Raw genomic sequence first — 66,904 nt, forward strand, 5'->3', positions numbered from 1 at the left:
CATGTGCATATATTGATCAGATGAAGTTAAAGATGGATTATAATTATGTGAATTCCAACTAAAATACTAGCAGGAATCTTTGAAAATTTTCAAGAGCATGGAAAATTCAAAAGCACTCTTTCAAAAGATGTCAAGGGTTTATTAAATTTGTACGAGGCTTCTCACGTAAGTGGACGTAATGATGATATTTTAAAAGAGGCTCATACATTTCAAGAACTCATTTGGAGATTATTGGCCAACAACTCAATTCCATTTTGGGAAGGAAAGTGAGACATGCACTTGAGCAACCTTTGCACAAGGGCATACCTAGAGTAGAGACTTGTTATTTCATCAGACTATATCAAGAAGATGAATTCAAGAATGATGTTTTACTACAGATTGCAATGTTGGATTTTAATTTGCTACAGATGCATCACAAACAAGAACTCTACGAACTCATGAGGTAAAAAAAAATATAACTGAAGTAAAACTTTAAAAATAAAATTGTATGTACTAACTCTTATTTCCAGTGGATATGATACAATCTAAAAGTATACATAGTAATACGTACACTATATATATTGATTTTAATGTTGCATCACATTGGGTAGATGGTGGAAGGAATTGAACTTTGTCACTACACTACCTTATACAAGAGATAGGATTGTTGAGTGCTACTTTTGGGCATTGGGAGTATATTGTGAACCAAAATATTCCAAAGCTCGTCTCATGGTTGCTAAAGCTGAAGCAATGATTACCACTATAGATGACACGTATGATTCTTTTGGCAAGCCCGATGAATTAGAGATTTATACTGATGCAGTACAAAAGTATGTACCTTTACACGTACACTACTTGTTTTTTTTCCCAATATTTTACATATTATATACAATATTACATTCTCATATTTATTAACCTTATCATTTATTAAGTAAAGATTAATTGTTTAACAGGTGGGATATAAGTCAAATGAATCGTCTCCCAGATTATATGAAGATAAGCTATAAAGCTCTTATAAATCTTTATGATGATGAGTTCAATAAAGAACTATCAAAAGAAGGAAGATATTTTGCACTTTATTATGCAAAAGAGAAAGTATGTTTATTCACTAACAAATTGTTTTCTCTTTCCTTTTTTTTTTTTTTGTTTTTGTTTTTTTTTTTTTAATATCATGAAGTTGTTCTAATTTTTCTCTCTTTCATTTCTTGACAAATAGATGAAAGAAAATGTGAGGGCTTACAACATAGAATCAAAATGGTCTACTAAAGGATGCATGCCACCGTTTGCTGAGTATCTAAAATATGCTATGCCAAGTAGCAGCCTTTACATGCTCATATCAACTTTTTTCATTGGCATGAAATCCATCACAAGAGAAGAATTTGAATGGTTGAATCAAAACCCTAAAATTGTTGAGGCTACTACGATATTGGGTCGTGCTATTAATGACTTGGGTTCCTATGAGGTATATATAATAATAGTATTTCATTTATAGTGTTTATGCATGCACAGAATCAAATGCGAACATAGTATTGCCGTAATATGTGAAGACTAATTTCAACCGTCCATCATTATTTATCGATGGCGGAGGAACTTTCAAAAAAAATATGAGTTCAAATTTATAGCTTTTGCAAACATTCAAGTTTGCAATATTTTTAAAATGCAACTCATCTTTTTTTCCTTTATTTTCCAACAACATTAGCTGTTGATCTACCTATATAGATTTATCATATTAGTCATCACTTTTACATGTGAGCCTATTTTGAGAATTGATCTCAACCGTCCGTCCATAATGGTTCATCAATGGCGTATGATTTTAGTAACAAAAGAAAAAAAAAACTCAAGTTCATTTTCTTAAATTATTCTAAATTTTTAATTTTGTAATATTTATAAAATGAATCATACCATTTTCTCTTTATTTTTTGACAACCATATCTGCCCAGATAAATTAGATTACTCTTTATTTTTATATGAGAGCTTGTTCTCATTTGAACCTTATAAATATCAAGAGTTGATGAAACTTAGCTTGTTGGATGGTTGTGATTAGTCCTCACTTTTTATAAAAAGTCACTGTTCTCGTATGAACCCTAAGTTAATTTAAAATTAGTATAATAACATTTCTATTTTTTTGCCATTGATTATCAGTGCAATCACTTTTGTCCCATTTACATTTTCAAATTAACTAAATTTGGTTCAAAATATCCCAAATGCACGTACTCCTCCTATAAAGAAAGTGAAGTATGTTAAAAATGAAGGCCTTTCATACATAATTTGTTGAAAATTTAAAAGTTGAAGGCCTGAAAGTGATCGAATTGATAATCCTCGATATCAAATGTAGAAACGTTATCACAATTGATGGACACAAAATGAATTCTTTTTGCACATAGTTTTTCTAAATAAATTCTGTCAATGTGTACTTGTATAGCGTGAGAAAAGCAGCAGCCTAAGTACAATAGCAGGCGGGATTGATTGTTACATGAATGATTATGGTGTATCTGCTCAAGAGGCAATGGACAAGTTTCAGGAAATAATTGAGAATGCCTGGGAAGATATTAACGAAGAAATTCTTCAACCAACTTTCTCAAGAGAGATTCTCACATGTGCTCTTAACATTGCTCGCGTAAACAGTGTGATGTATAAGCAAAAACAAGATGGCTTTACTGACCCTGAGAAACTCATGAAGCCTTATATGACTGCTCTTTTAGTCGACTCCTTTGGAATCTAAGTTACCGTACCGTGGTTTCATTCGTCTTTGTATTGCTTATTCATAAGTTTATTTGCTATATTTTCAATGTGTGTTTTCCTTATCTCTATGTATTATGCAGTTTGAATTGTAATGCGAAGAGGAGACACAAGCCTTGTACGCATCATATATCCATATATCTGTTGTGACAATAAAGTATGGATGTTTTCCTTCAATGTTTTCTTGCATTTGAGATTTTAAAATTCAGATTTAATTTGTTTTATTTAGGTTATTTGACACTTTTAAATAGAGAGAGGCCTATGAGAGATTTGGTAATTAACAAATTGTAAGAATATGATTCTCGAAAATCACAAAAAAATGGAAAATACAAGAAATTACAAATACCCACGAAGGGTAATTACACCAGGAAAATAAATAACAAAAGGTTCAATAAACCTGGAACACAGCTTGGAGACGAAACTGGACGATCTCGGGTTGGTTGGAAGCACGAGTCGTGTTGCCACTGACCTTAAAACCTTATTTACCGCCTCCCGGGATGCTGGAGCGTTGCGATCTAGGTTTCCCAGGATAAAACGTACTACGATACCGGCGTTTGAGCACACAAACTTGGTATCCGGCGAACTAGAACGTGGGATGAAACGCAGGTGGCTTGAACGAAGGAAGAGCTTGGGGGGAGAAAAATTGTGGGATGAAATGGCTTGAACGAAGGAAGAGCTTGAGGGAAGAAAAATTATTTTTTGGTTGTGTCTAAATCAACCGAGAGTTAAGGCAATTTTCCGGACGACATTTGTGCCTGCGTACACGAGTCAAGCCATTTCAGGCCCAGCTTGGAATTTGATTTGCTAGAGAGGGAGCATCTATGCTATACAAGTTACTTAGTCATAAAAGAATCCTTGTATAAATAATGGGACAAATCTTCAATCCCAACCAATGTGGGACAAAAGCTACATAAGCTTTTTCCCTACCCAAATTCCATCTCAAATGTGTGTATTTTGAGAAAAAAGTGAATTTTTTTCATTTTTCGGCCGGTAGTTAAAGTGGTCGGAATTTCCAACCACCTTTAAATGGTGGTCGGAAATACCGACCACATAGTAAAGGTGGTCGGAAATTGTTTTCCGGCAATTTAATTTTTTGTAGAGTTAATTCCAGCAATGGTCATCCGACTATGTTGATTTTCCAAAATTAGTCCTCAACTTTTAATTTGGACAATTTAGGTCCCTTTACTTTCAAATTCTTTCCAATGTTGGTCTTTTCGTATAAGTCTCAGTCGAAGTCTCTTCGACTAAGATTATATTCATATATATAGCGTATATGACAGGAGAAATACGAGTAATAATACACTAAACATGTGAACGGGTAATTTTACCCCTTCATTTGACCTCAACTTAACCAAAATTTGACGAAAGGACCAACATTGGAAAAAATTTGAAAGTCAAGGGACTTACATTGTCCATATTAAAAGTCGGGGACTAATTTTGGAAAATCAACATAGTCGGAGGACCATTGCTGGAATTAACTCATTTTTTGTATATTAATATTGTTTTTGACCACCTTGGTGGTCGGTATTTCCGACCACCCTTGAAAAGTGGTTGGAAATACCGACTACCAAGTAAAGGTGGTCGGAAATCTTTTTTTTTTTTTTTTTTTTTTATTATTGTGGTTTAATGGTATGAAGAACCTATGATTTATTTTTTTTATCATTTATTATTTTCATTCATATTCTTTTTTTTTTTCAATTACTAGTAGATACTATCTCACTATTATTGTTATGAAAAATAAGGTTGTGCTACCCTTTCCATGTAGATACATGCTCTACTTCAACATAACTCTTTAAAACCTTTATTCTTGTTTGGACTCTTCAGTTCTAGTTTTATTGAGTTTCGTAGTTCTACACTCCTACATAATGTATTGTATATAATCGTGTATTATATGACGTATTATTTTATCATAAAATACAAACATTCATATGGTATCAGTAGCCAAAGTTTTCTCATAGTGTCTATTCCTGATGGCTTTGTCATTTTTTTGTCTGAGCGAACCATCTATGAAGCTGCTACAATGTCTCCTACGCTAATGGCAATGATTGCCCTTTAATTTCAATGACACATCACTTTGTTTCTATCAAACTGCCGTAATGAATTGTATATATCATGATGTATTGTTTTATCCCATAATATGAACATTCATTATTATAACTTAACAAAAATTATTACGAACATTCTAGCAAGCATATAGCTGCACCTATCTCCATGACGTTTAATTGTACAAATTACATTGAAAATACATATGAAATAATACATTTCACTACATCTACGAAATGCATATTATTCCATAATAATGCAAAATAATTAATTATTATATTTTATTATAATTAGTCAAATTTTTAATTTCCATAATTTGTACTTATAGAGTACATTACACTTAAATAACTATATTAAACTATACACTTAACAATTAAATTCTACTATAGTTTTCAATTATACTATATTCTACTATATTAAACTATACACTTAACAATTAAATTATACTATATTAAAACTATACACTTAACAATTAAACTAAACACAACAATTAAATTCTACTATATTAAACTATAGTTTTCATTTTCAAAAAAAAAACTATAGTTTTCGAAAAAACAAAAAAAAAACTATACACTTAAACAATTAAATTCTACTATATCTTAGACAAAAAAAAATTTAAAAGAAAATTAAAAAGTGGCGCCAAATTAAAGACCTTGTGATGTAGTGGATCCGGTGTCCCGGTTAACACTCCCACATGAATAATGGAGAATGCTTCATTAGGTTGAGAGAGTAGTTATGAACAGATACTACATTGTAACAGAGTCAGTAGTACTCAACAAAAAAAAAAAAGTGGCGCCATACCCAAATTTTCGCCACCAGGTAGCGCCTTCTCTCTTAATCCCTCCTTACTCCTTCACTCTGCCCCAAATCTTCCTCCTCATTCCGCCCTCACTCGACGACGCAGCGGCAGGGACGCACTCGGCAGTAGAACAAATCTGCTAAACACATCAAGTGTGAACAGCTTTATTGAGCCTTGTGAAGTCTCACATCTCTCTCACCCAAACCCATCCTCATTTCCTCAAACCCATTTTCACCATCTCAACATCAAATGGACTCTGCCACCGTCATCCGACGCCACCAAGAACGGATGGAGAAACAGATCCACCACCATCATCTGACGCCGCCAAAAACGGATGGAGAAACAGATCCGCTACCATCATCCGATGCAGCCAAGAACAGATGGAGAAACAGATCCACCACCATCGTCCGTCGCCGGTGTAGAAACAGATCTGCTAGATCATTAATCCCTGGTTAGATGGTGATGTTTATTAACAGTTTAGGTTATATATTTTGTTGTGATTAATGAGTATTCCTTTTGAATGACTATTTTGGATTTTTGCATGGACAAAAGGAAAGCAACTAAAGAAACATATTCTCATTAAATCCAACTAAAAATAAAACAAGTGTTGGACCCTAGAATTTGGTAGAGAATTATCTCAGAAATCACTTCAATCACACAAATAAGTGGAGTTCTTGGTTTGTTCTTAGATACGTTTAATTGCACAAATCATATGGAGTTCATTCCCCCAGCCGGGCAGGTACTATTATAATTTGATTATTGCTTGTTTGAAGTATCACTACCAGTTAAAATGCACTACTAATATGGATTGCTACCAAAGTTGTATTCATTTTAAAGAGTGTTATTTATTTTCCCCTCACATCAAGAAAGGGAAATGAATGAACAAAGAAAAGGGGACATGTAATTTCAGAATTTCCAAAAAAAAAAAAAAAGCATAGGATGTGCTTGGGACATTTGTGGTGTTTGGTTATAACTTTAGAATTGTTTGTGTGTGTGTTAAGCAGTTTAAGCTTCGTTAAAGTTTATATTATTATGGAGTACAATTTTAAGATCATTGGAAGCCTTCCTGTATTTACTAGTCTGTATTGTTATTTTAAAAAATCTGATAAGGAACTCATCCTAGTTTGTTTGAGGGATAAACATTAACAAATACCTTTGTGTTAGCATGTTGAGAATGTATAACTTAGCATGTTAAGAAATGTCCCCCTTCTCTACAAGTGTGAGCGTCCTTTTATATTCTTGAGTGCAACGACTAACCTTTATTGCGCAGTATTTAATGCTGGGGAGGCTCCTCATCAATGCGTAATAATGCTTGTTTGNTTTTTTTTTTTTTTTTTTTGTTATTATTGTGGTTTAATGGTATGAAGAACCTATGATTTATTTTTTTTATCATTTATTATTTTCATTCATATTCTTTTTTTTTTTCAATTACTAGTAGATACTATCTCACTATTATTGTTATGAAAAATAAGGTTGTGCTACCCTTTCCATGTAGATACATGCTCTACTTCAACATAACTCTTTAAAACCTTTATTCTTGTTTGGACTCTTCAGTTCTAGTTTTATTGAGTTTCGTAGTTCTACACTCCTACATAATGTATTGTATATAATCGTGTATTATATGACGTATTATTTTATCATAAAATACAAACATTCATATGGTATCAGTAGCCAAAGTTTTCTCATAGTGTCTATTCCTGATGGCTTTGTCATTTTTTTGTCTGAGCGAACCATCTATGAAGCTGCTACAATGTCTCCTACGCTAATGGCAATGATTGCCCTTTAATTTCAATGACACATCACTTTGTTTCTATCAAACTGCCGTAATGAATTGTATATATCATGATGTATTGTTTTATCCCATAATATGAACATTCATTATTATAACTTAACAAAAATTATTACGAACATTCTAGCAAGCATATAGCTGCACCTATCTCCATGACGTTTAATTGTACAAATTACATTGAAAATACATATGAAATAATACATTTCACTACATCTACGAAATGCATATTATTCCATAATAATGCAAAATAATTAATTATTATATTTTATTATAATTAGTCAAATTTTTAATTTCCATAATTTGTACTTATAGAGTACATTACACTTAAATAACTATATTAAACTATACACTTAACAATTAAATTCTACTATAGTTTTCAATTATACTATATTCTACTATATTAAACTATACACTTAACAATTAAATTATACTATATTAAAACTATACACTTAACAATTAAACTAAACACAACAATTAAATTCTACTATATTAAACTATAGTTTTCATTTTCAAAAAAAAAACTATAGTTTTCGAAAAAACAAAAAAAAAACTATACACTTAAACAATTAAATTCTACTATATCTTAGACAAAAAAAAATTTAAAAGAAAATTAAAAAGTGGCGCCAAATTAAAGACCTTGTGATGTAGTGGATCCGGTGTCCCGGTTAACACTCCCACATGAATAATGGAGAATGCTTCATTAGGTTGAGAGAGTAGTTATGAACAGATACTACATTGTAACAGAGTCAGTAGTACTCAACAAAAAAAAAAAAGTGGCGCCATACCCAAATTTTCGCCACCAGGTAGCGCCTTCTCTCTTAATCCCTCCTTACTCCTTCACTCTGCCCCAAATCTTCCTCCTCATTCCGCCCTCACTCGACGACGCAGCGGCAGGGACGCACTCGGCAGTAGAACAAATCTGCTAAACACATCAAGTGTGAACAGCTTTATTGAGCCTTGTGAAGTCTCACATCTCTCTCACCCAAACCCATCCTCATTTCCTCAAACCCATTTTCACCATCTCAACATCAAATGGACTCTGCCACCGTCATCCGACGCCACCAAGAACGGATGGAGAAACAGATCCACCACCATCATCTGACGCCGCCAAAAACGGATGGAGAAACAGATCCGCTACCATCATCCGATGCAGCCAAGAACAGATGGAGAAACAGATCCACCACCATCGTCCGTCGCCGGTGTAGAAACAGATCTGCTAGATCATTAATCCCTGGTTAGATGGTGATGTTTATTAACAGTTTAGGTTATATATTTTGTTGTGATTAATGAGTATTCCTTTTGAATGACTATTTTGGATTTTTGCATGGACAAAAGGAAAGCAACTAAAGAAACATATTCTCATTAAATCCAACTAAAAATAAAACAAGTGTTGGACCCTAGAATTTGGTAGAGAATTATCTCAGAAATCACTTCAATCACACAAATAAGTGGAGTTCTTGGTTTGTTCTTAGATACGTTTAATTGCACAAATCATATGGAGTTCATTCCCCCAGCCGGGCAGGTACTATTATAATTTGATTATTGCTTGTTTGAAGTATCACTACCAGTTAAAATGCACTACTAATATGGATTGCTACCAAAGTTGTATTCATTTTAAAGAGTGTTATTTATTTTCCCCTCACATCAAGAAAGGGAAATGAATGAACAAAGAAAAGGGGACATGTAATTTCAGAATTTCCAAAAAAAAAAAAAAAGCATAGGATGTGCTTGGGACATTTGTGGTGTTTGGTTATAACTTTAGAATTGTTTGTGTGTGTGTTAAGCAGTTTAAGCTTCGTTAAAGTTTATATTATTATGGAGTACAATTTTAAGATCATTGGAAGCCTTCCTGTATTTACTAGTCTGTATTGTTATTTTAAAAAATCTGATAAGGAACTCATCCTAGTTTGTTTGAGGGATAAACATTAACAAATACCTTTGTGTTAGCATGTTGAGAATGTATAACTTAGCATGTTAAGAAATGTCCCCCTTCTCTACAAGTGTGAGCGTCCTTTTATATTCTTGAGTGCAACGACTAACCTTTATTGCGCAGTATTTAATGCTGGGGAGGCTCCTCATCAATGCGTAATAATGCTTGTTTGACGTCTGTAAGTTGTTTCGGGTCCTGCCCATATTTCCGGGTCGAGTGCTGATGCCTAATTATCCTGTCAACCAAATTAAGCACTATTCCACGTTCCTTTACATAACATTTTAATAAAAAGCAAGAATAAATGAGCACAAATAATAGACTATTTCATGACATATCAATATATATAAGACATTAGAATAAATTAATTAATATAATCAAACATAATATTTTATTTCCAAATTTTGGGTTACAAGAAATGCCATGTGGGCTGGTAAGACAAAATAAACATGATAACTTATTGAACTCTATCTCATTTGAATAGAGTGAGTCCTTTTCAATACACACTAATAAGTACTAATATTGTTTCAAATAACATATATCTTTAAATAGGGATAATCTGGATATAACATAACCAACATATATGGATGGACGATTTATATATTAATATATGTTTTGGTTTGGCTTCTTAGAGATGTCCAAATCTCTTCCCGCAGGTAATAGAATCATGTATTGCATCTTTCAAACTTTTTGTATGTGAACCCCTTGTGAAGAAGCTTTTCGTAACTCAACACTATTTGTCGCTTAGGATCATCCACCATGTGACTGCAACAAGCAAAGCAAATACATTATTAGTTATATTTTACAATATTATATTTGTGTATAAACTAAGAAATACAATAATATAACTGCAACATACAAGAATCTAAGCTTACTCTTGGTGTTGGTTGACATGAAATTCAGGATAATTGTGGCGCAAATAGGCAGCGATTTCTGCAATGGAAAGGTAAGAGTTGGCAAGAAGGAAACGGCCAGACATATTTGCGGCTTTGATGGCGAAGATATGAGCATCGCACACATCCTCAATGTGTACAATGGGAATTTTCCCCATCAAGTCCTCTATAAATATGAGTGCCTCTCGTGTCACTTTGTCACTGGTGAGTTGTGAGAAGAGCAGCGACGTAGACAACGGACAATACCATAAACACGTATCTCCTCCCACAACACCCAATCCTAAGCTCACCACTTCTAATAATCCATCATCATTAGTTTCCAACACTCCTTTCTCTGCCAATGTCTTGCTTACTATGTAATCCTTCAATATATATATAATTATGGAAAACTGCATTTTTATCCTCCAGTTATACATGCCGTACATTGCTTAGTCTCTAAGATATATGCCTGACCATTTTTAATCCCTAAGTTGTACATTGAGTGACAATTTTAGTCTTTGAAAGACCAAATCAGCCACTTTATTAAGTGACAAATTGGTGATATAACTAATCCTCAAGGGACTAAAATCGCCAATTTGTACACAACTTAAAGGTTAATTGGTCACACATATAATTCAGGGATTAAGTTTGTACCACAGGTATAACTGAAGAACAAAAAATATAATTTTCCTTATAATTATTGGAAAATAAAATATTAGTTTACAAAATTAAACTCAATTTCCATTATATATATTATAAGTAGTACTGTCAAAGCGTGTCGATCCGCCCCACTGCGAGCCTAATTTCTGGCGGGCTTGACCCGCGTGCTTCGACTCACTTTAACCGCGGTAATTGAAAGCTAGCTAGCTAAGGCTTAATTTTTGACGGGCGGGCCTGCCACGGCCCAACTAAGGGTTCATGCAACCCTAAATTGCTCCACGCGAATTAACGAGCCCCGTGGGCTTTTGTGTATATATATATATATATATATATAACCTGGCCCATGGGCTGATCCGCAGCCCACGCGAGTCGCGGACTTTAACGGGTCTGGCCCACGAGTTGACCCGCAACTCACGCCCGTCGCAGACCCGTTAGGCGTGCGACCTGCAAACTTAGGTTCACTTTGATTGCCCTAATTGTAAGCTAGCTAGCTAAGCTTACCATTGCGCTAGGATCGCTGGGATGAGAGACAGGAAGAGGGAGAGGAGTCCAGCATGTTTCATCCAGGACCCCCTTGTAACCATTCCCACCCTCTTCTTCCAAGGGCGAAGCAGCAGAGATGGAGGAGGTAAAGATGAGCCGCCGCACGCCTCCGCATCTAATGCAAGCATTTGAGATCTTCTTTCCTGCCTCCACTATGGCATCCACACTCAACCTTTCACCATGCGGCAAGGGCGACGCCACCAGGAACACAAATTCACACCCACGGATTGCCTCCTCAATCTTTTCTGCTTTACTCACGAAAAGATCAGCTTCGAACAACTTCAGTCTCTCCTCCGCACCTACGGCGAAACTCTTAAGCAACCCCACCTTTGACTCATCACCTGCACACACACACATATATATGCACAAGATCAAATCATCATTATATTTATAAGATCCAAAAACGCAACAATTCGATCATCATATATATCATTCATACTCAAGTTCCTGAGAGTTGCATGAACAGTGTAGCCTTCCTCTACTAGCTTCTTCACCAATGAAGAACCCACATAACCAGCACCACCCAGAACACAAACCTTTACGCTACTCTCCCCCATTTCTCGATCTGATCAGAACAGTGTCATTAATTTCAGTTGCCCACTACTTAATTGTATGCCTTCACCAATCGCCACTATGTTGCTTTATATATATATTAATGTCACAACTATACGTACGTACTCATCTCCCCACCTACCTACGCCATTGCATGCATATATAATTGTTACGTTTTCTTGATATATAATAATTAATTTCTTTGCATGTTGTGAAAAATATGTAGGTGCTAAATTTAAACATGCAAGTGAAAGAAAGAAAAATAAAAATTTAAACAGCTAAATTTAAACATGCAAGTTGACAATTCAAAGCTGGGTAGAAATATTGTGTAGTACGTACGATGGTGTTTAAGCACTACCGGCGGCTAAGAGTTATCTAAATGTTTGTCGTTGGTGCAATTGAGAGTAATTGATAATAAAATTTCAACATTTACTATTTAACATATGTATGTGTCATGTAACATATGATCTTATTAGGGTTTAAAATATTACAAAACATATTTTAGTTAAAAAAATATTAACATAATCTCTTACGTATTACCATCACACATAATAATTGCTCCTCTCAAATGCATGTGTAAAAGATGGATGATGTGGCGCCAATATCAATAATCGGGGCGATGCTAAAATATTTAAGTTAGGAGGTTAGAATTATAGTAAACATTTAATTGGAATGTAAATCACTATTAGTATCGATTATATATGATATATATCACTATATATACTATACATAATTATATATATGATATGTCATTAAATGGTCTCGTATTTGTGCTTGTTTATGCTTATTTTTCATTTAAAAGTTATGCAAATGAATGCAGAATAATTCTTAATTTTGTGTATTTTGTTTGAAGGAATGAAAGATCAAGTAATAAGAGAACAAGCATGAAAATATGCTAATCTTGGGAGAAAACGGGACTTTAAAGCACAAGGAAGAACACCCGAGGGCACGCCGGGGCACGAAGGAGCAAAACGATAGCGTGAAGGTCAATTAGAAGAACTCACGTTGACACTAACACCGTGAGTGTCAGCGTGAGTTCAATGATCAGTTTCTGATCAGGAACTCACGCTGAGACTCACGGTGTGAGTCTCAGCGTGAGTGCTGATCAGAAACTGATCATTGAACTCACGGTGGGGGCTACGAAATGGCGCAAAAATTACACTATAAATACCCTTGGTTGGTTGTAATCACTTTTGAATTGCTAAACACCCCTTTTAGTTTTTCTCTCTAGGAAACTTTAAGAACACTTCCCGCACTGGCAATCTATTGTATTTACATAATCTACATCAATTTCCAGATTATTTCTTTCAATCAAATCATCAAGTAAAGTTCTCTATTTCCTATTTTTGCATTTATATTTCTTAATGTTTCTTTTGAATTCCATGTTTATTATTTCAATTGCTTATTGCTTTACATTCCAAATGTGAATAGTTAAACATATTTAGGATTTGAATTGAACTTCCTTGAATCCCAATATGAATTAAATTGCATAAATTAGGTTTGTATTGTCTTAATGTTGAACTTGACTATGAATTGGGTAGAATTGATTTGACTCTTCATAGTTATGGCCAAACTATGCAAGAGATATTTGGAATTGGTGTTCCACCTATGATAATAGGGCTACACCATAGCCATACCTCTCATATTTCTTACTCACCTTTGAGGAAAGGGAGTTTGAAGGAAATAGGCACACAAAGTGTTTGTTAAATTGCCTCTTCTAGCCAAGTTGTCATGAGAATAGGACTTAGGATTAGTTGATAGTCCAAGTGTTCACGAGAGTGACATTGGCACTTAAACCATTTCCCCAAGTTCATCATTTAGACTTGCATAACTTAAACATTAGACATAAATGGGATTTTATTCAAGGATGTTTGGTTCAAGTCTCTATTTCAGTTATTATCTTTTAATTTACTTACTTTTCTCTCGTTATTGATTTCTTTAGCATGCAACACTCCAATATCTTTAGGTTAGCTTTCAAACACTATATGAACCTATGCTTAACCCCTCATTACTTAAACTCCCATTAAGCAATTCCTTGAGAACGATACTCTTAATTTCCATCGATCACCACTAAAATACAACTTTCAAATGGCGCCGTTGCCGGGGAATGGCATCTGTTTTTGAGTAATGAGTCCATTTGGGTTAACATGGGCCATCATCTAAGTTAGAGAGTCTAGCCATCACTATTTGCTTATTGTTTTCGCAAAGCACTTTGTTAATTTTTCTTTTTTCTTTTACGCATTTAAATTGGTTACTACTCTCACTAGCAACTACTTCTAGTTGCAAAAGCGTTATTGTTGTTTTTGTGCTTACAGGTGAATAGCTAGTTGCATGCAAACCCGTTCTAAAGGTGTGCAAGGATTGCTAGCAATTGATCACGAGATAAACGCGATAGTGGGAAGACGGAACAGAGCAACCCGTAATCAAGAACAGATTATTGAATAAATGGCTTCACCAAGCATGGTTGAACATCCAGATGGGGTCTCATGGTATTTCGACCCGACCCGATCCGTCTCACGAATAAGGATCCGTGAGACGGTCTCACACAAGTGTGACCCTATTACTAATACCATTTTACTATAAACCGACTCGGCATCAGCAGCTTCGTGCCGCACTGGAGTGATCCAATATGTGGTTCCGCACGTTCCACCACTTAATAATAATTATTGTTATTACCGTATCAACATCATCAGAATCCTCATCATCAATTATCAACACCTAACATTACCTCAATATTATCCATCATTTCGTCATTTTCTAATAAGCATCATCATATCATCCACAACCATAATCATTATCCTCTTATCTACATCATCATCATTCGAAAATATTTTTTTATACAAAACCAGTTTCATCACCTCCAACATAAACTTGTCCATCATCAATTGCTAATCAACATTACTTTAAAATCATTATCATCATCAACAATAATTAATCATCTTACCATCCATCCAGAATCATTTTCTACAGGTTCACGCATCTTCAGCATTAGCAATATCATATTATCATCAAATTCAAATCTCCACAGCATCTCCTGTCACCACCCCCAACTACCGCCGGTCACTGCCGTCGCCAACTACCACCAGAAAATCATCACTCCTTCTGCTACTTTGCCGAGCAAGAGAGAGATAGAGGGAGACTGGAAAATGGATTCTGAAAAGAGAGATGATGCGAGAGAAAATGGCAGACTTGAGAGAGATCGGAGAGGTGTGGGATATAGCAAGATGAAGAAAATGGTGGTTTTTTATATAAACCCACAGAGAGAGAATAAATATAGGAGTAAAATTTGTAATAGTGATTAAGGAAATTAAGATGATAATAATAATTATAACGTATGTAACTGTTAATCTTACAATTATATATTATATAGATATAATAATATATAGGATAAAACAATATTAACATATTGTTCATATATACGTTAAAAACAAAAGTTGATGCCTAGCAGCTAAGTTTATGGGATTGAACAACTCAAATAATTGGAAACAAATTGACGAATACATGTACTGGCCGAAAAATGGCAGAACACTGGATTAGGATTACAAAAATTATTGAGAGTATTTGCCATGGTATTTTGATTCAATTGTCTTCAGATATGTAGTTCAATAAGTCTAGAGCCAACATAAAAACTTTCATAACAATCCAAGAAGTAGAAATATGGTTTTCGAATTTTTTTCTAAAACTGGTCTAGAGAGAACAAATTCTGGACAGCACACTGTCAAGGGCAAAAAGGTAATTTTCTATACTTTTCCGAAGATCAAAATGACCAAAACATTTTATGGATATCAAGTACTATACGTTTAGGGTCTACCATAAAAATTTCAAGTAAAAAAGAGTTTGGAAAGTATTTTTACAGGCTCAATCTTTCGAACTGCGTCAAGCTGAAATTTTCTGAAAATGAATGGTTAGAAAAATTTTTGGCTAAAAATTATTTTGTAACAAAAATGGTGACCAAATTTTGGGGTGTCACATTGCATGCTTTTGTTAATTTCATTACTATTTCCATTTGATTTCCTTGTCTTTATCTTTTGCTTGCTTCTTTTGATTTGAATGATGTTTGTGTAGATTAGTTGAGGGGTTTGATTGCCCCAACTTAGCTAATGGATTTATTGGTTGAAATTCTTCCATTTGATTGTGGAAATGATGAAGTAGGGTGCTAGTCTTCTGTGGTTGATGTTCTTTACGATTTGCTTCTATTTCCGACCGGGGTAGGTAGTAGACCTAAGGAAAGTGTGGGTTGCGCGGTAGCGGATCCTCGCTAGTCCAAATCAACCACATCCCCGTCCTTAATCCGGGAGGAGTGGTAGACCACATGTTCGACGAAATGCCCCACGGAATGAGGACTTGGGAGTCCAAGTGTGACACCACTCAGTGATGGTACCGTGGGCTCCCGTGATTAAGCCCGAATCTCATTGCCTAAGAATCACCATAGTTGGATCAATTGCAAAGGCTAGTTAAGGCATTCAACCTCTTGCTCTTTTTAATTGTTTCTCCTTTGATTTACCCTCGCAATTCCTTCGCCTATGATTCAAGTGTCTTCGAGTAATTCTAGTAACTCTTATCTCGTAACCTCCTAAATGCCAACGCATAATTCGACTCCAATTTGTCATTCTTGAGAACATGACACTCGGGGAACTTTTTCCTCGTTTTATCACTCATTCCACCTCACCATAAACTACTTCTTTCAAAATTGTTTGAGGACAAGCAATGTTTTAAGTGTGGAAACTTTGATAAGCGCAAAAAATAGTCGGGTTTAGAGGTCGGTTTAAGGATTTCAATGCACTGTTCTACACACATTTATAATCATTTCATGCATAATATGCTTAGATGTGATCATTCTTGCAAACTCCACTTTATGTTGTGTTTCGAAGCCATTCTCGCAAGACAAAACAGGACCCGAGGCCAAAGGAAGGAACAAACGAAGAAACGAAGCAAGCATAAGAGGATCCACGCCTCTCCCATGTGTGAGGCTGGCGTCCCACGCGTGGGGCTGGCGTGGAACAATTCCAGTATGGTTCCACGCCAGGCCTCCACGCGTGGAACTGGCGTGGACAGGGTCATTAAGGTCAAATTCGGGATTTGGCTTGAAAGGGACTATTTAATTCAATCTCAGCATTTTTGAGGGGATCCCAATTTTGTTTTAAATATGATTTTCAATTTCTCTCCCCTTTGAGGGAGATTCCCCAAATTCCCTTAGTTCTAGATTTCTTAGTTTAGGGGTTAGATCTAGCTAGATTGGAGCAATGGAAGAGAAGATGTAATAGAGCTTAAGCATTGGATTGGTATCTCTACTCTACTCTTGCTTTTGTTAATTTCATTGCAATTCTCATTTGCTTTCCTTGTTATTATCTTTTGTTTTGATTCTTTCGATTTGAATGATGATTGTATAGATTAGTTTAGGGGATTGGTTGTCCCAACCTAGCTATTGTGATTGATTGATTGAAATTCTTCCATGATTGTAGACATGATGAATTAGGGTTCTATGACTTGGACATGATGAATTAGGGTGCAATTGTGATTGATTGATTGAAATTCTGGGTGCAATTGTGATTGATTGAAATTCTTCCATATGATTGTCGACTGAATTAGGGTTCTATGACTTGGATTAGGGTTCTATGACTTGGACATGATGAACATGATGAATTAAAATTCTTCCATGATGAATTAGGGTTCTATGACTTGGACATGATGAACATGATGAATTAAAATTCTTCCATGATTGTAGACTGAATTAGGGTTCTATGTCTTGATTTGCTTCTTTCTAGCCGGGATAGATTGCTTATTTCTGGGGCCGGGATAGATAGTAGAGTTAGGGAAAGTATGGATTGCGCGATAGCGAGCCCCCGCAAGAGCTAGTTAAAACATCCAATCCCCACCAGTGCTTGAAAACGCTAAAAAGAGGGCTTGAACCTCCAACCTTGTGGTTAACAATCACACGCTCTAACCAACTGAGCTATTCCAGCTACAATACTTGTATCCTGTAGTAGACAACTAGTAGTAGTAGTTGTTGTTGTTGTTGTTGTTATTAAAAAAAAAAAATTAAAATGCACATTATTATTGTTGTTGTTGTTGTTGTTAGTAATGTTATTGTTATTATGAACTTGTTCAAAATACGCAATTACCACTACTAGATACCACCAATGACAATATTACGCCTACCGCAACAAATTAATGTTATTTTTAACAATGTATAGTGTTAATTGACAATTGATTTTCACTACACAATAAATATAAACAACCCAAATACTTATAAATGCATTTATAATTGAAACAAAATAAAATCCATTAAATGAAAATTAAATTAGTGATTAACTTCCATAACCAACTGAGCTATTCCAGCTACAATGTTTGTATACAATAGTATATACTAAAGACATTATTAAGATTTTGTCAAAAAACAAGAAGAAGACATTATTAAGAATAATTTTAAATAATGGCGCCAAAGACCTTCAAGAAAAATGAGAGATTGAGAAATCGTAATGCGGATTCAATTGAATTGCAATCTTGAATTGAAATCTAATCTAACTCTATTCTGAGTGGAGAGAAGTTTGAGTGAAAATATCAAAAGTCCCATAAAAATTAAATAATTTCAAATCCCATTTCATAGTTGCTACAGTTGCGCCTCATTACAAAGTATTGGGCAGCTCATGATCGACATCATGGTCATGAGTCCGATCATGACGGTTTTACTCTGCGCAGCAATTTTAGTTTCTAACTCATTTTCACGTTGTAGAAATCTCAATTATACTTTTTAATTCATAGTGTGACGATTTAAAAATTAATATCTTTCACATTTTTAATGATTGAAAGAAAGAACGTGAATTAAGCAAACATTATTATATTTTTATTTTTATCACAAATGAGAAAATAGCTGCAAAATGAATAGAAAAAAATTTTTAAAAAAAATTCATGAGTTTCTTTTGTGTACATTAATTTAATAGTAGTATTAGTAGTTGTTGTTATTATTGTTACTAGTATTTTCGCCCGTGCGTTGCACGGATTGGATTTGTTATAATATTTTAAGAATATTTGGATTGATATACAATTATATAAATTATAACATCGAATATTATATAGCGCAATTAATGAAATTGGTTGGATCGATTATGTTTTTTTGATGTTTTTCTTGCTTGAATTAGAGCAAATAATTGTCCAATTACCCAATGCGATGCACGGATAAATTTTTTATTATATATTTAGATAATAAAAATAAAGATGAAATTATAAAAAAAAATTCTAATATTGAACATATACATTTATTTGATTATAAGATTAATGCGAAAGCATTACTCAATTAATTGAATAATATATGAGTTGTTTGTCAACAATTATCTTAAAAAGATCGATATGTAATATGACTTATATAATTATATTATTACTAAAATAAATATGAGAAAATGAGAAATAATTTAATTATATTTATTATAAAAATAAATTCAACGATCAATGTTTAGCTTAATTATCATAATGCCAAGACCTTGTGATCTAATGGCACCCGGTTGTACTCACATATGAAAAGGGAAGGGGGTGGGTTTGAGTCTCAGTGGAGGCAATGTTGACTTTTTGTGCTTCAGTATGTTGAGAAAGTAATTATGAACAGATATTACACTAATATATGTGCAATTATACTTTTATACCTTAAGTATATTCATTTTNAAACATCCAATCCCCACCAGTGCTTGAAAACGCTAAAAAGAGGGCTTGAACCTCCAACCTTGTGGTTAACAATCACACGCTCTAACCAACTGAGCTATTCCAGCTACAATACTTGTATCCTGTAGTAGACAACTAGTAGTAGTAGTTGTTGTTGTTGTTGTTGTTATTAAAAAAAAAAAATTAAAATGCACATTATTATTGTTGTTGTTGTTGTTGTTAGTAATGTTATTGTTATTATGAACTTGTTCAAAATACGCAATTACCACTACTAGATACCACCAATGACAATATTACGCCTACCGCAACAAATTAATGTTATTTTTAACAATGTATAGTGTTAATTGACAATTGATTTTCACTACACAATAAATATAAACAACCCAAATACTTATAAATGCATTTATAATTGAAACAAAATAAAATCCATTAAATGAAAATTAAATTAGTGATTAACTTCCATAACCAACTGAGCTATTCCAGCTACAATGTTTGTATACAATAGTATATACTAAAGACATTATTAAGATTTTGTCAAAAAACAAGAAGAAGACATTATTAAGAATAATTTTAAATAATGGCGCCAAAGACCTTCAAGAAAAATGAGAGATTGAGAAATCGTAATGCGGATTCAATTGAATTGCAATCTTGAATTGAAATCTAATCTAACTCTATTCTGAGTGGAGAGAAGTTTGAGTGAAAATATCAAAAGTCCCATAAAAATTAAATAATTTCAAATCCCATTTCATAGTTGCTACAGTTGCGCCTCATTACAAAGTATTGGGCAGCTCATGATCGACATCATGGTCATGAGTCCGATCATGACGGTTTTACTCTGCGCAGCAATTTTAGTTTCTAACTCATTTTCACGTTGTAGAAATCTCAATTATACTTTTTAATTCATAGTGTGACGATTTAAAAATTAATATCTTTCACATTTTTAATGATTGAAAGAAAGAACGTGAATTAAGCAAACATTATTATATTTTTATTTTTATCACAAATGAGAAAATAGCTGCAAAATGAATAGAAAAAAATTTTTAAAAAAAATTCATGAGTTTCTTTTGTGTACATTAATTTAATAGTAGTATTAGTAGTTGTTGTTATTATTGTTACTAGTATTTTCGCCCGTGCGTTGCACGGATTGGATTTGTTATAATATTTTAAGAATATTTGGATTGATATACAATTATATAAATTATAACATCGAATATTATATAGCGCAATTAATGAAATTGGTTGGATCGATTATGTTTTTTTGATGTTTTTCTTGCTTGAATTAGAGCAAATAATTGTCCAATTACCCAATGCGATGCACGGATAAATTTTTTATTATATATTTAGATAATAAAAATAAAGATGAAATTATAAAAAAAAATTCTAATATTGAACATATACATTTATTTGATTATAAGATTAATGCGAAAGCATTACTCAATTAATTGAATAATATATGAGTTGTTTGTCAACAATTATCTTAAAAAGATCGATATGTAATATGACTTATATAATTATATTATTACTAAAATAAATATGAGAAAATGAGAAATAATTTAATTATATTTATTATAAAAATAAATTCAACGATCAATGTTTAGCTTAATTATCATAATGCCAAGACCTTGTGATCTAATGGCACCCGGTTGTACTCACATATGAAAAGGGAAGGGGGTGGGTTTGAGTCTCAGTGGAGGCAATGTTGACTTTTTGTGCTTCAGTATGTTGAGAAAGTAATTATGAACAGATATTACACTAATATATGTGCAATTATACTTTTATACCTTAAGTATATTCATAATATATGTGCAATTATACTTTTATACCTTAAGTATATTCATTTTCAATGTGCAATTATACTTTTATACCTTAAGTATATTCATTTTCATCATATCGCATTTAGTTTTTTTCTTCCTCCATATGTGAATGAACTAATTTTAATTATTATAAAAAATCTAACAACCCATGTTTAGTTATTATTTTTTTTTTAAGTTTAAACAATTTAAAGTTTTCAAAAGAAAAGTGTAATTAATTTTTTTAATGTTTTTAAATAATTTTCAGTCAATTAGTAATATCCTTTCCCTTTTTCAATTTGCCTAAATTATCCTTCATTTTCTATTAGGATCTTTTTATATTTTCAATCAATTAATAAAATAAGTTTTCTTTTCCATTTTATCTTTACTATTACTATTGTTTGGACCGGAATTTCACAAAAAATGATTTTATTTTTATTGATAGTAGTATAAATATAGAAGTATAGATAATTAGTTGAATTATTATTATTCATGTAAATAATAATTAATAAATTATTTTTTTCTTATAAAATTACGCAGATTTTATTTTCATTATTCTCACAATTATAATGGTTTAAATTATTATGAGAATTTGGTAAATAAAATTTTGTTACCAATAAAACGTTATTAAATTTTTACCAATTAATTAATAATATTATTTTGAAATTTGGAGGGGAGGATTTTACTTTTATTAATAGTCTTTATACCTGGAAGTCACGGAGTAGGCACTCCACTGTCTGTTGGTTGACTGTAAAATGTTGATATTCCTGGGACAAATAACAACGAATCAATCGAAGACAAAAACAGGCTCCATTAGTGAAAGAAGAAAATTGTTTTCGATTTGTAGATTAGAATTGAAAGAAAACATTGGGAAAAATATGTCTCTTTTGAGCAAACTCCCTTGTATTTCTTCTTCTGCTAATGCCAGATTGAGAAAAATCGAATCTGTTTCCATAAACCCAGTTTGCTCAGTATACTATGCATCACCTTCCAATTCCTCGTTCACTGAGAATTGAAAGAAAACAGGCACAGTAACAGAATTTGCAGATTTGACTGTGGGGAGGTCTGGAATAATTGCACTGCGTTTCTCTTTTAAAGTTCGCAGTATAGGATTAGGGATTTATATAAGGTTGTATCTTATTACGATAGAATTGTAGTATGATAGGAATTGTAATGTAGAATTGTACTGCGATATATAGGAATTGTAATGTAGAATTATAGTACGATAGGAATTGTAATGTAGAATTGTACAACGAATAGGAAAATAGAAAATAATAGGAAAATAGAAAATAATCGCATCCTAAATATTGTAGGACTGTTTTGGGTGGGAAGCTTAAAGTGAGGATTTTGTTTTTATATATAATATATAGTATAGATAGTATAGATATAGATTCGATTTCGTGTTTTAATAGCAGATTTATTTGATGCGAATTGTATTGGAATTGTAGTACGATAGGAATTGTAATGTAGAATTGTAGTACGATAGGAATTGTAATGTATAATTATAGTACGATAGGAATTGTATTGTAGAATTGTACAACGAATAGGAAAATGGAAAATAATCGCATCCTAAATATTGTAGGACTGTTTTGGGCGGGAAGCTTAAAGTGAAGATTTTGTTTTTATATATAGTATAGATAGTATAGATATAGATTCGGTTTTGTGTTTTAATAGCATATTTATTTGATACGAATTGTATTGGAATTGTAGTATAGGAATTGTATTGTTTTAATATTACTCTATTGTTTTAATATTATTCTATTATTTTAATTGTTTTAATGTATAATATTTTGGGCGGGAAGGAAGATTTCGTTTTGGAGGATTTTGTTTTTATATATATAAAGATAAAGATTATTAAAAACTAAATGCCATTGTTGTTGTTGTTAGTAATGTNTATATGTGCAATTATACTTTTATACCTTAAGTATATTCATTTTCATCATATCGCATTTAGTTTTTTTCTTCCTCCATATGTGAATGAACTAATTTTAATTATTATAAAAAATCTAACAACCCATGTTTAGTTATTATTTTTTTTTTAAGTTTAAACAATTTAAAGTTTTCAAAAGAAAAGTGTAATTAATTTTTTTAATGTTTTTAAATAATTTTCAGTCAATTAGTAATATCCTTTCCCTTTTTCAATTTGCCTAAATTATCCTTCATTTTCTATTAGGATCTTTTTATATTTTCAATCAATTAATAAAATAAGTTTTCTTTTCCATTTTATCTTTACTATTACTATTGTTTGGACCGGAATTTCACAAAAAATGATTTTATTTTTATTGATAGTAGTATAAATATAGAAGTATAGATAATTAGTTGAATTATTATTATTCATGTAAATAATAATTAATAAATTATTTTTTTCTTATAAAATTACGCAGATTTTATTTTCATTATTCTCACAATTATAATGGTTTAAATTATTATGAGAATTTGGTAAATAAAATTTTGTTACCAATAAAACGTTATTAAATTTTTACCAATTAATTAATAATATTATTTTGAAATTTGGAGGGGAGGATTTTACTTTTATTAATAGTCTTTATACCTGGAAGTCACGGAGTAGGCACTCCACTGTCTGTTGGTTGACTGTAAAATGTTGATATTCCTGGGACAAATAACAACGAATCAATCGAAGACAAAAACAGGCTCCATTAGTGAAAGAAGAAAATTGTTTTCGATTTGTAGATTAGAATTGAAAGAAAACATTGGGAAAAATATGTCTCTTTTGAGCAAACTCCCTTGTATTTCTTCTTCTGCTAATGCCAGATTGAGAAAAATCGAATCTGTTTCCATAAACCCAGTTTGCTCAGTATACTATGCATCACCTTCCAATTCCTCGTTCACTGAGAATTGAAAGAAAACAGGCACAGTAACAGAATTTGCAGATTTGACTGTGGGGAGGTCTGGAATAATTGCACTGCGTTTCTCTTTTAAAGTTCGCAGTATAGGATTAGGGATTTATATAAGGTTGTATCTTATTACGATAGAATTGTAGTATGATAGGAATTGTAATGTAGAATTGTACTGCGATATATAGGAATTGTAATGTAGAATTATAGTACGATAGGAATTGTAATGTAGAATTGTACAACGAATAGGAAAATAGAAAATAATAGGAAAATAGAAAATAATCGCATCCTAAATATTGTAGGACTGTTTTGGGTGGGAAGCTTAAAGTGAGGATTTTGTTTTTATATATAATATATAGTATAGATAGTATAGATATAGATTCGATTTCGTGTTTTAATAGCAGATTTATTTGATGCGAATTGTATTGGAATTGTAGTACGATAGGAATTGTAATGTAGAATTGTAGTACGATAGGAATTGTAATGTATAATTATAGTACGATAGGAATTGTATTGTAGAATTGTACAACGAATAGGAAAATGGAAAATAATCGCATCCTAAATATTGTAGGACTGTTTTGGGCGGGAAGCTTAAAGTGAAGATTTTGTTTTTATATATAGTATAGATAGTATAGATATAGATTCGGTTTTGTGTTTTAATAGCATATTTATTTGATACGAATTGTATTGGAATTGTAGTATAGGAATTGTATTGTTTTAATATTACTCTATTGTTTTAATATTATTCTATTATTTTAATTGTTTTAATGTATAATATTTTGGGCGGGAAGGAAGATTTCGTTTTGGAGGATTTTGTTTTTATATATATAAAGATAAAGATTATTAAAAACTAAATGCCATTGTTGTTGTTGTTAGTAATGTTATTGTTATTGTTATTGTTGTTATATATGAACTTGTTCAAAACATGCAATTTGCCCAACCGCTACTAGGATACCACCAATGACACATTGCGCCTACCACGTCTTCGATGATTTGCAGTCACCTTCTTTAATTATGAGAAGGTGATAACAAATCATTGTCACAACGGTCAGCAAGATGTTGTCATTGACTCGTTGGCAACATTTGAGTGGCGGTAGTTATGGACGAAGTTAAGGTTGAAGTATTAAAATATTTTAAAATATAATATCCAATGTACAAATATAAATGTAATGTGGCAAACTCAATTAGATTTATCATTTTATTGAGTTTGAGTGTTTAATGGGATCTTTTTAATGTTTGAGTGCCTAATTATTGTTTCATGTATAGTTAGAGGGTTATTTGATGATGATGATGGTTGCCTGCAATAGGATGGTGATGATGACGGCGATGACTTGGCATCTAAATTAGCAAGATAAAACATAAAGTGATATCCAACTTAGCAATTACTTGATGGCTACCTTCAATAGGATGTAAAATGGCAGGGTTGAATTACACTTTTTTTCTAAGTTTAATGGTATATTTGAAACTTTTTTTTTTATATAGTTAAGAAGATTCATTACATGTTTTGGACAAATTTAAGGACTTATTTGACTCTTATCCATTTATTTTTTTTATGTATTACCTATCAATGCAAATTATATTGTTGATTATGGTTCACCTTGCAATGTGGATCATTGATAAATATTCAAATTTGGTATACTGAATATTCATTTTTAAAATGTGGATCATGGTTCACAATACAATAATTTCCCGGTCAATGGAGTGTTGAGCATATATATATATACTAGTATTTTGTACGCCCGATGCGCGAAAACTTATGCCTAATATTAAAATATTAATAAATAAAATAATTAAAATGTATAATTCAAATTATATATACACAAATAATATATGTATTTTATACACACATATATGATTTACCATTCATAGAAATTTAATTAAAATATAATCAACCATTAAATAGAAATTAATAATTTAAATAAAATGACAATTAAATAATAGGAAAAAGATATGATAGATATAGGTGTAGGGTAATAATGATGGAGTTAAAACTAATGGTGTTATAACGGTGTAAGGGTAGTTTTGTATAACAAGAATGTAGTAGGGACAATGTTAGGAATATATTGTAATTGTTTTGATGAACCAAAAATGTAATATTAGATCTCCAATTTTATTTTGAGTCTAGTATAGGATTACATCGAGTACGAGCCGAATCAGTTAAGCGGAAATTACAATAGTATAAATTTTTAATTTATACTTGTAAGTCATTCGCTTCCACTTTACAAATTGAGGAGAATTTGGAAGATTGATCAAGACTCGAAGACATCCCGAAGCAAGTCAACGGTTCGAATTGCAAGAATTAATTCTTTGAGAGAATTAATAAATTCGTGATGAAGATGTTGCAATTAAAAGTCAAAATTGAAGTCAATCTCGAATGGGTTCCCTCACAAAATATTTTAGAGGCTAACCCATGCAAGGAAAATATTTTTGGTGATAAGGATGACCTTGCCTCTTTAATTCATGGAGATGAGGATGACTAGCTCAAGATTAAAGAGAGGATGACTTGGCCGGAAATTAAAGATTGGAGATGAGATTGACTTGGCCGAAATTCAAAAGAGGATGACTTGAATTAAATCAAAAGAGGGATGAAGATGACTTGACCGAATTGTTCACGAATGAGCATAAGGATGACTTAGCCTTTGGAATTAATTATGAGGATAAGGATGACTTAGCTACAAGTCATTTTGGAGATGAGGCCAACTATATACATTCTTGAAAGGAGGATGAGGATGACCTACACTTAATGGTCAACCTAGTACGCCATGCATGATTTACGTGAAACCCAAATCAATAGGGGGAAGAACAAAAATCATTTTTCAGGCTAAGTTTGGCATAACCAAGAAGGAAAATAGGATGATCTATTTTTTTATTCCAGAAGGTGAATTCAAATTTATCTTGCTACAAGGAGTTGAAAATCATCATGAGAAAAGTCAGTATACTTTTCAGAGGCATCAATTATGCTCAAGCAAGAGTCACCGAACGGATATATTTTCAGAACAGCCTGACTTATGGATTATGAACAAAGTCAAGAGTTCACACTACCAAAATCAAAGATGGATGGCTACAAGTTACAAGGAAAATCATATCAGTCATTGCAGAAGAACGTTGGAGGATTATCAGAAGCAAAAATTCAAATTCATCTGACGGAGCCATCAAAGTTGACAAAGACCATCTGAAAGCATTTAATGCTCTGAAGAATTACAACGGGCAAATAGCTAATTTAGCTATATAAACCCAAGAAGACTTGATACAAAAAAGGACTAAGAAACACTGTGACGGACGTGAAAAAGAGCACAACACAGAGAAAAAATATTAGCACTGAATACACAACAAGTGATATCAGTTTTGAAAGTGCTAAGCAGTGAGCTATACACGAGAGAAATCAAGTCTTAGAAAAGAAACACTTTATTTCTTAAAAAGAAATTGTAGGAGTGTAGCTTTGTGCAAAACACTCGGGGGGAAACTAAGTGTAGTTGGGTGCAAAACACTTTGTTGATTGCTTTGTGCGAATTACTCGGAGGAGTGCAGCTTTGTGCATAACACTTGTGGAGGCTAAGTGTAGCTGGGTGCAAAACACTTGGTTGAAGGGCGTAGCTGGGTGCAAGACGCTCGTGAACGTAGCTGGGTGCAAGACGTTCGGGTTTAAGTGTTGCTGTAGCGAAAGTGCATTCGGAGTAGAGGAGTGCTAGAAGAGCACAGATTCACTATTGTATCTGGGTGATTGAAAATAGTGGAATCTCTCCTGGAGGAAGGAGAAAGTGGAGTAGGAGGATTACATCACCTCCGAACCACTATAAATCCCTGTGTCATTTACTTTATATGCTCATATATATGCTTGCATATTTATCTATTTGAGCATCACATGCATTGCATATGTTGACACATTTATTACTATATGCTTTATTGGTATACGTGACATCATTTTTGCATGCAAGACATTTTTGCATACTCAACCTCATCTTGTGAAAGTTATATTTGTTGTTATGCTACGAACCCAACTATTCACTAGTTATATCTTTTGATCTGGGTTTGATAGTTCCCACGTCCGCGTGCGAGCCAAACTTTATATACTCATTATTTGAGTTATATCTGACGTTTCTAACGTGTTGCATGTTGTGAAGCTCTTCATTTTTGTGTAACTTTGATTATAGCACTTTACCGTTTATTTATCCGCTGCGCAATTCAAGTTGAATTTATTCACTTGGATTCTTTCTGTTGAAGTGTTATAATATTTTTTTTTGAAAAGTTAGAAAAGTCTATTCNATTGTGGACCACGGTCCACGATATAATTTGCGTACAAATATAGACTAACTTCATTGTGAGAATCTGATTAACTTTCCCATAGCGGCAAGTACAAGAAGCGGAACAGAGACAGAGAGCAGAAGCAGAGCTTCATGCGGCGACAGTTTCATCATCAAACACATGTACGACCCGAACCAAGAACACACCGATATCTGCGGCCACGGTTTCAGCGGCAACTGATGCAGCACCGACATGATAACCGCCACGGAAGCTATGAACCCCGCGGAGTTTAACAGCACGAAGGGGCCGGCGAGGCTCGAATAATCCCTCGCCGTCTCACTGTCCTGGTAAACCACGCCGGCGAAGGACCACGCGGCTAAGAACGTTGCGGCCGCCGTCAGCATCGCCATGATTAGGATCGCATTTTCCTGTTTGAAGTTCACGGCGTCCCTGGATTTTACTACTCCGGAAGGGGGCCAACAGATAACCCTACCGGAACCCTCCCCCGCATTTGAACTCTGTTTTGCCGGATTGTTTATAGTAATATCTGTCAGGCCCGGAAGTGTGGGGGGAGGTGGAGTTGGAGCAATCATGCCTTTTATTGATCTCAGGAGGTTACTTGATTCAGCAGAAATTAAAACAGAAATCTGCAATCATAATTAGGGGTGTCAAACTGGGTTGAAATCCGCGAGTCAACCCTAAATCGCTCCATTGTGAGACAGATTATGGCCTAAAATCTTTTACCAGTAAAAATGCAGGCCAATCTTTGCAGATTGACGGGTTACACGAGTTAGCCCGTGCAGGCCACAGGCCAACATGCGGGCTTTCAATTAAAAAATATTAAAAAACTAAAATACTATAATAAATTTATTATTTTTAAATTTTGAAGTTGGTTCACATGGGTTTTAGAATTCTAGCCCATGGGCTTCGCGGGTCAATCTACAAAGACTCGCAAAAATTACAACTCGCAATTCAGCCTACATTGATACCCTTATTTATAAACATAATTAATTATTTTATTGGATGGTTGTCTCAAGGGTAATGTTCAACACCATGTAGCTAGGGGATTGTTGGTGGAGGTTTGAATGGTCATGTCCAGCATCAGTGGTTAGGACTTAAGAAATTATTGGGCAAGAGACATGAAAAGTCAAGTTCAACACTAAGTGGCTAAGAGAATGTTGGGTAGAGGTGGAAGGGTCAAATCCACCATTACCTTTCAAAATGTGGCCCTAGCATCTAAACAAGTATAAAAAAAAATAAAGTTGCACATTTACTAATAACATAGTGGTAAGCTATTATCCTATGACATTCCTTCATTTCCATGCATGGAACTTTGATAAAGGAAAACCATTTATACCTTGAAAACATACCTTGAGTAGTCGTTTTGTTCCACAAAGATTGTTGAGGTTGGTAAGATCATAGAATTTGCGCATTTCCTTGATGATGTTATTAACATGAACGTGTGCCACTATTGAAATCTTTAATTTCAACACACCAAAAAAAAAAACAAAATAATCTGATAATGTTTCCTAAAAATTGGAAAAAAATAAAAGTAAGAATTGCAGTTACCTGTTTTCTTGATTCGGGTTCTATGAGTTTAAGAAGCAGATTTTGTTTTTTGTCCTGAAACTGATTGCCGTCTCCTTCTTTGACTTCTCTCTTCTCTATATCAACAAGATACTCTTTGATTCTGGGAATGCTGCAACAAGTGGGAATCACAGATTTCACTGAAAGTGAAGCCAACCCTTCCATGGTGAATTAAAATGTATGGTTTGTGTGAATGTGTGTTCATAGAACTTATGATTTGTTTGGTATATATAGGTGCAATCTGACAGAGGTGTGAATAGAAAGTTTGGTGGCATTTGAAACTTTTGTGGGTGTTTCTTATGAAGATGAAAAGACTTTGCGTTTAGGAAAATATTGGGTCAAAGAAATGGTAATTGCTCAGAAATTTCATTCGAGGAAACAATTTTATAACAAATCTCGTCTGGAAAGCCTACAAAAATTATGAGGAAAATTCATAGTAAAACACAATAAAAGGATTTGGTAATTTAACCAGCTTGGGAATTTGAACCTCTTTCACATAAAAAAATCAATCTGGCCGAGATTTTGCCCATTGAGTATGGTACGAGCGCCCTCCTATACTTAGAGTTTGCTCAGGACATCTCGTGGTCTGACAAAAAAAAGGATTACGATGTTAGTTCTAATTTAGTACGTAATTTTCTTTTCTTCAGTAAATACTATAATCAAGAACTCTACTTTTATAATGTACGATAAAAAATGAAAAATAATCCTACTTTTATAATCAAAAGATGATATTATTTTAATTCTTTTTTTTTTGAGAAATATTTTAATTCTTTTTTAATTTATTTAAAATTAGGAAACATAAATAGGAAATTGTTTCTTGATAAAATCAAAGAGATAATTAGATATATTGTTCTACAGAAGAGGAATGAAAATGTGACCTTAAATTGGCATTCTCAGACTCATTCCACTTAGATGAATCCAGTGTTGTTTTCCAATGTTATTTATGTGTATATATAATGAAACCCCAACGTGACGGAAGTGTAAAGTTTTGGAAAGAAAGTGATCGAAAATTTTGTGGAAATGTTCCTTGGTAAGATAGCCATAAATGAAGGGACCACGTGACGATAAATCTCCGTTCACAAACAGAACCAAGTGTGTGTGTGTTTTTTAAACAGAACCAAGTGGGTTAGAATCAAGCGTTTACTACTCTAGCCAAAAGGTATACTTAGTAGCAAAGGCGTAACTTATTTCCTTACTTATAAGTGGTCACCACATTGTTTGAGACAAACTGAGAGTTGAACTTGACTCTTAGAAACTTTACCGATCTCCGCCTAATAATTTTTCCAGCCACCGCGTACTAGACATGGCTTAGGGGTGTAAATGAACAGAGCGACTCAAGAACCGCTCGGTCAAAGCTCGACTCGAACTCTAATATCTTAGGCTCGTGGCTCGACGAGCCGCTCACGAGCCATATATATATATATATAATATAATATAATATATATATACATATAATATTAAAATTTATAAAATTAAAATTTGAAATACTAAAAATTTAAATTCAAACAGGTTAAATTGAACTCGAATTCGAGTTTGAACTTGAATTCGAGCTTGAATTCAAGCTCAAACTCGAGCTCGAACAAACGAGCTGCTCGCGAGCAGCTCAAAAATTACCGAGCTCGAGCTCGAGTATCAATTCTCGATCTCGAGCAGGGCCTTCATTAATGAGCTCGAGCTCGAGCCACCCAAAACTCGAACTTGACTCGGCTCGTTTACAATCCTAACATGTCTCATTTAGTGGCCTGCCAAACAATGTGTATAGATCAGAAAGATTGGCAAAAGGAAACGTTGGGCAAAGAAAGTGTTACTGAGAAATTTCATAAAGGAAAACCACAGGTAAGAAATATTGTGGCAAAGACAGGGTAACTACAGAGCAATTTCATGAAGGAAACAAATTTTTAAAGTGAAAACTTTCCACTCAAGAAGGTAGAGATAGTTATGCAGTCCGTAAGTTCTGCCTCAAAATATTGAATGATGAATTACAGGCAAATTCACCATTGCCCATATAGTAGCGTGTAACATGCATGAAGTAGGTATCATTCTAATTACACAATAGTTTCATTTGACAATATTACTTTATTTTTTTGGTTTCATTTTTCACATGCATTAGTTCCATTATAACAATACTAAAGTATCATATTAATTTTACTATAGTTTCATTTGGCAATACATGTTATTGAATGAGCTCTATTTTATAGTTTTATTTTCACACACATTAATTCATTATAACAATACTAAAGTAGGTATCATGCTTACTTGTTATTCGATTGTTATCATAATATCTACTTGCCAAATTGTGAGATCTAGCTTTTAATTTTTTTAACATGTCATGTTTAACTTGCACTCTATCTATTTGACTTCCCTTTTGAACCCGAACGATATTCAGTGTGAGAATACCTTCTCATACAAACTTGCTATTAAAAACAACTTGTCAATCCTCAACAAGGAGATCCATGCAAGACCAATGAGAATCACCTCAACCATAGAATAACAAAAGTTAATTTGAGTGTTTAATATTTTATCCCATCCAAAGAATTTCAATTTCTCCAATTACTTATGTTATGTGAGATTTTCCTAGGCCTGGGCAAAACGGTTCGGGTTATTCGAACCGAACCAAACCGAATCGAAGAGGTTCGGTTCGGTTTTAAACTGAACCGAAAATCGATCGGTTCATGTTTTACAAGAAACGAACGGTTCGGTTAAAAATCGAATCGAGTCGAAAAATCGAACGGAATTTTACTTTTTTATTTTTGAAAACAACGGAATTTTACTTAAATATGAATATATATATATATATATTATATAATTAATAAATAAGTATATATATCATAAATTATATATTTATAATTTGGAATTCAATTCATTCCAGCTACTGGAATGAATTTCCAATTCTGTAAATTCGTTCTAGTAAACTGGAATGAAAATTCCAGTTCTGGAATTTTAATTCTAGTTTTATTTTTTATTTTAATTTGTTTGAATTGTTAATTTGTTATGTTGATATTTAATATTTAGATATTAGACTTTGGATTTGGGTTATGTGATGTTTCGTGCATAGTTATTACAGTGCTCTGTTAAGTCGCAGCGCTCCCGACCGCTTTGTGGCCTAGGAAATGTTGAAATTCGGGGTCTTAAACCGAACCGAATTAAATTAGAAATGAAACCGAACCATTTCAAACCGAACCGAACTCTAATGTTAAACCGAATGGTTTAATTTTTTTTAAACCGAAAAAATCGAACCGAAGACCGAAACGCCCACCCCTAGATTTTCGGATTTTGAGATCCCATTAAATTTTGTTTATTTGATTTTGTATTTAATTGTTAATCCTTTGAGAATAATTAATTCATTCGATCATTTTCTAAACAGCTTCTTAATTAAATTTAGGAATATATACAATACTATAAAATGCAAGTAAGTAGACATGTCATATGACTTGTTAATAAACACAAAGCATTCCAATTACATTATATAGCCAAAAAAAATCATCTTTATATATATTGAACATAATTTTCATCTTGAATTTTCAATATAGACATTTTATTAAATGATTTCAAGATGATAAAGAAAAACACTAACATTCATAATACAAATATAGTGGAAACAAATTTCAAAAAAAAAAAAAAATCTTGGTTATTTACAAACAGAATACAGTTACAGCTTGCAAGACTTTAGTAGCTAATTAATTTATAAGAGTTGAATGCAAACTTTTCATGCATTCCAAGGACTTAACCCTTAAGTGCTACTAAGTCCTAACACCTTTGTTGTCCTTACATGGGTACATTAGGCGTCCGACACAACCAATAACCTTTTCTATTTTTATTCTCGAAAGAGAATGGGATTAAGCCTATAAGCCAATCTAGTGTATTTCGCTCCTATTGTTAAGAATATACTCTATAAATGTGAAATTCAACAATTAGTTGAAAATAGAGCACATGTTACAATTTCATTGGTTTGAATTTCTGCACATGAAAAGCATCTTTTTCTAGCTAGGCAAGATGAAAGCAAAGACAGATTTGAAAGTCCACAAGATTCTAGCCATCAGGGCCACAACCAACAAAAGAAGAATGACAGTGAGGGTGTAGAAGCAAAACACCTGGAAGCCTGTGAAGATTTGGCCACTAGCAGTGATCACCACAAAGTGTGGAACCAGTCTCTCCAGCATCATCATGTAACTCAAAAACAAAGATAACAATACGAATAGTGAAACCACTCTAACCCCAAAAGACCACTTGCCTCTGGCCGAGCAAATCGAGAGAAATATTGATATCACGCTAAACACAAATGCCAATGTGTTGGGCATGAGAAACCAGAAGCCTTGGGGAAGCAGCCTAGGAGAGAACAAAACCTCATTGGAACTAAAGGTTGTCATCAAGTGGTGGGAGTTCTTATTAAGCGCAAATATCATGGAGGAATTATAAAGAACTGGGTAGGTAGCTCCAGCTGCGAATACCATTCCACTCAGCAACATAGATGGAGATGAAGTCATTGCCTCCTCGTTTGATGATAACCCTGACTGTGGATAGTCTGAAGCTGGCACTGGCACTGCCACGTCCATGGTTTGCTTCCCCTCATCATTTGGTATTCTTCTCTCTTGAATTCTGCAAGGGTTTAATGGCATTGCAATTCTAACCTCCTGCAAGAGCAACACCAGGAGGAGTATGTCAATCTTAACTCGAAACCGATGTGCTGACTCAATAAGTCCGAAAAATTTTAGGCTTAGCTTAGAGCTAAGAAATTTTATTCATGTCAAAAAAAAAAAAATCGAACCAATAAATTTGACAGATTGATAGGGTTAGTCCGATTGCCATCTCTAACTAGAAGTATGTATTCGTGTCAAAAAGCACACACTTGGGAATAAACCGACTGTCTTAAACCCTATTATAATCTCTAAGGGTCCATTTCGGAACTTAGAAAATATTTTCCGGAAACTAATTTTCAAAAAGATGACTTATTTTCAAAAAAAATAATATTACTCCGTATAATTTTATGGTGTTTAGGGGGAAGTTAGACAACTATCTTTTTCTGTTTGTCTGAAATTTAAAAATTAAAAAAAAAATTCTGTTTAGTTCATTTTCCTAAAAATGAACATATTATTTCTTAATAATAATAATAATAATAATAATAATATAGTGGTGTTGGGTTGGTAGCGATGGTGGTAGTAGTAGTGGTGATGGTGTGGTAGTGGTGGTGGTGGTGATGGTGTTGGTGTAGTGGTGGTATGTGGTGATGGTGATGTGGTAGTGGTGTTGATGGTATAGTAATAATAATTTGGAAATTAACTTGAAAAAAGTAGGGAGTGAAGAGAGAACGTGAAAACAAAGAATTCAAAATGTCTTCTGCCAAAAAAATTAGTAAGGTTTTTTTTTTTTTTTTAAATTTGGCATTTTCCGTTGATAATAAATATTTTCATTTGATTTTATTTTCATGAATACCTAAACACGAAAAAAAAAAAATTTTAAATGACTTTTCTAAGTCATTTTTCTAAGTTTTTAAATTCTTCCAATTGTAATCAGAACAGATAATAAATATATGAACTAAATAAGTGGAGTTATAAAGTAGAGGGCTTGATCCAAATTAATGACAAAATCTCACATAGGAGGAAATTAAACTATCCAACTCAACAAGGAGCTAAGGCTAACCTGAACAGAGTTTATTGAGGCTTCTATTTCAAAGGAAGCTTTGCTGGAGCCATTTGTTGTGTTCCGATCAAGAAGCTTGTTAGGCAAACTATTCACCACATTTAGGGAACCCATCTTTCAGCAAATGCACAGATCAGAGCAGAGTAATACTTTTCTAAGCTCTATGAGCTTTGATTTTTTGGCTTAACGTTGAAGCTATATATCGGTATATATAAAGCCGTGTTAAACCCTTCTTCCAGTGAATAAATTTGCAACTCAAAATGGGAAGATTCATGAAGGTTATTAAGAAAATCACTTACCAATGTCTAGCATTTCACCATTACTTCTAGATTGTGTGTGTGTGTATGCCTGTGTGCACGTATAGGTATGTGTGTGTATGACTGTGTAGATGTGTGGGTGAATGTATATGTGTATATATGTGTGTGTGTATGACTGTGTATATGTGTGGGTGAATGTATATGTGTATATATGTGTGCACATACATCATAAGTTTGAACTCCAAGCTTAAGGGCTCCTCACCCCATACTTTTGGATTATGTGAAGAGGAGTAAATTTTGGGATGTGCCTTCAATAATGTGAGTGCTGTATTTTCTTTTTTTAGAAATTTTATCTCGTGATTCGATCTTACGGGGCACTACACCCTTACACTTAGGCGTTCGATCACTGATCCAGGTGTAGGCGCATATATGTATGTAAGTGTGTGTGTGGGATCATGTGAGAGTTACCAAGCAGATGAAAGGTTCTCAAATGGAAACAGAAACTGAAGATAAAATTCCCAGAAAGTAAAACTAATAATTCAAGAAACTGCTTCTGAGGTGCATTCTGGTACATGGAGTAGTTTCTTTCGATTTTCCTGTTTATACCATGTAAATTGCATCTGGAATGGAAGGACTCGTCATGGGGATCATTATATCGTGGATCAGGGTCTACAGTACTGCACTATGGACCCTGGTCCGAAACGACGGCATTTAACTAAGTAGTGGGGATTTGACGCGCGACGGACACCGTTTCGTTCGTCCAATTCTCGTTATGTGTAATTCTATGTATTCTTATGTGTAATTCTATGTGTATTCATGTGTAGGGCCAGTGGTAAATATAAGTGAGGTCCTATCAAAGTATAAATAAACTATGAATTGATAAAAAATTGCAAAGCGAAAAATGCAAAAAAGCTAAAACAAATTCAAACTGTATTTATTATGAACAAAATTCTAAACATAATGCAAACTATAAATATTTTATTTAATAAATTTATCTAAACGTAACACATGTAAAACATAACCAAGGCTGGACTAGGGGCCCCCAAAATTTTGGGGCCATGTGCTGTTGCCCATCTTGCACGCCCTAAAATTTGGCACTGTTCATGTGTATTCTATTATACGTACGTTAGTAATTTCAATACCATAATTCTGTGTATTATTGGTTTCCAATACCACAATAACATTAAGTATAAAAAATTCGATCATTAATGTACAGATGTATATAAAAGAATACACATATTATTCAATAGAATACACACAATCAATAGCCTAAGTATTAGCATTACTAGTTCATGAGGTATGCTACTCGAAATCAATAATGTACAGAATTATATACCAGAATACACAGAATTTATGAATAGAATGCATAGAATTATTAACCTAAGTATTACCTCTGTTGTTTCATGAGGCATGCTATTGGAAACCAATAATGTACAGAATTACATACTAGAATACACAGAATCAATGAAAATGATACACAGAATATAAGCCTAAGTATTATCTCTTATGTTCCATGAGGTATGATATTGAAAATCAATAATGTTCAGAATTACATACTAGAATACACAGAATCAATGATTAGAAAACATAGAATGTCACAACAGAATGCACAGAACTCATATTATAAGTTAAAGCTGAACGGGAAACGGAAAAGCAGTTAATTAAAAGATTCAAAATACACAGAATCAATGAAAATGATACACAAAATATAAGCCTAAGTATTATATCTTATGTTGCAAGAGGTATGGTATTGGAAATTAATAAGGTACAAAATTACATACTAAAATATACAGAATCAATGATTAAAATGCACAGAATGTCACAACAGAATGCACGAAACTCATCTTATAAGTTAAAGATCAAACGAAAAACAAAAAAAAACCATTAATTAAGAGATCTAAAACGATATCGTTTTGGATCGAAGTGCACAATGCATGTCCACGATATAAATTGCCCCTGATGGGAGACCAGGCTAAGGCCCATGATGGTTAATAGGGGTTTTGAACTTGGACCAATAAATTTGGATCAATTAGTAAGGTAAGTGGGCAAAAGGTGGGCTTGTTAGAATATGATGTGGGGCGGATTAGTACGTAATAGGCATGGGAATAGGGAAACCATGGAATGGGACAAGTAGGGATAAAAATGATAAATTATTGTGTGAACCATGGTCCACATAGTTGTGTGGAGCATGAATACAAAGTATATTTTTAATATATTAAAAATATATTAGTTTTGTATTGAATGTACATTATTTAATATTATATGTAAAATAATGTACTTTTATTACTCAAATAATGTACATATTTACACAAATAATATATTTATAGTATATAAAAAATGTACTTTTTATTTATGAAAATATGCTAGACTGGGTCAAGCTTTGAAAAAGTAGGCAAATTATTGTGCGGGTCTTGAATATCATGTAAATTTTTAATATATTAAAAGTACATTATTTTATGTGCTTTCAATACTCAATGTACTTTACGTACACAAATAATATACTTTTAGTATATTAAACAAAAATGTACTTTTTATTTAGAGTCATTTCCATTTTTGGTCCTACTGTTATTGGGACATTGCCAATTTTAGTCCACTTCATTAATTTTTACCACGTTGCGGCCAGTCTTATTTAGTCCTTGCCATTTTTAGTCCACCGTTAAAATTTTCGTCAAATAACCATCCAAAACAGGGGTATTTTGATCTTTTCATGCTTTGATCATTTCCTTTACCCTTTGTAGTGGTTTTCCTTACTAATTTTCATCCAATGAAGAGGTCCGGCGAAAGCCACGGCTTTGTAATGTGGCTCACATGACTTTCGTTGGACCTCTTCAATGGATGATAATGTGTAAGGAAAGCCACTGCAAAGGGTCAAGGAGATGACCAAAGCATGAAAAGACCAAAAATACTCTTATTTTGGATGGCAATTTGACAAAAATTTTAACGGTGGACTAAAAATGGCAAAGACTAAATAAGACTGGCTGCAATGTGGCGAAAATTAATGAAGTGGACTAAAATTGGCAATGCCCCAATAACAGTAGGACAAAAAATGGAAATGACTCTTTTATTTATGATCTACACAACAATTTACCCTTTTTTAAATGTATATCTAATATGTATTAAAGAGACTCTGTTGTAGTCCTTAACTCTATTTAATTAAGATCTACACGTTATACGGCCGGCCTACATATTTGTTTTAAAATATTTAAATTTAATATAACAATAATAGATAGAAGAGTAATCGCAAGCCAGAATAGTTGTGCAGGTAGTGATAGAAATAAGTGTCATCAACCTCAATCGAATTTTTAAAAATATTAAAAACTAATATAAGAACTCAAGATCAATTGTTGATCAATCAAATATCCCACTCCACCGCTTCCAATACTGCTACTAAGTCAAAGATTGCCATTGGCCGGAACATTCGTACCTACACTCGGGAATTAGATTACCATCCAATGACCCGAACTTTCCTAAGTCAAAGATTGTTCCAACTGGAGAAATAATTTTCCTACTTTTTAAATTCTCAAACTTTCATAGCTACCAGACGCCTTCTAAAAACATATACGAATTAAAAAGAAAAAAAAAAGAGTAAATTCCATTTAGGGTCCTCCAAATATGGTGGTTTTGCCACATTTAGTCCTAAACTTTCAAATTGACCACTCGTAGATGGTTCTTAGACTTTCAAATGGTTACCATCAGTGGTCCAAGTTTACCACCCATGGTCCTTCAACTTTCAAATTTTGACCAGTGGTGATCCTCCCGGAAGAACCATGGGTGGTTAAGATTTGATAGATGAAAGACCATAGGTGGTTAACTTATATCACGAATTGAACAATTTAAAAGTCAAAGGACCATGAGTAATCAATTTGAAAGTTTAGGACTAAACATGGCAAAATCACTATACTCGGAGAACTCTAGATGATATTAACTCTAAAAAAAATTAGAATTAAAACTGAAAAAACAAACAAACAAACAAGGGTAACACTTGTGTGAGACCGTCTCACGAGTCTCAATCCATGAGACGGGTCGGATCTTTGATTAATGTGTCAAATATTAGATTAATGGGTCGAATCTTTGACACCAATAATCAAAGATCCGACCTATTTTCACGACTTGAGACCATAAGACGGTCTCACACAAGCTTTTGTCAACAAGGAAACAAACAAACAAAGAATTGAACAGTAAAGTTGACAAGCCCAACGCTTTTCGGTTGCAATAATAACTTCTTCTTATGAGGGTAATTCTTTGTAGGCAAATTATACTATGAATCATGGTCTACATTACAATGTAGATTATAGATAAATGTTCATTTTTAATATATTGAAGATTTATTATTTGGTATACTACCGAATAATGAACTTTCTATACAAAAAACAAAAAAACAAAAAACAAAAACAAAAACAAAAACAAAATAAAAAAAATGAACATTTAATGTATTAAAAATGACCTTTCACTATATTAAAAATGAATCTTATATTAGCAATTTATTTTGCAAGGTAAACCATGGTTCATGGTATAATGATTGTATTTTGTGATTAATGTACATTTTGCAAATAACTCTTCTATCTTGGAAAAATGTTAAGTTGCATGGGGTTCCCAACGGCCATAAGAGCAGTGATAAAACCACATAGATCAGACGTGTTGGATGTTCAGATCATGGTAAGGGTTTGTGGACGTCAAGAGGGAATTGAGATTAAAATTACACTTTGAACAATTTGTAGATGCAAAGTCCATTATTCCTCTCTTCTCAACCCTAATTCTCTATTTCTCTTTTAATTTTCCCCAATTCAACCCTAAGTTCTTTGCAATTGGTATCAGAGCCCTCCAACCCACCCTGGATGAAAGGATCAAGATGCTAGAAGCTACTGTGATTAAGCTTAACAGTAAGATCGAGACCTAGTTCCAAACCACCCAGGACTCTGTAAATGAGCTCTCCATTCAATTCGGCAGTCTGAGAGAGGAGTTGCTGCAGCTACTCCGACTGAATCAGCCAGCCCCGCCCATCGTTGGCAGCTCCCCAGGTCAATCGTCTATTCAGGGGTGGTTCCCAGGCGAGCCTAGCTTAGTTCCTGGCCGTCAGGGAGGCAGACCGGATAAGGCACCCATTCAAGGAGCTGAGCTGGAAGAGGTGGATCCGGAGGTTGAAACTCCTAGGGGCTTGGACCAGACTGAGAGGAATGTGGAATGGGCACCCCGTAGAGGTGAGAATGATGGAATCAGACAAGGAGGAAATGGACAGAACTATGATCCCCTAATGAGATACATAGGTGAATTTCCCCCTTTTGATTACACCTACCCTAGACATTGGATTTTAAGGTGTGAGAAGTTTCTTATACTCTCCCATATCCCCAGACAAGATGTGCTTAATCTATTGTATGTGTATTTGACTGGGAGGGTAGGACTATGGTTTGATAGCTATGTGCAGGGCCTGAGAGAGGGTTTCCAATGGGCTCTATTTGCAGAGGCTATGTGTAAAAGGTTTGGGAACAATGGTGAATCCTTGATGGAAGACTTTACAACTTTTAAACAATGGGGGGGAGTAGATGAATTCACTGATGAATATGAAGTATTCAAGGGCCTGCTATTGCAAGCTCACCCCTATCTCACTGAAAATTACTTTATGGAAAATTATATATCTAGATTGAAGCAGAATTTAAGGTGTTTTGTGAGAACAGCTAGGCCAAGAGGATTGGAGGAGGCCATTTGGTTTGCTACACAATATGAAAAAGGCCTAAAAGCTAATGATGGACCTAAGGCAGCCTCCTGGAACCCTAAACCCCAACTCCAACTCAAACACTTTTCCCCCTGCAAACACCCAACCAAAACCTTCACTCTCAACCCAAACCACTGTTTCAAAAGCCCTTGAGATTACCCAATTTAAGAACCAACTTAGAGAACAAATGAGGTGCTTCAAATGCTTTGAGCCTTGGCAACCAGGCCACGAATTTAAGGGTCCTACATTCAATATCATTGAGGAACAGGAAGAGTTAGAACCCTCTGAAATTCAGGAACAAAATGAGGAGGGACAAAACCTAGAAGGTGCAGAAGTTTCCTTGTGTGCTATAGTATGAGGGGAGGGTTTGAACACTATCAAGTTGCTAGGGTTGATACAAAGGCAACCTGTGGTGATTCTGGTTGATAGTGGTAGCACCCACAGTTTTTTGGATCCCAAGTTATTATGTTAGTTAAGGAGGAACCCTGAAAAAACCAAGCCCCTCATAGTCACAGTTGTTAATGGTAATACAATGGTCAGTGATTCAATCTGCCCAGCCCTCAGATGGCAGATTCAACATGAGCACTTTCTCAAGGATTTCAGACTTTTGAGGTTAGGGGGCTGTGACATGGTCCTTGGAATGGATTTGGTGGACCAATTTGCACCAATCCGACTGCATACAAGACCCCCTAGAATCTCATTTCATAAGGAAGGGAAAAAAGTGTTCCTTAAAGGGCTAACTAAGAAGGTCCTACTCAAGGCTGCTACTGATAAACAGGTTAAGAAATGGCACAAGGAAGGAGTCCAAGGCTTCCTTGTGCAGTGCACTTCATTGCCCTCCAATGTCTTGCAAAATGAACCTCTCCTAAACCAAACTACTACCCATATTGCCACCCCTGAACTTTCCCAACTCCTCACAGAATTCCAGGATGTATTCCAAGAACCCACTACACTACCACCCCAAAGAACCCTTGACTATACCATACCCTTAACCCCAGGGGCTAAACCTGTCAACATTGGGCAATATAGATATTCCTATGATCAGAAAAATACTATTGAGAAAATAGTGGAAGAAATGTTGTTAGCAGGGGTCATTGCACCTAGTTCTTCTTGTTTTGCCTCCCTAGTACTGTTGGTGCCTAAGAAAGATAACTCATGGAGGTTCTGCATAGACTATAGAGCTCTTAACAATATCACTATTAAGAACAAATTTCCTATCCCCTTGGTAGAAGATCTATTTTCTGAGCTTGCAGGTGCAGTATGTTTTTCTAAGTTAGACTTGAGATCCGGTTATCATCAAGTTAGGATGAAAGAGGGGGAAGAATTCAAGACAGCCTTTAGAACCCATCAAGGCTTATATGAATTCAAGGTTATGCCATTTGGGCTCACCAATGCTCCGGCAACTTTCCAAGCATTGATGAACCAAGTGTTCAAGCCTTTACTCAGAAAAACTGTTCTGGTGTTCTTTGATGATATCCTTATCTACAGCACAGGTGTAGAAGCCCATTGGCAGCATTTAAGAGAAGTATTGGGCATCATGAGACATCACCAGTTACTGGCCAAACTTAGCAAGTGCTCTTTTGCCCAGAACTAGATTGAATATTTGGGGCATATATTCTCACAGGAGGGGTTGCAAACAGATCCAGCTAAGTTGGAGGCTATGGCAGCTTGGCCTAAGCCCATGACTATCAAGGCATTGAGGGGATTTTTGCGTTTAGCTGGGTACTACAGGAGGTTTATCAAGGCCTATGGGATCATTAGTAAACCCCTTATTGACATGTTGAAAAAGGATGCATTCTAGTTATCCCCAGTGGCTGATAGGTCCTTTGGGCAACTTAAGCATGCCTTATGCCATTCTCCTGTACTAGCTCTTCCTGATTTCCAGAAAGAATTCATTGTGGAGGCAGATGCAAGCTATCGTGGTATGGGGGTTGTCCAAGTACAAGAGGGCAGGCCAGTGGCCTTCTTTAGCAGGGCCTTTGGGAACAATCATCTAGGGTTATCCATCTATGAAAAGGAATATCTGTCCATAATCAATGATGTAGAAAGGTGAAGACCATACTTACTAGGAAGATATTTTACCATCAGAACTGGCCACCATAGCTTATAGTTTCTATTGGAACAAAAGATCACTACTGCACTCCAACAGAAAGGTCTGACTAAGTTATTGGGATTGGATTACTCCATTCAGTACAAAAAGGGCACTGACAATGCAGCAGCTGATGCTCTGTATAGAAGAGGGGCTGGAATAGAGACCACACTACACTCTATTTCAGCTGTTCAACCTCAGTGGCTAGAAGACATTGTTGCAAGTTACAAGGATGACCAGTGGGTTGCTGACAACTTGACTGCCACACTCATACACCCTACAACTGATCCTAAAATCTTTGTGACTAAGGGGCTTGTGAGATACAAAGGCAGGCTTTACATTGGAACCTCGGGAAATTTGAGAAGGGAATTAATAGCCAAGTTGCATGAATCAGCAGTTGGAGGACACTCTAGCAAACTGGGACATACCAAAGGGTGAAAGACCTCTTCTATTGGAAAGGAATGAAGAAAGATGTCAAGGATTGGGTCAGAAACTGTGATATTTGTAAAAAATCTAAGTCTGAAAATGTGGCAAATCCTGGTTTATTGCAACTATTGCCTATCCCAGAGGAGACATGGCATAGTATCTCTATGGACTTTGTAGAGGGTCTCCCTAAGTCTGGTAGCAAGGAAGTCATTCTGGTCATTGTGGACAGATTAACAAAATATGCTCACTTCCTTTCCCTTGCCCACCCTTACACTGCTGAGATAGTAGCAGACCTATTCATGGAAAATGTATACAAGTTGCATGGTCTTCCCAGGAGCATTGTATCTGACAGGAATAAAGTCTTTACTAGCAAATTTTGGCAAGGCCTCTTCAGAAATATGCAGGTGAAACTGAACCTTTCTACTACCTATCACCCTCAAACTGATGGGCAGATTGAGAAGGTTAATCAGTGCGCTGTCTAAGATGCATGGTCCTTCAAAAACCTAGAACTTGGGTGAAATGGTTACATCTAGCTGAGTGGTGGTACAATACAAACTACCACTCATCCCTCAAATGTACACCCTTCTAGGCCCTATATGGTTACTCTCCACCCCTCTTGGCTACCAGCTTAATTCCAGCAGCAGGAGACTTTGATTGGTTAACTAAGAGAGGTGTTGTACTAGCAACACTCAAAGACAATTTACAGCAAGCCCAGAATAGAATGAAGGTCCAAGATGATAAGGGGAGAAGTGAAAGGACATTAGAGGTTGGGGATCGGGTCTACCTTAAGATCCAACCCTATAGGCAAGTCACTGTGGTCTGTGGCTGTGAGAGGGAATCTGAAATTATCCTCCAAGTACTATGGACCATATAAAGTCCTTGAAAAGTTTGGGAATGTAGCTTACAGACTTCAGTTACCACCTGCAGCTCTCTTGCATCTTGTTTTCCATGTCTCACAGCTCAAAAAACGAATTGGAGAAGGGCAGGTTTTGGCTGAACCAATGGATGTTCTGGGGAAGAGATTAATCAAGAAGAACAATAAAGCAGTAGCAGAAATATTAGTTCAATGGGCCAATTTGCCTAGGGAAGAAGCTACGTGGGAAGACTACTATTATATCAAGAGTCAGTTTTCCACTTTTGATCCTTGGGGACAAGGATCATTGGGAGGGAGGGGTGATGTAACGATCTCTGAGGGTGGGATAAGCAACAGGAGGGGAAATTAAAAGGAAGAAGGGCATACACAAAATGGCGTCGTTTGATGGTGGAGTTTGAAGACCGTTGTAGCCCGTGCTCAAACGATGTCGTTCCAGCTTACCGTTAGAATCGGCAGCATACAGACGACGACGTTTTACCTTAAGCCTTCTTCTGTTTTTGATCCTAGAAATCAGGAGTTAGTTGGGGCTTGATGAAGTAGTTTTTGTGGTGGATGGAAAGAAGTAGGTGTTAAAATGGGAAGAAGTTCCCGAGTATCGTTCTCAAAGGATGGCAAGGAGGGAAATTGAGCGGTAAGGGGATGAAGCACAAGAGTGTCTAGTGTTTAAAAGCTAACCCGAGCATAGTAAGAAATGTGTATGAAACATAATGAAAATAAGGAACAAACATTGGAAACAATCAATTGGAAAAGAGGATTTGGATCTTGCAACTCATATAGGTATCCTTGATTTCCTAAGATGTTAGGCTAGCAACACTTAGATAATGAAAATGAGGCAAGGCAACTATGCCAACACCACTCTCGTGGTCATTGGCCTATCATCTAGTCCATAGTCACATTCTCATGGCAACTAGGCTAGGTGAGGCAAATTATCGAACACGTGGTGTGCTATTTGCCTTCCAATCCCCCTTCTCTCGAAGGCGGGAAGGAAACGTGCTAGGCTAGGCTAAGGAGTAACCCTACTCTCGTAGGTGAGACTCCTTCTCCAAACCCCTCTCATATAGGTTGATCACCCCTACACAAGAGTCAAAGTAGATCACCACTCACACAATCAAACTCATAATCAAAGCAATTGCAAAACCTAATTGATCAATTCACAGCTCAAGAATATCCATACAAAATTGCTCAATCCAAATCCACAATGAACTATCTAATCATACTTGGAATTGAAATAGCAAAAAGGCAAAAGTAATGACAAGAAATTAAAGTGAAGACTTAGCTTGAAGTTGAAAATTGAACTTGAACTTGAATGTCTATCACAATCTTGCAACAATGGAATTCTTCTGTAATTCTAATCTAAGCCTATGAATTGCAATGTGGAGTGAATTGGGAGAGTTCTCTCTAGGCTAATCCTAGAGAGAGAAAGTCTAGGGTGTGGAATGGGGAATGAATTGAGAGCTCCCCTTTCTTTTCCGCCAAAATATATCTTAAATAGGGAGTAAAAATCGCGATGGACGCCAGGGTGGACGCGCGTCCACTGGCGCGTCCAAGGCCTCCTGCTGTTCTGTCTTCAAAACTTCAGAGAGCAGATTTTTGGACGCCACCTTGGACGCGCGTCCAAGGCCTATTTTGCCTTCCAACTTCGGCTTGTGAATCCCTCTCCGAAATCTTGCCATTTCCTGCCTTTTTGCACTTCTTTTTACCTACAAAACGATTTGCAAAGCGTGGAACGGGTCCGATCGCAATCATAGAGCATTCTAACGCAATTAAGGATCAAATCAATCATAAAAGCCGTCAATTGTGCACAAGATGATCCGAGAACGACCTTATAAAGGTGCCATCTTTTGCACTTATCAGGGCACTTTGTCCTTGTATTTAACTTCCCAAAAGAAAAGGATGATTTTATGCTGAATGATATCAACGAATTACTTCTCTTCTTCCCTTATTCCTCTCTTCTCAACCCTAATTCTCTATTGCTCTTTTAATTTTCCCCAATTCAACCCTAAGTCATCTGCAATCTGTTGCTGAACGAGGAAGACGACGATGAAGTTGTGCGTTGGTGATGAAGGAAGACGACATCTAATCTCTTAAAGATGAAGGAAGAAGATTGTGCGTTGGTGATGAAGTTGTGTGTTGGTGACGACGTACTGATCTGATCTCTTATAGATCTGATCTCTAAATTTCTTTTTAAAGGTAATAAACATACGACGACGCCATATGTCTTTAATTTTTCTTTAAAAAAAATTATTTAGAACGTACGATTTTTTTTTAAAATTTTATTTAGAACATACGACTTCGTATGTCTTTAATTCGGCCTAGCATCTGATCACGAAAATGATGTGTTAGTCCACCCAATTGGTGTTGGTAATCTTGGAACCCGAAATTGAGTTTGATCCCCTTAATCCTTAGAATTGGCATTAAATCGAGTGTTTCCTCATTTCAAGCCCTCCTTTCAATTATCGATTATTTACTTGAATTATTTACTTTCATTCCCCCAATCCCTTGTTGCTTAGCTTCCACCGATTTCCATTTACCTTGTGTATAATAGTTTTCCAAGAATTATGTCTAAATGCCGTCTTAGAGAACGATATAAACAAATTTATTTTTGTTTGAATCAAGGAAGATCAAATAGTAAGAATGACACTCATCAATTATCAAGTGTAGTAAGAATGACACTCATCAATTATCAAGTGCTCAAGTTTGTTCATCCTTGAGCTTTCGGGAACAGGGTGCTCTTGTGTTTGTGTAAACGATGAAGAGAAGAATGAGAGCAATTTCATTTTTGAGAATCAAATCTCTAGAAGAAATTGAAGAGATGTCTGAGTTTCTTTGTTAGACTTGAGGCTAAAGAACAGAATTTGCTTATGATAATCAGACTTCAGAAAATTCAAAAGATCTGTTGATTTTACCATTACTAGGCATTGAGAATTGAGATAAAGATACAATGGAGCTAAGATAGGCAACCAATGCCATATTACATTCTTCTGCAGCAAAGCCCTTCTGATCACTGTAAAGAATTAAAGATTATAGCCCATCTAGAAGATGTCTAAACCAAAATACTAGACCCACATTTACTTGGATTACATCCCTAGTGCTTTTTACACTAAAAAAGTTATCTATGAAATGGAATGCCTCCTGCGTCTTGAAGATGAACCAGAAGACTTGGTTTCTCCTTGAGCCATGGAAGTTGGACTCTGTGAACTACCCGAGGTCTCCGAGCTTCTGTTCTCCCCATTTCCGGTCCCTTTACCCACAGCCCATAGCTTGTCAAAAATTCTCCTGGATCGGGATGGTAGCAGCTGTGCCCCGCTACCTCTATTCTTGCTAGCTTTCTTCTCCAACTTTGCGTTCTTCTGCGGATCTTTATCTGCTATGCTCATCTGGTTCATTTGTTTCCTCGCTGATTGGTGGGTAACTGGTAACGGTTTCTCCCACTCTTCTTGAGTAACCCTCCCGGAATCTAATGCATCGTCGGAGCTGCTGTTGTTAAGGCCTTGAACTCCAGCGGCAGTCCTGATTTGCTCAAAATATAAGACCCGAACTACTGTTCTTAGTGGCAACCGCTCGTTTTGTGCTGCATGCATCGATGCATCCATTGTCAACTTCCGCACATCCATGAAACCACACAGCTTCTTTCTCTCGGCTTTTGTCAAGTTCGGATGCTCCTGAAGAAAAAGGAAATCGATTATTATGTTCCAGGACTTGAAGCAGCTAAATAATGTTACAAAAACAAGTAAAAAAAAAAATCAACCTTCAGATAAATATCAATGGCACCATAAAGGCCATCGTGAATTGGTCTTGCTGATTCTGGAATGGATTGCAACAGTTCGATGAAAGTGCCGAGACTAAGGCCTGGATCATGAGCTACCTCTACTAGGTAACCGTCAATGAGTTTGCTCAAATTCATCCACGATCCCCGCCCTAGTACAAAATCATCCGAGCCCTTCCTACTCTTTTCAGTGGCATTAGCATCCAGGCTACCCCTTTCACGTGTTACGTATCTATTCACGAGACTCTTCACCAGTTCGACATCATAAATAGTGGTTTGGGGAGACCTAGCCGGGATCAGCAGTTCATTGACAGATGCCTCGTCCAACTTCAAGCTTATACTTTTCAGGAGATCTTCCCTTAATGAATCCTCGGCTTCAACAAGAATAGCAACTCGTAGTAATTTGAGAAGAAAGTTACAAGAACAACTAGCGCCCCTGTCTGAAGGCAATAAGCAGATTATCGTTTCTACTAAAGTCTTGTTCCTCTTGCTATGAGCTTCAGAAACCGAGGCACCAACAGAATCTGGCAACCATCTGACTGCATAAGTTCTAAGCGCTTCACCGATTACGCTCCCGTTCATCCTTCCCTTTGATTTCACGGCAATCATGACACGTTTATAAAGATCTATTTCCAGTTCACATATATCTTCAACCCACCAATCCTTTGGCACGGAATCCATTTTGTCCGGGAATTTTGTCCTAATTTCGGGTATGTTGTCTGACACTGCAAGCTTCCGGTTGTAAGTGTATGACCAGGAAATATTTGAGGGCTCCACCGAGGTCTTCGATGCAATAGAATCTATGCATCGCCCTACAACCCTCAAATCCTCGGACCACGGTAGAAGAGACTTGGTGGTTTGAAGAACTATGATTGAATCTTTCCAGCTACGGAAGACACTCGAGGTTAGGAATACCTCTATTTTGAAAATCAGGTTTCCTCTGTCAACATCTTCGGTCATCTCAAGATACTCCGCAGCACACCGAGCAGCAACAACATTGTAGGGATTAAGAGTTACCGTAATTCCATAGCAGAATTTGGCACATATCTCAAATGTCTTCGGTCCACCGGGAAAATCAACCAGCTGAATTGCATCAGAACTCTGCTCACTCTCTCTCGACAGAAGCTTTTGCAATCGATTGGACTTGGACAAGAGTGGGAACTGCAAAAGTAAAGGGTGACAACTATACTGTATGAACGATATAAATGATACAACATACCACTTCAGAATGAGGGACCAAAAAAAAAAAAGAATCAATAGTTATACTTATCACCCCAAAAAAATATGGAGGAAAAATTATGCATAACTCCCTTTGCTTAAATACCATCAGAATTGAAATTTGATCTTAACTTTAAAATCAAATTTAAACTAACTTCGTCTAAGTGCCATCACTCTATTGGGCGGAGGCCGGTAAAGGCCAAGTCTAACACCTGGTGGCTGGGGGATTGTTGGGCTAAAGGGCTTAAAGAGCCAAGTCCAGCACCCAATGTCTCGAAAATGTGGTAATATAAGGAAATAAAGTTGGGCATTCACTACTAGCTATAGCTTTTGATGTAAGTGGTAAGCGCTTGATCCTAATTGAGATCAGAGCCAGGTCACAAGGCGCACACTCTAATCAAACCTGACACAAGTGAAGAAGCAGAAAACAGCTTCTGACATTTTGACTCTCTAGAAGCATTCCTAATTCAGACATGAGTTGTATTACTTTGGGGCCCTACGCTTTTATTGGTGGGAAAACTGTATCAAACTTACAGTTAAAACAATAAAATCAGCTACAGTTAGAGATTCGAACAAACGAATCACTGTAAGATGCCAAAACAATCACAGGACACATCAATTACAGTAGCAACATAGTCTCAAAGCAACAAAACCGAGAAATGGTTGACAGAAAATTACCTTGTGAAGATAAAATTTCACTTCTCCGACAACAATGGTAACGTCTGTTGCTAATTCAGATGACACGTACCTGAATGAAGAAGTAGTTTAACTCTGTAAGTTATAAGCAGAGTATTAAGAATAAGTAATGCAGAAAAAGACATATGTGGGGTATAAGGACTTAAGAGAAACTTGGATGACAAAAATCTGGCGGTCGAACAGAATTGTGTTATATTACTTAAGGTTTAAAAATATGAAAATGAACTTTCTAATGGACTAATAATTCATAGACAGCTGTTTTTTGACTTCTCTCCCACACACCGATACTCCCATCTTACTGTGTACCATAAAATAAAATCTTTTTTTTTTTAAAGGCAAAATAGCAAGTTCAATATAAACTCCGATTATAGCTTTAAATCCTTGAAAGACTGAAGTTTAAACATTAACAGAAACACAAAAATTGTTTTACCAGAACTTAAACTAGATTATAGTTTGTATTCCACAAGATGGAGTTCGAGCCCCAACTACTAAAGCTTAGACGTAATTAGAGTTCCATTATTAACCCTACCAGGACCATTTTCTTGGTCAATTTCTAATAGCTGGGGGACCAACATTGAAATGAATAGAAGTAACGGTCCCCCACCTGTTGAAAGATTGGCAAAAGTGGTCCATCCATAAACAATACCATAATGATGGAATAATTCTCTCTTATTAGTTATTACCAATAATTGGGCCGAAATTTACAGTATAGTACTAAAAGTGGAATACCATTATGGCTAGGGGACTAAAATCAAATTTTAGTTTAAAATTAATCTCCATACAAATTATCTTTTAGCCTAGTTTACCATCTTTTGATACACAATTTCAAAGACACATACAAAATAGCTTAACTTCACCTGCCAATTATAACCCTCCATAACTATGCAAATTAAGATCTATCTCCAGATCAGCCACTCATCTATTACATAATCAAGATATTGGCTCTTTCCAAAGAAGCAGATGAATTGAAACTATGCAGCAACGCGATGAGCACAAAGCAAACTATTCTTTTGCCTTTTACTAAAGATGAATTGAAACTACTATAACATAGAATATAACCCCCCATCCAAACAAATTTATACTACATACTCGGCAATCTAACATTCCTTAAAGTAATTTGACATTCCGTGAACAAAAACAACCCCTTACATTCCTTGAATTACCAACTAATTGGTCTTTCTACCATACAAAAGGTTCAAGAGCTTTGGTATTATAATGTTCACTAGTAGCCAACTAAATACACTTAAAATATGCTCTACTACACAACACCAAAGTGCTGAGAGTTTAGGGGCCTCACTCACTTTTAGCTAAGAGATCAATATAAAGAAAAAGGCCACTTGACATAGAAAACAAGTAAAGAAAGTGTGAAGAATGTTTTAAAAACCCATAATAAACTGGAACCCTCTTCTCAAAACTGCTACTATTTTCCTTCCCCAAAAAACTATAATAATAATAATAATAGTTCTTTTGAAAAAAGTGATCTTTTGTTTTCTTTTTAAAAATATAGCCTGAGTCAAATACCCTAACTTGCATTATTTTCATTTTTCAGGAAAGACAGATCACATTCAGCCAAACAAAATTATTTTTTTTTTTGCCAAACAATTGTTAGAAATGGTGTGCACATGAGGAAAGCTAAAAAGGAAATACACAGCTCAGACTACTGCATAAATTTGCTTCAAAATTAAAAGTAATTTAAGGGGGGGAAAAAACAAAAAACTATTTTAGCTACACAATACTTTCAATAGTTTACTTTCTACATGTACCCAAACAAAGTAAACAAAAAAAAGAGAGAAATTTAATTTAAAGCTCATTTCTGGGATGGAAAAGAAAATAAAAGAAAAAATAAACTGGTTTTTACCTAATGAAGTTGCCTTCAGATTGGAATGCATCAGGCTTTGACCCCAGCTTCATAAACTTCATTTTCTCCCAAATTTACCGACCAAACTCTCAGTCTCACTAAATTATGGCCCAAGATTTACCGCTTCACTTTCAGCAGAGCACCCAAAACCAACTTGCTAACTATTATGTATATATATCTCTCTCTCCTCCTAGGAAGAAGAGCATGAGCAGCGAAGAGGCATATTCAGGAGTCCAATACAAGCAGAAACAAACAAGGCACTAACCCAAGAAGAAGAAGAAGCAAGAATAAAGACAATGGCATAATCTTGTTCTTCCCAACAACCTCGACCCACGAGCCACCACCAACATTTCATTAAAAAAAATAAAAACTTTTTTCTTCTTCGTTGCTTTTCCGAATCGCATTGATGACGGAGATGACGGAATTGGGCTATGATACGACCAACCCACTACGCATAATTGAATGGGGGTTATTAATAAAGCCTAGCCGCCTTTGAAATAGTAACCTTCAGAGCTAATGAGAATCATGAGATGATTCTTTGTAAGATGTAATGATCTCTTCTCCTTGGCTCGCAAATCTCAAAGATCTTTCTTTTTTTCTCTCTTTCTCGCTCTGCGGGTGTAGATACAGGTGAAACATATATGTATGTGTACACGCTCTGAGTGCACTGATGAGGTTGTCGCTCTAATCTCTGAAACTTTGCAGGTAAAGATGTAATAGGAGAGAGAAAATGTCAGTAGAGAGAGAGAGAGAGAGAGGAATGGAGTAGTAGTAGGGGACTGTGTTGTGTGACAGACTGGCTTCTTTTATTTTGGAGAAGCTTTATGCCGTTAATGCAAGACAGGGCTTCTTTTTCATTGGACCGTTTTGCCCCTGCTATATCTTCTCTTGATTCCATTCCATTTCTTTACTACTTCACTAAACACTTGTTTACTTACGAGGAGATTGAAGCAGTGCAGCGGTTCGCCGTTTTTTTTTTTTTTTCTTATAAGATTATTTTGAATTTTTTTTTGAGGAAATAAGATTATTTGGATAAATTAGGATTTAATCATATAACGTAGTGTATGGTCAAAGTTTTAACACGATAAATAATTGTTGAGAGATTCTCTTGTGAGACCCTCCATATTGGTCAAGATAAAATGTAATACTAATAAAAAATAAAGTGTTTGTTACTTATAAAAAAGAGTATAATGTTCGTGTTACATTTTTTTACATTCGTAGGAGGGGATATACCAAAGTCAACTTTCTTAGTCTGTGATCTACTTTTACTTAAAAATTATTATTTTTCTCTTATAAGTAACAAATATTTTATTTTTGATTAATATTACATTTTTAGGAGTGTTCACTAAGACTTCGGCGAGACTCCGACCACCGACAACGACGGTCGCCGATTGTCTTCTTCCACTAGAAGATGACCAAATGGCCGTCTTCCCCGGCGGAGAAGGCAATGTTGATTGCTTTTTTCCAACAAAGGCGAACATTTGGTCCCTTTTTTGTGTCATACTATTTATTTGTAACACAAATTTTAAGAAAGATGTGATAAAGATAAACACTTCTCCTCTTATATACATACAAAAAAATAAATAACCTTTTGATTGATATAGAAAAGTAATGTGGAAATATTAGAATTATGTTCTAACCTTTATATTGAGAAAGTATACAACATAAGTGAGCGGGGCTCCTTGTCTGATCTGCAGTAAACAAAGATCTAACATCTGTGTCCAGTTGAGTTACTATAATTTACATCCTTTCAGATGCTCTGTTGGGAGCTCTTAAGGTGGAGTTCAACCTTTTGAGAAGAGAGATAGAAAGTATACACATCTTTTAAGGTATTAAAAATAAAGTGAAAAAATTCCTTTTAGAGGAAATAAGTATTTATTTAACAATATTTGAATATTGGATTTTTCAAATAATTTAAAAGTTCAAATAAAAGTTTACTAGTTGCCCATTCAAAGACTTTGTGGTCTAGTGACACCCGATTTACACTCTTACATAGAGAAGAGTGGGTGAACAGACATTACATTGTAACAGAGTCAGTATTTGTGAAGAATTGTGAGATTAAAATAGTAATTAAGATTCCTACTATTGGATCATTCTAATTACACTGTTTTTTATACAGTTCTTGTAATTATTTTTAAGCGAAACTTGCATTTATTACTCATAAATGTTTACTGGATAATTTCTACTAATAAATAAAAATTTTATTATTGAAATATATGTAAATGCCTTGTTTAAAATAGTTTAGAATAATAAATCACTCTTTCAAACACATCTCGAAATTTGTTATCCTAACTATTGTTGTTTAGTTCGTACAAGGGAATCTGAATCGAAATCAGAATGAGAATAAAATACTTGGTAATGATAATGGGTTTTGATAAAAGTATTTTACATGTTTGATAGTAGGGTGGAATTTGAATAATTACCAATATTGATGTTTGGTTAGGTATGACCCTATAATGAGAATAAAGGTTTTAAAAATATAAAAAATAAAAAATAAAATTAAGCCAATTGATCCTAATATGATAACATTCATAGCACCAATATGAAAAAAAAAATTAAAACAAAAAACACTAATCCAAACTTAAAAATTAGTTTACCAATAAGATAGAATGATACATGTTTTTAACTAGAGAATGAGGTTTTTCATTGAAGAAGTAATCAAATATCATAATTGTGTTTTAAAAAATTGTCAACAAAACATTAATTATGATTTTTATTCACAGTCCTAATATGTAAACCCATGAATCAAAGACACCCTATATTTGCATATGACTCTGAATTATCTATTTGCTTACGTGGCCATGAATCCAAAAAGCATTGGTGCAAATGTAAAGGATAGGTTAAAAAGCTGGAGTTGCCTAACGATGCAAGAAAAATGAGCAAAAAGTGCGTTATATTAGTTGTTAACTTTGGTAGCCTTGTTTTTTTTTTTTTTTTGACAAAAAAAAAACAATTAAGATTACAGCTAGATAATGTCTCTTGTAATGTAGGCATAGCCTTTTCATTTGCCTCAAAATTCTTTTGACTTTTTCGACTAATGGCTTCCTCATGCATACCCTCTGTGCTGCTTCTACATGCTGCCTCACTGTTTTTGTGATAACTTTTCCTATTTTCACATGCTAACACTGTTGATTAAAGATGGTTTTGGATCCAACATGATTCCATTATTTTACCTTTTCTTTTTAAAGTTAATACCCGATTTGGACCCTAGAGTATTAAGATTTCACTACTTTGATTATTGACTTTCAAACTTGTTTAATTTCATCTCAACTATGCAATTTTTATCTAAAATAGTTCTTTTGTCCAAACCAAAATAGTCTTGATTAGGACCATTTTAGTTAACAATTGTATAATTCAGGATAAAATTAAGTAAGTGTGTGAAAGTCGATGATCAAAGTAGTGACCAAATCGTGTATTAACTCTTTTTTAAAAAGAAAATGTTTTATCTAAAGTTAATAACCTCGATCTAATACTCTAATAGTACTTGAGCGATGCAATTAAGGGTTTATGTATAGTTCAATTATCAATTTATACTTTAAATTGAGTAATAATATTTTTTTAATTTGATATCGTCACAAAATTCGACTAATAAAGTTTTTTTTTGCCTAGAATACAATGAGTCACTATCTCATATTGCAGTCCTTATACTGTGGACCATGGTCCACAATGCATTGTGGACCATGGGTCATGGTTGATACTGCAGTTGTGTTGAAAGGATAATGTAGTTGTGTTGAAAGGATACTGCAGTTGTGTTGAAAAGGAATTGCAGTTGTGCGGAACAGAGGCCGTGTCCTTCATCTGGAACTGCAGTTGTATTGAACGGATAATGCAGTTGTGTGGAACGGATGAACGGCTTTTGTTCCGTGCAACTGCAGTTTCCTTTCAACACAACTGCAATATCTTTTCAACACAACTGCAGGATCCGTTCAACACAACTGCAGTATCAGTTATGATCATGGTCCACAATGCATTGTGGATCATGGTGCACGATATAATTTGCCCTCATATTGAGATATATAAATATTCGGGCCAGGGAAGAGGTTTATCCCTTTAAGATTCTATCGAATTCTTTTGTAATAAGAGGCTATTTTTCCTCTAGGGATAATATCTCCCTCTAAATTCAACTTTTTGTTTGTCATGTTAATAGTTACTAGTCCTTGCCTTCAACTAGGCTCGTCCAGTTCCCGGCCTAATTTTTTTTTTTTTTTTTTTTTTTTTGGTGAGGGTTCCCGGCCTAATAATAATATGATTTAGTCTCCGCACGCATAGACTTATCACAATAGTTCAATAGGCAGTATTTAGGAGAATAGACTAAGATTTGAACTTCGACAGCGACAGTGGGGATTATGTTTAAATTAAAGTGGACAAATTCTTTGTGTGCACCGACATTTAGCATTGTCTGTTGAGCCTTGAGTCACCGTGATTTTTATCCTGTCAAATACTTTGTCAGGTCGGGACGTGAGAGTCCTTGAAGTTAGGGATTCAACCTTGGAAAAAAATAATAATGTGATTCAAGAGCCCCTTCAACTTCGTAACTCCCAACAAGTCTTTAATTTTAATTAGATATTTATGTAAAGGCAAAAACTTGTGTGAAACCGTCCCACCATGAGACGGGTCGGGTCGGGTCGGGTCGGGTCAAGATTCAAGTGTGCCACTTATATGAACAAATGTCATACTTATATGCTCAAATGTAATACTAATCAGGAATAAAATTTTTGTTACTTATAAGGGTAAATGTAATACTTTTAAGGGAAAATACAATACTTTTACATTTCGATTTAAAAGTATTACATTTTTCCTCAAAAGTATTATATTTGCTCTTATAAGTAAGGAGCACTTGTCAACATTACTTATTATGACAAATGTATTACTTTTTCTCTTATAAGTAACAAAAATTGTATTCTCGATTAGTGTTATATTTGAGCACATAAGTATGACATTTGCACATATAAGTATGACATTTGCATGGTCCCTTTTGACCCGACCCGACCCGTCTCACGAATAAGAATCCGTGAGACGGTCTCACACAAGTGTGACCCTTATGTAAATAAGACTGTACGCCCCCTGAAATATCAGTTCACATGAAGAGATAAATATATTCATCAGTCGAAATAAATATTAAATAAATATAGAGAAAATAAATTAACATCTATTTCAACTTATAAATTTATTTCTCTCTTTAAAAATGAAATAAAATGTTTTAATTTAATTAGTTGGGATATCAAGTGAGAGTGATATCTGGAATCTGGATTACATACAATCCTATCTACTCCATATTTAAAAAATAAAAATAAAAAAATCTACTCCATATTTAAAATGAATGTGTGATGCAATTAATATTGTACACCAACTCCTCACCTTATTAGTATATGATTTCATGGCATTATTGGAAAGGCAACCATAAAAGAGGAGAAAGAGAAGCAGAAAGCTAAAATGTCCTTGTTTTATATAATTTGGTCACTAATTCTGGTCCATATTGAGTTCACTATGAATGTTGTCATCCCCATAATACGTGTCTCTCTCTCTTTCTCATTCTGCATCCTGGCCTGGCATATCATATGGAAAAAGTAGATATTAATCCTCCATATATCAACTTATCACATAATATCATAATATGCAATAAACAGGACCGTACTAACCTCTAGCCGTAGCTCTTAATCAAATGCCCTGGACTGTGTTTGTAGTAGCGGAAGCAAAACATTTCTTGACGGTAGACCGTCGGCCATATTTGCCTCATACTTGACTCAGAAGATGGTGTATTGGTGTCTACTGAGCAGTACGAGTACCGTAACTGTATGCGCTATATAATGAATAATCATGTATCTCATCAATCCAGGTTTATATGGACACAGAGTGAAAACAACTCTTAGTTATTTAGTCCAATCAGATTTCTTAATAAGCCTAATTAGCTTGCACCACTTAAATTAAGGCCTTAATATAATATGTGGTATATATTATTTAGGAAAAATCTCACATTTAGTTTTTTTTTTCTTTATAAATAATGGGTAAGGTCATAAATCTAACAATAGCATTAAAGAACAAAATAGATTGATTAAAACTTGCCATTCAATTCATAGCACTCTTGGTGGTCTTCATGTGATGCCTTCTCCCGGCCGCCTCATGTATTTACACACATATAAAGTATTCTCTATGGTGATAATCAATATCGATACTAATAACACATGATATATAATCATGTATAATATATTTTTAATTGATTTATGAAAAAATTCATAGCCCACTATCAGAATGTCCGCTATGGTTAAAACTCACTTTGTAAGCCTAGCTAGCAAAGAACCTCAAAGAGATAAACCAATCCAGATGGTCCATAGCTAATCAGTTTAAACCAAGAAAGTCAAATAGATAACTGTCACAAGGAATCAAACTTAGAATCATGTATAATATATCTGGTTGCATTGAGTAGACACTAATACTAATACTGTACTATATATATATATATATATATATATATATATATATATATATATATATTTATATATACTCTATTGACACCATTGCTAATATTACAGAATATAATCACGCATATCATACTATATATATATATTTCTATGGTGCTGATTGACACTGATGCTAATAATATCGAATATAATCATGCATATACTCAATGGCACCAAATAATATTAATAAGATTGACAATAATAATATTCAATATAACTAAGTATACTATACATTATTATACTTGGGTATTATTGATATTATATTGATGCATTATCCGTTAGACTAACCAAAATAATAGTCATTATTCTTTTCAACGTTACATCTAAAAGAAACTAAATTAAATGATTGTCACCCTTATTACCATACAGATAAGTGTGGTGGGTTAATGCTAAAGCTGTGTGCACGGTCCCTAGAATTATATTTAAGCATGGGCATGAATTGAATTGGGGGTGTTGATAGGTGAGCTAACTTTTTCCCCACGTACGGAAAACATTTATTGTAGCTATTTGTTTAATATCCTTGCAATTTATTCGCAATCCAATCTGCATTTTGGTTCGAGGGGAATAAACTCAATAATTGATTTTCTTTTTTCTAAAATTTACTATCTCACTCAATTTCAACCACTCATTTTCTCAATAATTTGATTTCTTTGTAGACCCACCAATATACATCAACTATATTTTAATTATTTTTTATTTATTATCATTTTAGATTTGTAATTATAATTATTAGTATTTATGATTAAACTAAACCAATCAAAATTTAATTTAATTGATAATTATAAATTTTTAATTAAAAACTATATATAATATGTCATCAAAATTAAATACTACTACATCGTTAAAAAAATATAAGTGCATAAAAACATTAAAAATAAAAATATTAATTAAAAATACAATGTAATTTTTAAACATTTAAGATAATTGTCATTGTTGCTCCATATGTGTGCTCAACACTTCAACCAAATCCCTGCAAATTTATGATGCAATTGTGAGTCATGTAACTTAGAGTTTCTAGGTAAATATTGATGAAAATCTTCAGTTGAGCTTTGTGGTGATTCTGTTGATCTAGCTTCATCATCTACCCAATTAGTTATCAATTGCCTTCATCCTCAACAATCATGTTGTGTAAAATAATGCAAGTATACATTATTTCTGTCAAGTTTTTCTTGTACCAAAACTATTCCCCAATTAACTTGCAACCTTCCAAATACTCACTCCACATCTTTTCTTGCCACATCTTGTCTTTCTTTAAACAATTTTTTTAAAGTTTGCTAGACACATTTTGAATAGATACCATCTATAAGATAGTACCATTTTTTTTTTTAATATTCTGTACAATCCGCAATTGCCCGAGGATAGACTTCTTGGCTACCATCACCGCTACGATCTACACTGATGGATGATGTTCGTCCATTTGATGATGTACTCATTGAGAAAGGATGTGCTTAGTACGATGGCACCCAACTTAGACGATCTTTGCAAATGGTCCATACATGTTCATAGTCAAATTTATTGACATGAAATTTGTGTCTGTATTCTTCATGGACATGTCCATTAACACCTACATCGTTCTTTCTCACAGATTAGACCGAGTGCAACTTTAACGTTTGTGCATATCTCGGCGTTCCACCCTTAGAGTGATCGTTGTTGCAATATTCCTCAATGCGCTTTCCAAATTTAGGGCCCTTTTGTTCATGTCTCGTTTTGAAATTTTGACAAATTGTTACATTAGCCCGTGTTAACATCTTGTAATTTTCAATACTCCAATTTTTTTTTTTCTATAACTATCAAGATGGATCAGTGGTGAAATTCTCGTAACATCATTTTCCACCTCAATTTATGTCAAGAAAGGTATAAATGGAGAACTTTTCATTGTGGGACATTGTGGACCTTGAGAACTTTGAGAAAATTGAAGATTTTGGATGTTTGTGAGAAATTGTGGAACTTGAGAAGTTTGTGAAAATTATTTTGGATGATTGAAAACCTTGAAGGTGAAAAAGTCATCTAATTTGACAGATGCTGGTTGGGCGAATTTGAATGACCGCACGACAGGAACTATTCAGTTATGCCTCGTAGATGAAGTCTTGCATCACATTTTGACCTTGGCAACTCCAAAAGAAACCATGGATGAATTAGAGGGTCAGTTCAATTCATGGAAAAATCTCTGAAAGAAAAGGTGGGGAAAAAAACTATATCACCTTCATTGACGATTTTCAAGGTTTTGTAAAATCAATCTTTTGAGCACTAAAATGAAGTTGAACAAAAGTTTCTTATTTATAAAGTAGAAGTAGAAAATCAGTTAGATTTTAAGATCAAGAGGGTTAGGTATAATAGAGGTGGAGAATATGAAACCAACTTCCTCAAAGAAGTATGTGAGAAGGAAGGTGTCTGATAGATGAGGTATATGCCCCTGGTACTCCACAACAAAATGGCATAGCAGAAAGGAAAAATAGAATCATTAAAGAAATGATGAATGTTATGCTCATTAGTTTTGGGTTACCCAATCACATGTGGGGTGAAGCTGTTTTATCAGCAAACTTTATACTTAATAGAGTACCCCATAGAGATTTTGACAAAACCTGTTATGAACTCTAGAAATGTTATGCCTTAAACCTAAAATATTTGAAAGTACGTGTGAGGGTGTTAAAGCTAAAGTAGGGATACCTACCAGTAAACATGATTCAATTAGTCCAAGGATATTTGATGCAATATTTGTTGGTTATGCTAAATATAATGTTGCATATAGATCTATGCGTATATCTGATTACTCTATATGTGAAGCTAGAGATGCCGAATTTTTTGAATATGTCTTTCCAATGAAGTTGAACTCTACTAGTCATGATGTGCCTTTCACCAATGCTTCATCATCTTTTAAACGAACTTTTTCCGTTCGATTAATGGCTAAAGGTATTTTAAAATTTTGATTAACGATTAATTTGATTCAAAACTTCAGTTAACCGAATTAACCGAGCAGTTAACCAATATATATATATATATATATATATATATATATATATATATATATATATTATAGTTGTGTTGAAATGAAACTATAGTGTATATATAAAATAAAACTAAATAACAATCTCACATATTTGAGTGGATAATGTTGAATGAAACTGTAGTTATATCGAAATGAAATTTTAGTTGTGTTGAAATTAAAGGAAACTACAGTGTATATAAAATAAAATTGAATAACAGTTTCACATATTTGAGTGTACGTATATTGTCCAATGAAATTGTAGTTATATCGAAATGATACTGTAGTTGTGTTGTAATGAAACTATAATGTATATAAAATGAAACTAAATAACAATTTCACATATTTAATTTGAGTGTACAATATCGAATGAAACTGTAGTTATATCAAAATGAAATTGTAGTTGTGTTGAAAGGAAATTGCAGTGTATATAAACTGAAACTGAATATTTTACACAAATAGAGCTACTTTACACATAACGGTGCGGATGTGTGCCGTTTATTTTCATTAAAAGAAACGTCATCACCGTTTTGGATCATGGTCCACAGTGCTTTGTGGATCGGACTATGGTTAACAGTATAATTTGTGCACCAAGTTGCTACCTTATATGGGAGGTTGTGGGTTTGAGCCTCAGTGGAGGCGATATTGACTCTTTGTGCTTCAATAGGTTGAAAAAGTAGTTATGAACATATACTATATTGTAATAGAGTTAGTAGTATTCAAAAAAAAAAATTAATGTAAAATATCAAATTCTCTACTTTTTTTTAAAAAAAAAATACAACTGACCCAATTACATTGTAGTATCTGTTCATATCAAATTCTCTACTTTATACAACTAAAAGTTCAAAATTAAACTATTAATTAAAACATTTTACATATAAAAAAAGGTTCAATTATTATAAATACCCATTAATACTTGAATCAAGTTGAATTATTGTAGAATTAGATACCATGATTGGGTATAACTATCACTAGAGGTGGGCATTTTGACTCTGGTTGCCCGAACTTAACCGTTTTTGGTTTGGTTTCAGTTTATTATTAAAACCGCTTGATTCTATACTCTATAAATCGAATTGAAAAAACTGATATATATATATATATATATATATATATATATATATATATATATATATATTATCTAAGTTTGCGACATTGCTATCGAACGTACGTAGGTGAAGAGGTCAGTTCATTTTGGATTGAGGAATTTGAAACATATATTATTGACTTGTTGTTTAGATTTTGAAATTTAAATTATTAGTGAAAGTAAATAAAAAGTTATGTACACAATACAAGAGAATTAGGGAATGTTTAAATTTTCAAACCAAATCGAACTAAATATGAGTTGAAACTGAACTCTTTCGGACTGAATCAAACTAAAATTTTAAACCTTGGTTTCATTAAAAAATGAAAAAAAAAAAAAAACGAATTGAAGTAAAAAAATTGAACTAAAAATCAAAATGCCTACCCCTAATTGTCACAAAACACGTGTTTAAGTTTTTTGACAAATTTTAAAGAGTGGGGTATAATTGTCATAAATAACAAAAAAAAAAATTTTAAAAAAATCCTCCATTGAGCATTTGATCATAATTTGTTTCTTCAAATAAAATTAATTATAAAATAAAACAAAAGTCTTACTTCATAAAAGTATAAATATTATATTATATTGGAAAAAGTGTCAAATAGGCCACTGAACTTGTCACTTTTGTGCAATTGGGCCATTGAACTTAAAAAGTGTGCAATTCAACCATCAAACAAACAAAATTTGTGCAATTGAACCATTTTTACAAAAAAATTTAATTCAATTTGAATTAAAAACATTTCAATATTGACTCCCAACTAGTATGGTAGAAGAAAATGTCACTCTTAATACATATATGTTAGTAATATAATTGGATTTTACTAGAAAATTTTTGTAAAAATGATCCAATTGCACAAATTTTGCTTGTTTGATGGTTGAATTGCACACTTTTTAAGTTCAATGGCTCAATTGCACAAAAGCGATAAGTTCAGTGGCCTATTTGACACTTTTTCCTATAATATTTCATAAAGTTAAATAGTAAGGAATTAATGGAAACCATAAAGGTAGTTAAGATTCCAGTATGTGCATGCATATGCTAATAATCAAAGTGTGACTTTATAAGGAGGCAATAATTGTGGAATTTAGGCGTGGGCATGGAGCATCATAGTTTAATGATGATGGAGATATCATGGGGTCCCTAGTTCCCTCATATATACACATATATACATACATATATATATATATATATATATATATATTTATATATTTATATATATATATTTATTTATTTATTTATTTATTTATCCTTTATGTATCATTTTCAATGTGGGGGACCATATGGCTATTTAGCTAGCTAGGCTTATACATTATACTACCCTACTTCTAGAGTAGTTTGAATAAGAATATACTTATTGGTTTTCTGTTTATCTTTACAACGCAAGGGTAGATCCTCTCTAGGTTTTATTATGTTCTTAAAGTCTGAAATTTTTTATTATAATATTTTGCTATGCATTATAGTCCCATTATGATATTATATATTTATATATATAGTATAATGTATATATATTTATATCCTAGTCTGCATATTTAATGTTTGACACTTCTTGATTAATATACATAATTGGTTGCTTTTATGTGCAGAAATAATTCGCATAGCGTAGGCACTTTCTGGAAATGTTTATTTAATAATTTATAACTTAGCTTATTTTAAATTATAATTAGTTTTCAAAAAAATTATAATTAAATTTTCAATTTTTTTGAATGAGGAGAAAAATATGCAAGTAGTGTTTGAAAGTATATGTATTGTGTAAACCCTACTCATATGTAATGGTCTACAAATTACACATGAGAGGTAAACTGTACTGTACTAGGAATATCCTATGCAACAGGCTCGACCAAGAGAGTGTTGACAAATAACTAAATAAGAGTTTTAAATTATAATTAGACTTTCAATTTTGATTATTAGTAACTAAATAAGAGTAAAATCTCATTATTTTTATACAAATGAGATCTTTTATTCTTTCTCATTAAAATTAGTCCATCTTTCGAGCTCTTCAGATAAAAAAAAAATCTTTATTTATTTATTTTTTTTAAATTTTCTAAACACTACCTTCTTTTAAAGATTAAACAATATATTTCAAAATGTTAAAAGAATAGCATAAAATGACATTTTAAGTGGCTATTTTGTGGTACAAATATATGTGGGTGCCACTTCCAATTCGGGTCGGTCAAATTGAATTCGGGTTCTTCGTAGTTAGACGAAAAGATTGATATATTGTACACTCAAATGGATAATGGGTGAATGAGAAATTGATTCTCAAAGTTGACCCATTTGAGTTGGAAAAATGAATGGAAAAAATTTGTAAGTAGCTTTTGCCCACATTGATTTGGGAAGTGGGTTTGCACCGCTATTTATACAAGAGTCTTTCTAAGGCTTATTGAATTGTATAGTATAGACTATAGAAGCTCTCTCTCGCGCGTAGGGGTGCAAATCAAATCCTGACTCGTGTACGCCAACGAATGCTGGCCTTGGGGGCTAATAAGTTACGCCAGGTTTGGCAGAGTGGTTAACCGCCCGTTTATTATCATATTAATGCCGTGATTTAAATGTTATTTAATCATTCAACTCCTATATAAGTTGATTGTTGAGCAACAGATTTTATAACACACAACAAAAATCTTCTTTTCCTCTAAAAAAAAAAACTCTACTCCTCTTCCTTTCTTTACCTATTGTGTTCATATCATTGTTCTTGTTCGTCGAGTTTCATAGTTTTAGTGCTCAAACTTGAAGGTTAAGCTTGTTTTATCTTGAGAAACCTAGGCTACAACGTTCCTAGCACCAAGGGAGGTAGAAATAAGGTTTTAAGGACAAGGTAGTGATTACACGATTCAAGCTTATCACTTACCAGTTTCATCCTTCACCCTTGTGCTTGTTATTTTTCCAAAAATATTATTTTCGTAGTAATATTTTATAACAGAAAATATATGTTTTCATTATTTTCTACCATGTACGGGCATTCCGGTTACTATTTTAAACGAGTGGGCATAGGTTCGAAACCCCGTGGTGGGGGCTTAGATCCATCATTATTCTGTGGACTATATATACTATCAAATAATGTACATTCAGTACACAAATAATGTACTTTTTGTTATGGTCCACACAACACTGTGTGAAGCATGATCCACACAATAATTTGTCGATTTAGATTTTTTGGACTAAAAATGTTGGAGAAAGTATAGAATCATGTGTATTAAAAGAAAAAAGTTTTGATTATTTTATTGTATGTGTGTTTGTGTGTGTGTATTGTTAATAAAAATGATACTCTGTATATACTTTTTAGGGAAAATGGTCAAATAACTCCCTAAACTTTACTCCAAAAGTCAATTAGGCACCTAAACTTTGAAAGAGGACAATTAAACCCTCAAACATGTTACTTTTTGTCAAACAATTCAAATTTACTGGTAACACAGCAGGTTACCAGTCAAATTTACCGGAAAACATCACTGTTCACAAAAAGGTTGTCTTCCCCGGCGAGTCGCTGAAGAAGGCGACCAGACCGGCAAAGGCTGGTCGCCCTCTACGGAGAAGGCAACCAAAAGGTCGCCTTCTTCGGCAAAGGCTGGTCGCCCTCGCCGGAGAAAGCGACCTCGCCTCGCCGGAAGTTGTCACCGGTCGTCGGATTGATACAAATGACTTGTTATTACAGGTCATTTATCTGTTTTTGAGTTTTATTGCCTCAAATTAACATGTTTGAAAGTTTAATTGCACTTTTTCAAAGTTTAGGTACCTAATTGACTTTTGGTGTAAAGTTTGGGGGCTTATTTGACCTTTTTCCACTTTTTATTTTAGAATTTCCGTATTGTAACTTTAAAATTTATATATA

The 66,904-nt window shown here is 34.1% G+C and overlaps 3 protein-coding genes, 1 long non-coding RNA gene and 1 pseudogene across 4 annotated transcripts; 2 read left to right on the forward strand and 3 right to left on the reverse strand.

The window, feature by feature from the left end:
• Positions 1-2,883, forward strand: part of LOC116023128 — a 3,401-nt pseudogene extending 518 nt beyond the window's left edge.
• A 5,281-nt stretch (positions 2,884-8,164) lies between these two features.
• On the forward strand, positions 8,165-10,492 carry LOC116021803. Its single transcript, XR_004099071.1, has 2 exons — positions 8,165-8,583; positions 10,180-10,492. It is a non-coding gene; the product is annotated as an uncharacterized LOC116021803 (long non-coding RNA).
• Positions 9,572-11,981, reverse strand: LOC116021802 (putative anthocyanidin reductase). Its single transcript, XM_031262282.1, has 4 exons — positions 11,791-11,981; positions 11,310-11,692; positions 10,152-10,531; positions 9,572-10,041 (listed from the first exon to the last, which is right to left on the reverse strand). Exons 1-4 carry the CDS (start codon positions 11,906-11,908, stop codon positions 9,942-9,944), a joined length of 981 nt encoding a protein of 326 aa, XP_031118142.1. The 5' UTR covers positions 11,909-11,981; the 3' UTR covers positions 9,572-9,941.
• A 16,531-nt stretch (positions 11,982-28,512) lies between these two features.
• LOC116023774 lies at positions 28,513-30,201 on the reverse strand. Its single transcript, XM_031264783.1, has 3 exons — positions 30,013-30,201; positions 29,814-29,921; positions 28,513-29,090 (listed from the first exon to the last, which is right to left on the reverse strand). The coding sequence occupies exons 1-3, from the start codon at positions 30,193-30,195 to the stop codon at positions 28,515-28,517; spliced, it is 867 nt and encodes a 288-aa protein (XP_031120643.1). The 5' UTR covers positions 30,196-30,201; the 3' UTR covers positions 28,513-28,514.
• A 17,681-nt stretch (positions 30,202-47,882) lies between these two features.
• LOC116022632 (BTB/POZ domain-containing protein NPY1) lies at positions 47,883-53,352 on the reverse strand. Its single transcript, XM_031263406.1, has 4 exons — positions 52,562-53,352; positions 50,686-50,755; positions 48,772-49,950; positions 47,883-48,685 (listed from the first exon to the last, which is right to left on the reverse strand). Exons 1-4 carry the CDS (start codon positions 52,621-52,623, stop codon positions 48,137-48,139), a joined length of 1,860 nt encoding a protein of 619 aa, XP_031119266.1. The 5' UTR covers positions 52,624-53,352; the 3' UTR covers positions 47,883-48,136.
• Between the last annotated feature and the right edge of the window lie 13,552 nt (positions 53,353-66,904).

Source organism: Ipomoea triloba, chromosome 6, assembly GCF_003576645.1.
Source record: "Ipomoea triloba cultivar NCNSP0323 chromosome 6, ASM357664v1".
Lineage (NCBI taxonomy): Eukaryota > Viridiplantae > Streptophyta > Magnoliopsida > Solanales > Convolvulaceae > Ipomoea > Ipomoea triloba.

Excerpts from the sequence above, each read along its gene's own strand:
- LOC116021802 (XM_031262282.1), bottom strand. The coding sequence starts at position 11,908 with ATGGGGGAGAGTAGCGTAAAGGTTTGTGTTCTGGGTGGTGCTGGTTAT. Across the intron at positions 11,693-11,790 it reads TGCAACTCTCAGGAACTTGA|GTGATGAGTCAAAGGTGGGG; the intron begins GTATGAATGATA and ends GTGTGTGTGCAG. Across the intron at positions 10,532-11,309 it reads CCAGCGATCCTAGCGCAATG|GATTACATAGTAAGCAAGAC; the intron begins GTAAGCTTAGCT and ends TATATATTGAAG.
- LOC116023774 (XM_031264783.1), bottom strand. The coding sequence starts at position 30,195 with ATGGAAGGGTTGGCTTCACTTTCAGTGAAATCTGTGATTCCCACTTGT. Across the intron at positions 29,922-30,012 it reads AACCCGAATCAAGAAAACAG|ATTTCAATAGTGGCACACGT; the intron begins GTAACTGCAATT and ends TTGAAATTAAAG. Across the intron at positions 29,091-29,813 it reads GAACAAAACGACTACTCAAG|ATTTCTGTTTTAATTTCTGC; the intron begins GTATGTTTTCAA and ends TTATGATTGCAG.
- LOC116022632 (XM_031263406.1), bottom strand. The coding sequence starts at position 52,623 with ATGAAGTTTATGAAGCTGGGGTCAAAGCCTGATGCATTCCAATCTGAA. Across the intron at positions 49,951-50,685 it reads TGAAATTTTATCTTCACAAG|TTCCCACTCTTGTCCAAGTC; the intron begins GTAATTTTCTGT and ends TTACTTTTGCAG. Across the intron at positions 48,686-48,771 it reads CCATTGATATTTATCTGAAG|GAGCATCCGAACTTGACAAA; the intron begins GTTGATTTTTTT and ends CTTTTTCTTCAG.